Raw genomic sequence first — 72,089 nt, forward strand, 5'->3', positions numbered from 1 at the left:
GCAGGTGCAGGGAGTGAATCTCCCAGTTGTAACTTGACAAACAGGGGACTGTCTCGTCATCAACAGTCAAACCGTACCAGCAGCACCGTATCTGGTGGTAACAGCAGTTTTATTGAATCGTTTCATAATTTTTTAGACCCTCCTTTGCAAGGCCACCAGAGACAAGAAGTCTGACACATAGTCAACGGCTGGAGAGGATGATACAGGAGTATCTCCAAATGAACATCGATGCCATGACTTTGCAAATGGAGCCTTGCTCATTTTGGGCTTCAAATCTTGAAAAATGGCCAGAGCTATCCACTTACGCCTTAGAGATCTTGTCATGTCCCGCGGCCAGCGTTGTCTCTGAATGTGTCTTCAGTGCTGCTGGGTGTGTGCTGACAGATAAGCGCACGCGTCTGTCCAGTGACAATGTGGACAGACTGACGTTCATCAAAATGAACAAGTCATAGATCAGCAAGGACTTTGCTACCCCGGTGTCATCCTGGGGAGAGTAAAGGCTTGTGGATTTGGATTGTGCTTGATGCAAGTCAACATGTGAAGTTTACAACTAGGGCACAAGTGATGCCACTGAAGTGGTGTGTGTGGGGCCCAATTTTTGGAAAAAAGGGAGACTCCGCTTGGAGTCCCCTTGCTGTGTTTTTAAAAATGATCCAAGATGAACAAGTCATAGTTCAGCAAGGACTTTGCTACCTACCCAGGTGTCATCCTGAAGACAGTTAAGGCTGGCGTATTTTTGAATGTGCTTGATGCAAATCAACAGGTCAAGTTTGCAACTGGGGCACAAGTGATGCCACTGAAGGGGTGTGTGTGGCCCAATTTTTGGAAAAAAGGGAGACTCTGCTTAGAGTCCCTTTGCTGTGTTTTACATGATTTTAGAAGGGCGTGCCATGCCTATATCTGTGTCTCCTCCTCTTTTTCCTCGTCCAGCTGTTTCGTTTTCGCATGAGTATATGTCCTTGTCACTTTCCCATGTGTTTGTGGTATGTTGTGAGTTGTTTGTCACCTTTTGGACACCTTTGAAGGTGTTTTCTATGTGTTTTTAGGTGTTTGCCTCCCATTGTTTTCAATGGGGTTCGAGAGGTTCGTCAAACGGTTCGTCGAACGGCACCTCGAACGGAGCCTTCAGAGGCTCGCTCATCTCTAGTAACCGCAGTCCTCCATGCTGAAACATCAGTGTCTCACAGACACATAGTAGTAGAATGATTAGAAATAGAGTGTTCTGCTCCTCCTCGCATTGTTCCTTTCAATTGTATTGGCATCTGTGATGGTGATGCCGATATAAATGAAAGTACGATCGTCGTCAGGAGGTCCACGGGGCCACAGTGACTCACGGGCCCAATCTAGACAGCTCACTAGTGAATCATCTAGAATAGAGTGGCAAAAATGAGGTGCTCAAAATATCCACTCTGATCTAGACGGCTCACTGCTGAATCACCTAAAACAGAGTGGCTAAAATGAGGTCCTCAAAAAATCCACTCTGATATAGACGGCTCACTACTGAAGCAGCTAGAACGGAGTGGCTTTTTTGAGGTCCTCAAAAAATCCACTACGACACAATGTGGATATTATGAGGACTTTCAGCTGCGCACTGTTACGCTTTTTGCTTTGAGGCTCCTCCCACTCTTCGAAAAAATCCATTGCAGTCACCTCAGTACCAAATGTACATAATGTAGTGGCTAAAATGAGGTCCTCAAAAAATCCACTCTGATATAGACGGCTCACTACTGAAGCAGCTAGAACGGAGTGGCTTTTTTGAGGTCCTCAAAAAATCCACTACGACACAATGTGGATATTATGAGGACTTTCAGCTGCGCTCTGTTACGCTTTTTGCTTTGAGGCTCCTCCCACTCTTCGAAAAAATCCATTGCAGTCACCTCAGTACCAAATGTACATAATGTAGTGGCTAAAATGAGGTCCTCAAAAAATCCACTCTGATATAGACGGCTCACTACTGAAGCAGCTAGAACGGAGTGGCTTTTTTGAGGTCCTCAAAAAATCCACTACGACACAATGTGGATATTATGAGGACTTTCAGCTGCGCACTGTTACGCTTTTTGCTTTGAGGCTCCTCCCACTCTTCGAAAAAATCCATTGCAGTCACCTCAGTACCAAATGTACATAATGTAGTGGCTAAAATGAGGTCCTCAAAAAATCCACTCTGATATAGACGGCTCACTACTGAAGCAGCTAGAACGGAGTGGCTTTTTTGAGGTCCTCAAAAAATCCACTACGACACAATGTGGATATTATGAGGACTTTCAGCTGCGCTCTGTTACGGTTTTTGCTTTGAGGCTCCTCCCACTCTTCGAAAAAATCCATTGCAGTCACCTCAGTACCAAATGTACCTAATGTAGTGGCTAAAATGAGGTCCTCAAAAAATCCACTCTGATATAGACGGCTCACTACTGAAGCAGCTAGAACGGAGTGGCTTTTTTGAGGTCCTCAAAAAATCCACTACGACACAATGTGGATATTATGAGGACTTTCAGCTGCGCTCTGTTACGCTTTTTGCTTTGAGGCTCCTCCCACTCTTCGAAAAAATCCATTGCAGTCACCTCAGTACCAAATGTACATAATGTAGTGGCTAAAATGAGGTCCTCAAAAAATCCACTCTGATATAGACGGCTCACTACTGAAGCAGCTAGAACGGAGTGGCTTTTTTGAGGTCCTCAAAAAATCCACTACGACACAAGGTGGATATTATGAGGACTTTCAGCTGCGCTCTGTTACGCTTTTTGCTTTGAGGCTCCTCCCACTCTTCGAAAAAATCCATTGCAGTCACCTCAGTACCAAATGTACATAATGTAGTGGCTAAAATGAGGTCCTCAAAAAATCCACTCTGATATAGACGGCTCACTACTGAAGCAGCTAGAACGGAGTGGCTTTTTTGAGGTCCTCAAAAAATCCACTACGACACAATGTGGATATTATGAGGACTTTCAGCTGCGCACTGTTACGCTTTTTGCTTTGAGGCTCCTCCCACTCTTCGAAAAAATCCATTGCAGTCACCTCAGTACCAAATGTACATAATGTAGTGGCTAAAATGAGGTCCTCAAAAAATCCACTCTGATATAGACGGCTCACTACTGAAGCAGCTAGAACGGAGTGGCTTTTTTGAGGTCCTCAAAAAATCCACTACGACACAATGTGGATATTATGAGGACTTTCAGCTGCGCTCTGTTACGCTTTTTGCTTTGAGGCTCCTCCCACTCTTCGAAAAAATCCATTGCAGTCACCTCAGTACCAAATGTACATAATGTAGTGGCTAAAATGAGGTCCTCAAAAAATCCACTCTGATATAGACGGCTCACTACTGAAGCAGCTAGAACGGAGTGGCTTTTTTGAGGTCCTCAAAAAATCCACTACGACACAATGTGGATATTATGAGGACTTTCAGCTGCGCACTGTTACGCTTTTTGCTTTGAGGCTCCTCCCACTCTTCGAAAAAATCCATTGCAGTCACCTCAGTACCAAATGTACATAATGTAGTGGCTAAAATGAGGTCCTCAAAAAATCCACTCTGATATAGACGGCTCACTACTGAAGCAGCTAGAACGGAGTGGCTTTTTTGAGGTCCTCAAAAAATCCACTACGACACAATGTGGATATTATGAGGACTTTCAGCTGCGCTCTGTTACGCTTTTTGCTTTGAGGCTCCTCCCACTCTTCGAAAAAATCCATTGCAGTCACCTCAGTACCAAATGTACATAATGTAGTGGCTAAAATGAGGTCCTCAAAAAATCCACTACGACACAATGTGTGAAATTATAAGCACTTTCTCGGTTGCGCTCTGTTACGTTTTTCGCCGTGAGGCTCCTCCCACTCTTCAAAAAACTGAATTTCAGTCACTTCAGTACCAAATGTACATAATGAAGGCTACAGAGAGATCCTCAAAAAATCCACTCTGATCCAATATGGTAAGTTATGAAGATTGTCAGCTGCGCGGTTCCGTTTTTCCTTCTGAGGCTCCGCCCACTCTTTCAATGTCAGTCATGCGGCCACGACTTGTGGAAATACGGTAAAATTAAAATTCCAGCAAAACTGAACAATCAGCGCTGTGTGGAATTATTTATATTGTAAAAAATAATAATAAAATGTAAGTTATAATAATAATGAAAATAAAAATTTGCCCTTTGGAAAAAAATAATAAATATAACAGTGTGAGCATCTAATAAATAAAAACATGAAATCATTCCAATTATACATCTGATTCCAGCCCCTGCTGTAGAAACTGAACTGTGCTGTATGGAGAAAAGATCACAGAGATCATCAAAAAATCAACTCTGATCTAGCCTCCTCACTGGTGAAGCAGCGAGAACGGAGTGGATAAAATGAGGTGACCACAAACATGTGACTACAGCGAGGCCTCAAGAAATCAACTCTGATCTAGACACTTCAGCAGTGAACCGGATAGATCAGAGTGGAAAAAATGAGGACCACAAAAAACCCACTCTGATCTAGACACTTCAGTAGTGAGCCGGCTAAATCAGAGTGGAAAAAATGAGGCCTCAAAAAATCAACTCTGATATAGCCGGCTCACTACTGAAGCAGCTAGATCAGAGGAGCACAAAAAATCAACTCTGATCTAGACGCAACCGAGCCCCCTGGAGCAGCCCCTGATCATGTGACTGATCACATGACGATGACATCACACAGGTCCTGTGAGCACAGGCGGTGCCGGCTCTGAGGTGGAGGTCAGTGCATGTTCTCCAAGCTCTAGATGTCTCCTCACCCCGCACTACAGGAGAGAGCGACAGACCCCGCACTACACATGAGGGAGAGAGAGCGACAGACCCCGCACTACACATGAGGGAGAGAGAGCGACAGACCCCGCACTACACATGGAGGAGAGAGCGACAGACCCCGCACTACACATGAGAGAGAGAGAGCGACAGACCCCGCACTACACATGGGGGAGAGAGCGACAGACCCCGCACTACACATGAGGGAGAGAGAGCGACAGACCCCGCACTACACATGAGAGAGAGAGAGCGACAGACCCCGCACTACACATGAGGGAGAGAGAGCGACAGACCCCGCACTACACATGAGGGAGAGAGAGAGCGACAGACCCCGCACTACACATGAGGGAGAGAGAGAGCGACAGACCCCGCACTACACATGAGAGAGAGAGAGCGACAGACCCCGCACTACACATGAGAGAGAGAGAGCGACAGACCCCGCACTACACATGAGGGAGAGAGAGCGACAGACCCCGCACTACACATGAGGGAGAGAGAGCGACAGACCCCGCACTACACATGAGGGAGAGAGAGCAACAGACCCCGCACTACACATGAGGGAGAGAGAGCGACAGACCCCGCACTACACATGAGGGAGAGAGAGTGACAGACCCCGCACTACACATGAGGGAGAGAGAGCAACAGACCCCGCACTACACATGAGGGAGAGAGAGCGACAGACCCCGCACTACACATGGGGGAGAGAGAGAGCGACAGACCCCGCACTACACATGAGGGAGAGAGAGAGCGACAGACCCCGCACTATACATGGGGGAGAGAGAGCGACAGACCCCGCACTACACATGAGGGAGAGAGAGCGACAGACCCCGCACTACACATGAGGGAGCGAGAGCGACAGACCCCGCACTACACATGAGGGAGAGAGAGAGCGACAGACCCCGCACTACACATGAGGGAGAGAGAGAGCGACAGACCCCGCACTACACATGAGGGAGAGAGAGCGACAGACCCCGCACTACACATGAGGGAGAGAGAGCGACAGACCCCGCACTACACATGAGGGAGCGAGAGCGACAGACCCCGCACTACACATGAGGGAGAGAGAGAGCGACAGACCCCGCACTACACATGAGGGAGAGAGAGAGCGACAGACCCCGCACTACACATGAGGGAGAGAGAGAGCGACAGACCCCGCACTACACATGGGGGAGAGAGTGCGACAGACCCTGCACTACACATGAGGGAGAGAGAGCGACAGACCCCGCACTACACATGAGGGAGAGAGAGCGACAGACCCCGCACTACACATGAGGGAGAGAAAGCGACAGACCCCGCACTACACATGAGGGAGAGAGAGCGACAGACCCCGCACTACACATGAGGGAGAGAGAGCGACAGACCCCGCACTACACATGAGGGAGAGAGAGCAACAGACCCCGCACTACACATGAGGGAGAGAGAGCGACAGACCCCGCACTACACATGAGGGAGAGAGAGCAACAGACCCCGCACTACACATGAGGGAGAGAGAGCGACAGACCCCGCACTACACATGGGGGAGAGAGAGAGCGACAGACCCCGCACTACACATGAGGGAGAGAGAGAGCGACAGACCCCGCACTATACATGAGGGAGAGAGAAAGCGACAGACTCCGCACTACACATGAGGGAGAGAGAGAGCGACAGACCCCGCACTACACATGAGGGAGAGAGAGAGCGACAGACCCCGCACTACACATGAGGGAGAGAGAGCGACAGACCCCGCACTACACATGAGGGAGAGAGAGCGACAGACCCCGCACTACACATGAGGGAGCGAGAGCGACAGACCCCGCACTACACATGAGGGAGAGAGAGAGCGACAGACCCCGCACTACACATGAGGGAGAGAGAGAGCGACAGACCCCGCACTACACATGAGGGAGAGAGAGAGCGACAGACCCCGCACTACACATGGGGGAGAGAGTGCGACAGACCCTGCACTACACATGAGGGAGAGAGAGCGACAGACCCCGCACTACACATGAGGGAGAGAGAGACAGACCCCGCACTACACATGAGGGAGAGAGAGCGACAGACCCCGCACTACACATGAGGGAGAGAGAGCGACAGACCCCGCACTACACATGAGGGAGAGAGAGTGACAGACCCCGCACTACACATGGGGGAGAGAGAGCGACAGACCCCGCACTACACATGAGGGAGAGAGAGCGACAGACCCCGCACTACACATGAGGGAGAGAGAGCGACAGACCCCGCACTACACATGAGGGAGAGAGAGCGACAGACCCCGCACTACACATGAGGGAGAGAGAGTGACAGACCCCGCACTACACATGGGGGAGAGAGAGCGACAGACCCCGCACTACACATGAGGGAGAGAGAGCGACAGACCCCGCACTACACATGAGGGAGAGAGAGCGACAGACCCCGCACTACACATGAGGGAGAGAGAGCGACAGACCCCGCACTACACATGGAGGGAGAGAGCGACAGACCCCGCACTACACATGAGGAAGAGAGAGTGACAGACCCCACACTACACATGGAGGAGAGAGAGAGCGACAGACCCTGCACTACACATGAGGGAGAGAGAGCGACAGACCCCGCACTACACATGAGGGAGAGAGAGCGACAGACCCCGCACTACACATGAGGGAGAGAGAGCGACAGACCCCGCACTACACATGAGGGAGAGAGAGCGACAGACCCCGCACTACACATGGGGGAGAGAGAGCGACAGAACCCGCACTACACATGAGGGAGAGAGAGACAGACCCCGCACTACACATGGGGGAGAGAGAGCGACAGACCCCGCACTACACATGGGGGAGAGAGAGAGACAGACCCCGCGCTACACATGAGGGAGAGAGAGCGACAGACCCCGCACTACACATGAGGGAGAGAGCGACAGACCCTGCACTACACATGGGGGAGAGAGAGCGACAGACCCCGCACTACACATGGAGGAGAGAGAGCGACAGACCCCGCACTACACGAGGGAGAGAGAGCGACAGACCCCGCACTACACATGGGGGAGAGAGAGCGACAGACCCCGCACTACACATGGAAGAGAGAGAGCGACAGACCCCGCACTACACATGGGAAGAGAGAGCGACAGACCCCGCACTACACATGGAAGAAAGAGAGCGACAGACCCCGCACTACACATGGGGGAGAGAGAGCGACAGACCCCGCACTACACATGGGGGAGAGAGCGACAGACCCCGCACTACAAATGGGGGAGAGAGAGAGACAGACCCCGCACTACACATGGGGGAGAGAGAGCGACAGACCCCGCACTACACATGAGGGAGAGAGAGCGACAGACCCCGCACTACACATGAGGGAGAGAGCGACAGACCCCGCACTACACATGAGGGAGAGAGCGACAGACCCCGCACTACACATGAGGGAGAGAGAGAGCGACAGACCCCGCACTACACATGAGGGAGAGAGAGAGCGACAGGCCCCGAACTACACATGGCGTAGAGACTGCATAATGCAGGTTTCTTTCCCCTAACATAATGCTTGTCATTGATACCATACAGTGTTCTTGTCTCTTCTGTCCATAAAACATTTTTCCAATTATCTTCTCACTTGTCTGTTTGATCTCCATCACACTGCAGATGGGCTGTCATGTTTTCCTTCCATTCATGCCATGCACATCATTGTTATGCAGTAAACTCATGAATATTACCATTAGTTAATGTGAAAGAGGCCGTTAGTTGCTTAGTGGTTGTCTTTGGTTCCTTTGTGAACTCACAGATCATTAGAAGTCTTGTTTCTGGAGTGATCTTTGTTAGATGACCACACCTGGAAAGGGTAGAAAATCTTCTCTAGTATCCTCTATTTCTATACAATATGTCTCAGTGGGAAGGGGCTGACTATTAAGTCTTTAGGCCTCCTTCACATGTCCGTGTCTCCGGTACGTGTTTGGTCCGTTTCCTCACGTACCGGAGAAACGGGCACACGTAGACCCATTAAAATCAATGAGTCTGCTCTCACGTGCGTATTCTGCCATGGACCGTGTGTACGTGTGGAGCATACGTGTGCCCAAGTGCTCCACACGTAGACATGTCCGTTTTTCTCTGGCATCACGAGTGTCACACGGAACGCAAACGGGTCACATGGAACGCAAACGGACCACACGGATGTGTTCCGTGTGACACGCATCGGAGAAAACACATGTGTCTGTGAGAAAAAAAACAAACACTTTACTCACCTTCTCCAGCCCTGCAGTCTCTGCCGCTGCTGTCACTTGCTGTCGACCGCCGCTCATTATGCTCATTGCATATTCACTTCACTGCGGCCAGAAGCAGCAGCAGCGGGGAGTCGGCAGGACCGGAGACTGAGGATCATCACCACGGACAGCGAAGCCAGGGACAGGTGGGTAGAAAGTTCCCGGTCTCCGTGTGTTATCACGGAGAACACACGTGTGCCATAAACACGGCTCACAAAGGGCAATACGCACCTTTGACACGTCCGTGAAAAACGTGCGTGATTTTCACGGACGTGTGAAAAAGGCCTTAGGCCCCTTTCACACGTCAGTGATTCTGGTACGTTTGTGATTTTTTTTTAAACATACCATAATCACTGACATACGCACACACATTATAATGAATGGGTCTGCTCGCACATCAGTGATTTTTCACTGCACATGTCATGCGGCGTACACCCGTGTCCGTGATTGGCGCACGGAGACATGTCCATTTTTTTCTGGCATCACTGATGTTCCACGGACCACGCAGTGGTGTGGTCCGTGAAACACGTGCCAGAAAAAAACGTGCTTCTAAAATAAAAATCATTTTTACTCACCCGGCTCCAGCGATGTCCTCTGCAGCCCGTCCTCCCTGCTGCTTCTGAGCCGGCTGATTACTGTCGCGCATATTCATGATGCACGACACAGCCGACCCGGAAGCAGCTGCTGCAGGGGTCAGCGCCGGCCGGATGCTGCACCGCGGGAGCGATCAGCACCATGGAGAGCGGGAGCGGGCACAGGTGAGTTAATCTCTAAGTGCAATCACGGGCCACGGAGAACGGAGCCCGCATTGCACTTAGACAACCCACGTGTGCCGTAATTCACGGCACACGGAGGGACATGTGCGTGTTTTACACGCCAGTGAAAAACGTCAGTGTTTTTCACTGACGTGTGAAACGGGCCTTAGAGATAGATTGTGCATCAACACCTCATTTTATTGAGTCCTCAGAAATCTCCTTATTAAATGCTATAAACAATTTCCAAAATTGCATGTGATTATATAAAATGTTCCTGTGCTGAGATAATCTTAAATATGTGTCCCTGCTGTGTACTGTGTAATGGCTGGGTCTGACTGTAGAGGAACATGGTTTGATCATACCGCATCTCCTTGGCTGGGGAGGACACAAAAGAGTATACAGACAAGACAGCATGGGATCCTATTGATTCTTTTTGTGAGGTAAAACATTTCCCTGCCTCTTTTTTTTTTTTTTAATGTTTTACCTCACAGAAAAAAAAACTTGTGATCTCGTGCTGTGCTATTTGTTTACTATCTTCTGTGTCCTCCCCGGCACAAGAGATGTGGTATGATCAGACCATGCCATATACGGTCAGACACGGCCATTACACAGTACACAGCAGGGACACATATATAAGATTTTCTCAGCACAGGAGATTTTTTCAACCACATCCAATTGTGGAAATTATTATTATTCCAAGATTTATTGAGTAAAAATAACTTTGTTAATTAGACAACCTCTTTATGGTCAAATTTATGCAGAAATATTGAAAATTCTGAAACTTTCAAGCACCTCAAATGTTTTTGTTTAGTGTCTCTGGTTAAATTTTGTGTTTTCCAGTTGTTGAAATTTTTTTTACCATCATTTTATCCTATTTTTTTTTTTTTTTTATTCAACTTTTTATTTTCAAAAAAGAGTTTTTTTAACATGTTATACGACAAAAGAAAATATACATTTTCAAAAGTAAACGAAACATTTCACAGGTGTGTGTACAAATATGCTATGTCATACACATACTGAATGTCAATTGAAGGGTGGGCGGGGTTCGGTCATTGGATAAATCTGAGGATGGGAGACACTGGGACCAATCCCAAGGGGACCCGGTGGAGCCTTCGCACATCCCCTCACGGTTGTGTATAGGAGGAGAACGTATTATCATAAGCCTATTTTCGTCCTTAAATTTGGTAGGTGTCCACAAGCTCATCCCAACTAGACCATGTGGCTACAAAACCATCCATGGTATTATTGAGCTGGGCTGTCAATTTTTCCATATTTCTAACATCTTTTATCCGGGCGTATAGATCAGAGACAGACGGAGGGGCCGCCCTCTTCCAGAATAATGAGACTAGGCATTTAGCAGCTGTAAGGATATGAAGTAGGAGTTTTAATTCCGATTTGCTTAGGGATGACGGGAGGGCATTTAGCAAAAACACCACCGGGTCCCTGGACACACTTCTGGCAACCAATCTGCCCATCAGTGACTCTACCTCCTCCCAGAAACCCCCGATGGCTGAGCATGTCCAGAAAATGTGGTATAAAGATACTCCTCCAAGGCCGCACCTCCAACATACATCCGGGTAGTTACGATTACACTTATGTAAGAGCTCTGGAGTGTGGTACCATGTCATGAGGATTTTAACTTGGTTCTCCTTGTAGAGAGTGCTAATTGAGGACCGGAATGTCCTGGCCCATATCACTGACCAGAGCGCGTCCGATAGTGGGCGTCCTATCCAACCCTCCCATCTCCTCATGTACGTGTGTTTCACAGTATCCAAAAGATCCCCAGTTATCAGTATATTATAAATGACTGAGATTAATCCTCTGGTCGAGGTCCAGCCAGAGCGTAGGGTCTCGAATGCGGTTGGGTGACACACCCCCGTCAGTCCCATAATGTCTGTAAAGAAATGTGTTATTTGTTGGTATGAGAAATACAGATGAAAAGGTAGGTTATATTGGTATTGTAGGTCTGAAAATGGCTTTAATTTTAGAGTCACCGGGTTAACTATATCTCGGAAACAGTACAGGCCCGTCTTTGCCCACAGCCCCATCACCCCCGGACTCATACCCTCCATCAGGTGTGGGGTAAACAGGAAAGGGGTTAACAGAGAAGTCTGTTACGACAGCTGATATTTCATTCTACACTGCTGCCAAATCTCTCTTGTGAATGCCATTGGGCCCAAGAGCTCTCTGGAGGGGGTTTCACTAGGGCGGCCCCAGATTAGGGAGCCTGGATGATAGGGTGCCATCCAAAGCTTCTCTATCTCCGTCCACTTGTTGTAAGCCGGTAGAGTCATCCAAGAGGCCAGGCTACGTAGGTGTGAGGCGTAGTAGTAAAGTTTTAGAATTGGGCATGACAAGCTCCCCTTTACACGGGGTGCACACATAACCGAATCTGGGATACGGTGCCTTCCCGAGTGCCATATGAATTGCAGGAGTGTTGATTGGACTCTTTTCAGGACCCCCAAGGGAACCCGCACCGGGAGTGTTTCAAATAAATATAAAAATTTAGGAATGACCGACATTTTAATTGTGGCAATTCTACCCAGGAACGAGATCTGTAAAGATGACCATTTTTTAAGGCTATTTTCAAAATCGCGTATCATGGGTGGAAAATTTGCCTGGTATAAAGCCTTATAGTTGGGGGTTATTTTGACTCCTAGGTATCGCAGGGAATCCGATCTCCAAGAATACTTGAAGTTTTGTTTAAGGGACTGCAATTTGGCTTCTGGGATGTTGAGGGGTAAGGCTTCTGTTTTATCCGAATTAAGTTTGTACCCCGAAAGTTTGGCATATTGAGATAGCACTGCATGTAAATATGGTAGGGAGATGGCAGGATTAGTCAATGACAGTAAGACGTCGTCCGCAAACAGGGCTACTTTCAAGGACTTCTCCCGAACCTTGACCCCCATAATATCCGGATTAAGTCGAATCTGTGCCGCCAGCGGTTCGATGCTAAGAACATATAGGAGAGGGGACAGTGGACAGCCCTGCCTGGTTCCATTTCGGATAGGGAGAGGCCCTGAATGTGCGTGTGGGAGGCGAATGGTCGCCGCAGGAAGAGAGTACAGACCCCTCAGGGCGGAGACAAATGGCCCCGACAGGCCAAAGTGGCCCAGCATGGAAAACATGAAGGACCAGTCCAGTCTGTCGAAAGCCTTCTCCGCATCCAATCCCAAGAGAAGTGCCTCCGCCGCCTCTCTGTTCACCACCTCCACTAGATCCAAGATCCTTCGGGTGTTGTCCCCCGCCTGCCGGTAGCGGACAAATCCCACTTGGTCTTTATGGACCAGCTGTGGGAGCCAATTATTTAGACGTTCTGCCAATAATTTGGTGAATATTTTAAGATCAGAATTTAGGAGGCTAATAGGGCGGTAGCTCGAACACTCCATAGGGTCCCTACCTGTTTTGGGGATGACAGTTATGTAAGAGAGTAGAAATGTATTTGGGATCTCCTCCCCTGTCATAAAAAGTTTGAATAGCTGAGTCAGATGTGGAGACAGTTCCCCTACGAAGGTCTTATAGTATAGGTACGTAAACCCATCCGGGCCCGGGGCTTTATGGTTTGGAAGGTCCTTAATGATCTGGTTAATCTCGTCTGGTAATATTTCTCGATTAAGGTCATCTAGGGCCTCTTGGGACAGTCTTGGGAGGTGGCAGTCCGTCAAGTACTCGTTTACTATTTTTGTTCTGTCTGGGTGGGACATTGATAGTGTCGGAGGGATAGAATACAAGGACGTGTAGTATGCATGAAAAAGTTGGGCAATTTTTGTAGGGTCGTAATGAGGGGTGCCTAAAGTGTCCTTTATGGCACAAGGGGCTGAATTCATGGTTTGATCCCTAAGCTTTCTAGCCAGCATTGTGTGCGGTTTATTACCGTATTCATAATATTTCTGGCGAGAGTAGCGTAAGAGCCTTTCTATTTTCCCATGTGAGATTTCTTTTAATTTAGTTATCAGGTCTATCACCCTTTTCAGGCGGGACTTGGTGGGATGGGTGTGGAGTAGAGCTTCTGCTGAACGGAGATCTGTCTCATATTGGCGGTAAAGTCGCTATGAGTCCTTTTTAAGCTTAGACGAAAGGGCTATACACTCCCCTCTAATAACTGCCTTGTGGGCCTCCCATATCATCGGGAACGATGGAGTAGACTGAGAGTTCTCCGTAAAGTAGTTCTGTATAGCCTTACGGAGTGATTCACGGGAGGTGATATTGGTGAGTAAGGATTCATTCAGTCTCCAATGGGTTCTTTTTGAGGGGGCATTTGTTAAATTAAGATATATTATCAGAGGGGCATGGTCCGACCACGTGATGTTGCCTATTTGTGCTTGTTGGAGTGTTCTGAGTGTGAGGACATTGCCGAAAAAATAATCTATTCGACTATGCGAATTATGGGGGTGTGAAAAGAAGATGTATTGTCTTGCCGTCGGGTTGTCAATTCTCCACAAGTCAAATAGTTGGTGTGTATGGATCAGTTTGCGGAAGCCAGTAGATAGGTAAAATGTTTTATGTGAGCCTGCAGAGTGTGAAGGTGCAAGCATTCTATCCGCCCTTTCTGAAAACACAATATTAATATCTCCCCCTATGATGTGTAGGGCCCCCCGGTCTGACGGAAGGAGTGATAAGACCGAAGAAACAAATCTAGTTTGATTAGAATTTGGGGCATAGAGGTTACACAACACTAGCTGTATCCCCTTCAGGGTGCCCTGAATTATGAGGTATCGACTCGAGGGGTCTGCATCACACCTCTCTACCCTAAATGGACAAGTGCGGGAAATCAGTATAGCCACCCCAGCCTTCTTCTTTGTATTTGTGGCCGAAAAGGATTGGGGAAACCAATGGCGGGAAAAATTGAAAGAGCTTTTTTTCTGTGAAGTGTGTCTCTTGTAGAAACACCACTTCCGCCATTGATTTTCGCATCTCCTGAAGAACCAGACTCCTCTTTACATCTGAATTCAGCCCCTTAACATTAAGGCGGGCTTTGCACACTACGACATCGCAGGTGCGATGTCGGTGGGGTCAAATTGAAAGTGACGCACATCCGGCATCGCATGCGACATCGTAGTGTGTAAAGCCTAGATGATACGATTAACGAGCGCAAAATCGTCGTAATCGTATCATCGGTGCAGCGTCGGCGTAATCCATAATTACGCTGACGCGACGGTCCGATGTTGTTCCTCGTTCCTGCAGCAGCACACATCGCTGTGTGTGAAGTCGCAGGAGCGAGGAACATCTCCTACCGGCGTCACTGCGGCTTCCGTAGGATATGCGGAAGGAAGGAGGTGGGCGGGATGTTTACATCCTGCTCATCTCCGCCCCTCCGCCGCTATTGGCCGCCTGCCTTGTGACGTCGCTATGACGCCGCACGACCCGCCCCCTTAGGAAGGAGGCGGGTCGCCGTACAGAGCGACGGTCGCAGGGCAGGTGAGTGCATGTGAAGCTAGCATAGCGATAATGTTCGCTACGCCAGCTATCACACGATATCGTACCTGCGACGGGGGCGGGGACTATCGCGTGCGACATCACAGCATCAGCTTGCGAAGTCGCAACGTGCAAAGCCGCCCTAAGGCTCATTAACTTAGCCATCTCAAGACTTCAATATATGCTAGTGTGGGGGCTAGTGCCTGGCACTGCCGTTTGGTATGTGTGACAAAAGTACTCCCCAAGCCCTTCTGAGATAAAGTATATAGACTTTGGTGGGTTGCATACCTGTGAATATAACCAGGACATAAACAAACAAACCTAAACATAACTATAATCTACTGAAGAGTAAAAACTTTGCAATTATGCAATAGGATAGGTGTATGGTAATCAATACCAACCGTCCACTATCCCAGCGCCAGAGCCGACCTCTCCCAGAGTAGAGATTGTCGCACTAATTATAACCTGCACTATAAAACCAAAGTGCGAATAAATTGGTACGGCTCCGTCGGTAGGGTGAGTGACGAAACTCCACAAAACCAAACTTACGGGTCCCAGACCCCCCCCGGGATCCTTTAAGAAAGAGAAAATCCCCAAGAAATAAAAGGCAACATAGGTGAGCCCATTAACCCCTATCAAGTTCGCAAGGTAGTCGTGAATTCACGAGAGGTTACGTTCAGGTGGGTCCTCCTTCCCTCGCACTCCTGGATCACCGCTTACACAATGTGGTGGCTGGCTGCCAGGCCTGGGAAAGCTGCGGTATCTGCTGATGCAAAGTCCAGTCCGGTAAGTCCAGGATGGGAAGGTCAAATGCCCGACAGAAGGAATCCAGGTCCGCAGGGGTCCGAAGGCTGGCTGACGTCTCTCCTTGCCGCGCAGAAAGGCTGAACGGATATCCCCATCTATAAAATATGCCATTGGCCCTTAGGGACGACAACAATGGGCGAAGGACCTTCCTCTGCTGCAGCGTTATCCATGAGAGGTCCTGAAATAGTTGGATCTTGGTGCCTTGGTACATCACTTGTTTTGGCGGCCGTGCCTTAAACATTATTTCCTCTTTAAGTTGGAAGTCAGTGAGGTGACAGATAATGTCTCTTGGGTTCCCCTTTAAATTTTTTGGGCGCAGGGCCCTGTGTGCTCTATCCATAGGGATTGGATTGTCCGAAGGGCGCTGAAGGAGTGAGTTGAATATAGTCTGCAGAATTGCTGTAACATCTTCCTTCGCTTGGGCCTCCAGGACACCACTGACCCTTATATTTTGGCGCCTACCTCTGTTGTCTAGATCTTCTATATGGCGTTGTAGCTCTCTTATGACTTCGGTTTGGGAGGAGGATTGGGACTGGAGGTGACGGGTAGTTGTTCTAGCTTCATTATGGTCCTTTCCAGCTGATTTACTCTATCAAAGATGGAAGCAACATCCTGGCGGACTGCCGCTATTTCGGATCTGCAGGTATCTTTAACCTCAGAGATGAGTGCCTGAAAATCGCTCTTGGTGGGGAGTTGACGCACAGTCTGCTGGAGGGCCTGCAGGCTGCGAATGTGGGGGTCCGGTGGACTTATTTTCCGGGGCCTTTCTCTTGACAGTATCCCTATCAGACGGGCCAGGTGGGAGCTTGGGGGTCCCCTTCTGTTGGGCTGCAGGATCTGAACCCTGCAAGCCTGCATTCCTAGCTGGCTTGTGGGCTCTCTGGGGCCTGGGGGTGAGATTTTCATTTTGCAGCATTGGTGGTCCCAGTGGGGAGGACAAAAGATCATCCTTATTGCTAATTAGATTGTCCCATGGGGGCTGGGGGACTCCAGCAGGCAGTGTAGCCTCATTTCTGTTCTCCTGTGCCTCTTCTAGGGCTTCCCCTTCCTCTACCCTCTGGCCGCACTCCTGCTCATAGCTGGGGCTACCCCACTCCATGTTTGCCTCACCCCAATCCTCATCACCGGCTCCTCTCTGCTTATCATCAGAGGAAGCAGCTGGGCTCCAGCCCCCGCCACGCTCCAAGATCTCTATAGGGGGGAGGGGCGGCACTATCACCACCGTCTCCGTCGGACTGCCGGGGCCCGCATCTAGGGAGAAGGTGAACCTGCTGGCTTGCCTGGTGGTCCGGGGGCACACACTCTCACCTGGCACGCTGCGGTCCCGCTCCTGTCGGCGCTCGGGTGAGTCACCTCGCGTCCCTTCCACTGCAGCCGCCATCTTGCCCACGAGGGAGGCCCCTCGCTCGCCGACACCCGTAGATTCCTCACCTCCCCCTCCGTCTGTGACTCCGACCTCCACGAATCCCTCTCTTCTCTCCTCATCTGTGATGCGGGCGGGTAAATCCCGCTCGGTCTCTCCTGCACACAGTGCCGCTGCAGCCGTCAGAGCGCATGGATGCTGTACGGCTCCAGTGGCCTGTGCGTCCTCCTGCTCCTCTGGCATTTCCCTCACCAGGTAGGAGTCCAGGGTGGTCGCTGATGTAGCGCTGGGGTCCTTGGGCGTCTTTGGGAGCTTTTTCTTTCCCATGGTGGGTTTCTTCAGCTGATGTAAAGGGCTAGTTTAATCCCGGGTGGAGGAGCTCAACCCTCAGGCGTCCTGCTCCATGAAGCTCCGGCCACGCCCCCTCATTTTATCCTATTTTTAATAAAGAATCTTCTGTTGTTTCTTTCCTAAATAGGAGATTTTTCCTGATTCACCCATCAATGATGAATAAGGTCAGAGAAAATATGGCAGAGAGGATATTACACCTCACCCTGGAAATAATCTTCCATCTTACTGGAGAGGTGAGAGGCTCTGATGTCATCACATTACATCATTATCTATGGGAATAACAGAGGATATAACCGGGGAGGTGAGAGGTTCTGATGTCATCACATTACATCATTATCTATGGGATTAACAGAGGATATGACCGGGGAGGTGAGAAGTTCTGATGTCATCACATTACATCATTATCTATGGGAATAACAGAGGATATGACCGGGGAGGTGAGAGGCTCTGATGTCATCACATTACATCATTATCTATGGGAATAACAGAGGATATGACCGGGGAGGTGAGAGGCTCTGATGTCATCACATTACATCAGTATCTATGGGAAAAACAGAGGATATGACTGGGGAGGTGAGAGGTTCTGATGTCCTCACATTACATCATTATCTATGGGAATAGCAGAGGATATGACCGGGGAGGTGAGAGGCTCTGACGTCATCACATTACATCATTATCTATGGGAATAACAGAGGATATGACCGGAGAGGTAAGAGGTTCTGATGTCATCACAATACATCATTATCTATGGGAATAACAGAGGATATGACCGGGGAGGTGAGAGGTTCTGATGTCATCACATTACATCATTATCAATGGGAATAACAGAGGATATGACTGGGGAGGTGAGAGGTTCTGATGTCATCACATTACATCATTATCTATGGGAATAACATAGGATATTACCGGGGAGGTGAGAGGTTCTGATGTCATCACATTACATCATTATCTATGGGAATAACAGAGGATATGACCGGGGAGGTGATGGACTCTGGAAATGTCTGTAATGATATTATTAATGTCTCCACACTCAGGATTACACAGTACTGAAGACCTCTAGTGATCGCTGTCAGGCCCCTGTGTCTGAAGGATGTGGAGGAACCCTGAGCCCAATCCCGGGGCCTCCACCTCACCCCCGGATACATGAGGACATCAATGACCAGAAGATCCTAGAACTTGCCAACAAGATGCTTGAGCTGCTGACTGGAGAGGTGACACTGCTGGGAATGCTGGGACATTATACAGGACGGCACTGGAGGATTCTGGGTGATGACGGTATCATGTGTTGTCAGGTTCCTATAAGGTGTCAGGATGTCACCGTCTATTTCTCCATGGAGGAGTGGGAGTATCTAGAAGGACACAAGGAGTGGTACAAGGAGGTGATGATGGAGGAGCCCCAGCCCCGCACATCACCAGGTAATAGACAGGACTGAATACACCCGGCCTATAATTATCTGTATGTAATAATGATGTCCGTCCTGTCTGTGTCTCCTGCAGGTCTCTCCAGTACGAGGACGACCCCAGAGAGATGTCCCGCTCCTCCTCCTCCTCCACAGGATCCTCAGGTAGATGGAGATCTCCCCTATGAGGTGTAGACGGCTGTGACCTCCTTATGTTCAGTCTTGTTTTCTCCTCCAGTATTAGATGTTTTATACTTGTGTAATGAGAGCGGTGGAGACGGCAGAATCACAGCTGACCACAGACCTCACATGTCCGGATCTTATCTCCATTATTCCCGGGGACTTTTACAATATTTTGTTTTGCAGCTTTTGGATCCGGATAAAGATCTGAACAATATTAATTCACCAGAGAGAAATGTGAGGGGCGATCAGCGGAGTAAAGAGGAGATTCCTACAGATCACTTGTCTGGTGAGTACAGACCATTAAATAACGCACTGTTCTCTGTCCTTTTCTTTTTATAGAGTATTTAAACACTCAGTTTTATGGTATCATAAAGTGTAATTCCTCTTATATCGCCTTATATATGGCAGCCATGGACACTGTGCTTGTGGTGCCAGGTATGATATTCTGGATATAATCAATATTATTACCTAATTTCTAGGTAATTTCTTTTTAGAATTGTACAAGAGTCGTCTTGGTAATAAGACCATCACTAGTTGGGCAGCACAACGGTACTGTAGTCAGTGTCCTGACATTGCCAGTGAAAACCAAAGTTTAAATTTATAGTGTTTAAAATTTACAAAATCTGTTTTTTTCTTTTGACAGAAGATTATGGCATTATACAGAATATATCTGAAGAGCAAGTCTTTATCCCAGATAAACCCTCAGCCTTTCACACCCAATATCCGTCATCTGATGCGTCAAAACAATCTCTAGATTCACCGCAGAATGTTCAGCAAAATAATAGCCACACGAGAGGTGTTCAACAACAAAGAGCTCACACAGGGAAGGAGCCATACTCTTGTTCAGAATGTGAGAAAAGTTTTACTCTGACATCACAGCTTGTACATCTAAAATTTGACAGTGGAGAGAAGCCGTATTCATGTAATCAGTGCGCAAAGAGTTTTACCAGAAAGTTAGATCTAATTTCACATAAGAGAATTGACAAAGGAAAACCATTTTCATGCACAGAATGTGGAAAATGTTTTACTTGGAAATCAGAGCTTCTTGTACATATAAAAACTCACACAGGGGAGAAGCCATTTTCTTGTTCAGAATGTGGAAAATGTTTTACACAAAAATCACACCTTGTTGTACATCTAAAAACTCACACCGGGGAAAAGCCATTTTCATGTTCAGAATGCGGGAAATCTTTTATTTGGAAATCACAGCTTAATAATCATATAAAAACTCACACAGGAGAGAAGCCATTTTCATGTTTAGAATGTGGGAAATGTTTTATTCGGAAATCACAGCTTGTTAAACATCTAAAAACTCACACAGGGGAGAAGCCGTATTCTTGTTCAGAATGTGGGAAATGTTTTACACAGAAATCACAGCTTATTGTACATTTAAAAACTCACACAGGAATGATGTCGTTTTGTTGTTCAGAATGTGAGAAATGCTTTCCTCACAAATCCGCTCTTGTTATACACATGAGAATTCACACCAGGGAGAAGCCATTTTTTTGTTTAGAATGTGGGAAAGGTTATAGCAGTAAATCAACCCTTGCTGATCATCTAAGAACTCACACAGGGGAAAAGCCGTATTCATGTTCAGAATGTAGGAAATGTTTTACCCAAAAATCAGCTCTTGTTATACATCAAAGAATTCACACCGGGGAAAAGCCATTTTCATGTTCAGAATGTGGGAAATGTTTTACCCATAAATCAGCTCTTGTTATACATCAGAGAATTCACACAGGAGAGAAGCCATACTCATGTTCTCTATGTGGAAAGTGTTATCAAGTAAAGTCACATCTGATTTCACATAAAAAAACTCACACAGAAAAAGACATATCTATAGCTTAAATCTTTTTAGACACCATAGAACTCGCACACAAGAAAGCAGACATTTTTTCAATTGTTTAGGCAAATCACCAGAAGGCTGACATCTACAAGGAGTCTGTATGTTCTGCCTGTGTTTCTTCCCACAGTCCAAAGACTGTTAGGGAATGTATATTGTGAGCCCAAATGGAGACAGTGATGATAATGTCTGTAAAGCTGTGGAATGAATGGCGCTATATAAGTGCTTAAAATAAACAAATTGAGAAACAGTAGAAGAAATAATACAACAATTACTTTCAAGATAAAGTGGCATGTCATACAAAAGAGATGATGGCTCTGTATGCAGTTGTCAATCAACTTCACAATCAGCAACTAGAATCCAGATAACATCTATGTATCCAACCATGTGCACAGAACGTTATACATTGTCTAATTAGTAGGGAAGAAAAATCCAGCATCCAGGTCCAAATAGTAAAAACTTCGCTTTATTAATTAATGTTAAAAACACGGTACAGAGTCCATCAAAACATGATCATGGTAGGAATAGGAAGACGCATTTCGGACGCATAGCGTCCTTAGTGGTCAGATGACTAAGGACACTATGCGTCCGAAATGCATCTTCCTATTCCTACCATGATCATGTTTTGATGGACTCTGTACCGTGCTTTTAACATGAATTAATAAAGCAAACTTTTTACTATTTGGACCTGGATGCTGGATTTTTCTTCCCTACTCTTTGGATTTGCCTTCCATCCGTGCACCGCCCAAGGATTGTCTCCATATTGTGGTGAGCTGGATTTTTTTCTTTTTGTTCATTAATGTCTAATTGTGCCCTAAGGGCGGCTTTGAACGTTGCGACATCGCACGTGCGATGTTGATGGGGTCAAATCGAAAGTGACGCACATCCGGCGTCACAGTCATTATCGCAACGTGTAAAACCTTTTTGATACGATGAACGAGCGCAAAAGCATCGTTATCGTATCATCGCTGCAGCCTCCGACATTTCCATAATGCCGGTGCAGTGACAGGTGCGATGTTGTTCCTCGCTCCTGCGGCAGCACACATCGCTGTGTGTGAAGCCGCAGGAGCGAGGATCATCACCTACCTGCCTCCCGGCTGCAATGAGAAGGACGGAGGTGGGCGGGATGTTTACATCCTGCTCATCTCCGCCCCTCCGCTTCAATTGGCCGCCTGCCGTGTGACGTCGCTGTGACGCCACACGACCCACCCCCTTAGGAAGGAGGCGGGTCGCCGGCCAGAGGGACGTCGCACGGCAGGTATGTGCGTGTGAAGCTGCCGTAGCGATAATAATCGCTACGGCAGCTTTCACTAGATATCACACGTGCGACGGGAGCGGGACTATCGCTGCAGCATCGGCAACACATTGTTACCGATGTCGCAGCGTGCAAAGCCCGCCTAAAACTTGTTAACAATCGATAATTTGCTTTAAAACGTACGTGCTTATATATGCAAGTCATACCAGAGTGTACAGACACACAATGGTCAGCGCAACACAAGGCTGACAACAGAGTTGGTATAGAAGGAAGGCCCTGGAGATAGGGAGAGGGGACACCTCCTGCAACTCACATGAATCTGTATCCTTAGTTCCCTAAAGTCTGTATATGGGTCCCCCCCCCACCTGTCGCCGTCACGTGCCTATGCTCTTGATTGCCCTGAACTCACCCTAGCTAGTGAGAAGGCCAATGAGATAACTAGTCTCACCACTATAATAATACAACACCAGATAAGGGAGACAGATGAAGGGAAAAAGGCACAAACGGGAAATATTCCATGTTTCTTCAATGCTGCAAAACACCACCGATACAATAGTCATGGCTCCTCAGCTTCTTCCAGAGACTGTCTCCTTCTAAAGTGGTCAGCTTTAGAATGAGATTCTATCACCGGTGTCAGATGGTAAGACACGTGATGTTTTATAGCAAAGGGGTGTGGTCATAAAAGTGCTACACCTGGGATTAAGGCTTCAAAGGACAGCCAGATAGGAAGTAATCCTTAAACCCTACAACACTAAAAACAAGTAGATTTCACTCAAATGCAAATAGTGGATCTTCATGAGCAGGACACTCTTATGACAATGGTTTTATATATATGTTATCCTTTTGGTGGTGCAATATTTCATCAGAACCTGTGGAGTTTAGATTGAGCTGGTCGGCATATTGTGTATAAATATACGAGATTGTAGCAGTTTGTTACAACACTTTCTAATTTAAAAAAATTAATTATCCTTAGGTTCGTGTACTAGGAATAGGACTTTGAGGTTGTGGTCAAAATATGATGTTACCACCGTCATCAGGATAAAAATAAGTTTGGAATTGGCTCCGCCTTTCTATCTCACACATTTTGATTGGTCGTCCACTACCCTGACTCAGTTATGGTTTTTCCATAAATGCTGAAGGATAATGCTTCTAAAAATCCCCCTAAACCGTTTTTGCCGGTTTCATGCTGTTTTATGCCTTTCTGCTTCTCCTGCCCCTGCTCTGCTGTCAGCCACCACCTTCTCTTCTAGATTCCTCTACTTCCTTCAGACTATACCAGTACATCTCAATAAATTAGAATATCATCAAAAAGTTAATTTATTTCAGTAATTCAATACAAAAGGGCAACACATATATTAGATAGTCATTACACACAGAGGGATCAATTTCAAGTGTTGATTTCCCAGCGCGACATCTCCATATGCCCCCGCGCCCATGCCTCAGTGGGGGCGCCATTGTCCTCTCCTGCCTCCAGGCCCCATGTGCTCCGAGCGTGTCCAGAGCTGTCTGCAAGATGCTGGATGTTGTTTCGGCTTTTCATCGGCCTACCATCTGCAGTCCAATAGCCAGGTAGAACGTGTTAACCAGGTCCTGATGAACTACCTCCGCCATTTCGTCAACGAGCACAACAGCGACTGGGTCAAGCTTCTTCCCTGGGCAAAGTTCTCCTAAAACAATCATGTGAGTGAGTCCTCTGCCAAGTCTCCGTTTCAGGTGGTTTATGGAAAGCAATCCAAAATTCTGTGTCCTATGTTGTGTTCCTCTGGCAATCCAGCAGCAGATACCCTCGTGAAGTCCTTCTCCGACATCTGGGCAAAGTCCAAGTCCACTGTGGAGCAGTCCTCCATATGTATGAAGATACATGAGGACAAGAGACGCCTAGATGCTCCCTTCTTCGATCCCAGAGACAAGGTTTGGCTCACTTCTAGATATGTACACCTGAAGATGCCTTCACACAACTTGGGTCCCTACTTTATTGGTCCATTCGAGGTGCTCCAGCGGATCAATGAGTTATCTTACAAGTTGAAGTTGCCACCCACTCAATGCATCCCCAACTCCTTTCGCGTATCCCTCCTCAAGCCTGTCATCCTGAGTCGGTTTCACTGAAATTCTGGTTCCTCCCCTCCTCTGGTCAGTGATGAAGAAATCTATGAGGTAAAAGCCATCCTTGCAGTGAAGGAGGTCAGAGGTAAAACCTACTACTTGGTATATTGAAAGGGGTTCGGTCCTGAGGAGAGGTATTGGGAGCCAGAGGAGAATGTTAATGTCCCTCTTCTCCTTAGGAGATTCCTGAAAAGGAGGGGGCGTAAGGGAGGGGTTACTGTAGCACCTAGTACCAGACCGGCATCCTTACATGACCCCCTCCCAGGCTCTGGTGGGGGTGCCCTTCTCCTCACCTGTCTCCCGCTCCTATGTGCTTCCAGGCCACATACAGTCCATCTGGGAGTGCCCATAGGGTGTGCGCATGATCACGCCCCCTTTTTTTTAAAGGGCTGGTGTCTAATCACCTGGAAGTGATCCTGGGGGTCAGCTCACCTTGAAAGGTATGTAATATCGCTTCCCTTAGAGGAGGTGCCTGAGCAATGTTGCCTACTAGTTAGTGTGTTGCTAGCTCTCCGGTCCCATTACGCTACTCTGTCTAGTTCTGCTAGAACCTCTATATAAAACAGAAGCTTGCAAAAGATTGATAAGTGGTATTTGGATGGGCAATATAAGCAAGTGTGAAAAGATATAAGAGAAGGTATCCCACAGCAAAACAATAACAACATGCAATAAATTGTCTAGCTATATGCACAATATATGACTGTTAAGCCTGCTTTACACCTTGCAATTTCGCATACGATATCGTATGCGATTTGCAACGCCCCCATCGTATGTGCAGCATGTTCAATTTGTTGAACGTGCCGCACATACGAGTTAGCCCCGTCACACATACTTACCTTCCATACAACCTCGATGTGGGCGGCGAACGTCCACTTCCTGGAGTGGGAGGGACGTTTGGCGTCACATCGACGTCACGCGGCAGCCGGCCAATAGAAGTGGAGGAGCGGAGCTGAGCGGGACGTAAACATCCCGCCCACATCCTTCCTTCTGCATTGTGGGCCGGGAGCCGCAGGAGGCAGGTGAGATCTGTTCATCGTTCCCGGGGTGTCACACACTGCGATGTGCGCTACCCCGGGTATGATGAACAATCTGACGTTCAATTCGTCAGGAATGAACGACGTGCATGCGATGAACGGTTTTTCGTTCAATCGCAATTGCACGTCGCTGTCACACACTACAATGTACCTTACGATGCCGGATGTGCGTCACTTACGACGTGACCCTGCCGATACATCGTAAGATATCTTGTTGCGTGTAAAGCAGGCTTTACAGAGAGGTATAAATACAGGTGACCAAAAGTGTGAGCACAGATGACCAGCTAAACTACATATGATATATATATATATGATCAAATGTTCGGGGGGGGTTGAGGGACATCCCCACGCGTATCGCCACGCGCAGGTGGCTTCCTGAGGGGACAATGTCGGTCTGCAGAGAGTAACCCAGCCTTAAATACAGTTGTAATTAGTCATATGAAATAAACTAGCAATTAGTTACCGACAGGATGGGAGTGGATACATATCAGAAGAATGGCGTCTTGTTGGTATGGTGATGCCCCTACAGCCCTCGCTGGTGCTGGCAAAAAGGGCACAGTAACTAAAGACACACAGCGCGAATAGGAGAGTATCTAGATGGTGAAAGTGAACATGACAAAGCGGTAAACTTCAAAATCCAATGTACACAAAGTTAGTGCTTGCTGAATGATGAAAATATAAGATCTATTTGATAATATATAACTACCAATTACTGGTATACGAGGTAAGCCTAAGGCCATAGGCAATTGCTGGTTAAGAGTATCTAAGGTAAGTATAAGACCATGGGCGATTACATGCAATAAGTAAACGCATCCATCATTATAAGAACAGCGACAACTATGGCACAGATTGAACCTAATAAGGTTACTACAAGATTGTCAAAAATACAATTTCTGAAGAGGTATACCCAAAAGTTATACACAGCAAAAGGTACGAAGAACCTATATAATATAAAGGAATCTGTGTAGCAATACAAAAGTAGAACACAAAAGAAGCGCTGCAACGATGCTAGATCCTTAAAGCGCACAAATCACCAGGATTTTCCTATATAATCTAAAGCCAGTGCTACACTGGCACAATCATGATGATTGAATACATATCTTTAGCGGTCAGCTAGGAGGTATAGGTTTTGAAACTCAAGCAAGTAAAGTTACAGAAATGAACAGCTTTTTGATTGACAGCAGCTGCAGATGAGGAAATATCTGGGGTGGGTTTTGATAGTGATTCTCGCACCCTGCCTGTCCATCATCCCCCTCTCTTTTATTTACAGTTGGTACGTTAATAACAAAGTCAATTTTGTACCTAATGCCCCGGCCAAATTTTACAACCAGTGTCACTTTATGAGGTTATAACTCTGGAGCTTCATCGGATCCTGGTGATTCTCACATTGTTTTTTCATGAGATATTGGACTTCATGATAGTGGTAAATTTAGGATGATATTTTTTGCTTTAATTTGGAAAAAAAATGGAAAATTGACAACATTTTTTAAAATGTTACGATTTTCAATCTTTTAATTGTTATGTTCTTAAACAGGAGCGTGAGGTCATAGAAAATAGTTAATAAATAACATTTCCCACATGTTTACTTCTGCAATAAATGTCTGTAAAACATCAGGCTGACTGAGTATAGGTGCTGTGGAAAACATCTCTTTAAAGAGAAAAAAGCCTGCTGGCCAGAGTCCGACCATTTAGAGAAATCTGACCCCTTTTTTTGTCAGGTCAGTGAGAGGCTTTACAATTACACAAAATTCTGAATAAATTTCTGGTAAAAGTTGGTAAATCTTAGAAAGTGCTGCAACGCTTTCAGGTTTTCTGGATGACCCCAGTCAAGTACAGCACGGACCTTCTCTGGATCCATCTGAAAACCTAAAGATATCAACAGGTACCCCAAAACTTGGACCTCTTGAACAGCAAAAACACACTTTTCCAGTTTGGCATGTAGTTTGTTATCTCTTAGGGGTACTTTGCACACTACGACATCGCAAGCCGATGCTTGCGATGCCAAGCGCGATAGTCCCCGCCCCCGTCGCAGCTGCGATATCTTGTGATAGCTGCCGTAGCGAACATTATCGCTACGGCAGCTTCACATGGACTTACCTGCCCCGCGACGTCGCTCTGGCCGGCGAACCGCCTCCTTCCTAAGGGGACGGGTCGTGCGGCGTCACAGCGACGTCACACGGCAGGTGGCCAATAGAAGCGGAGGGGTGGAGATGAGTGGGACGTAAACATCCCGCCCACCACCTTCCTTCCACATAGCTGGCGTGAGCCGCAGGACGCAGGTAGGAGATGTTCCTCGCTCCTGCGGCTTCACACACAGTGATGTGTGCTGCCACAGGAACGAGGAACAACATCGTAACATCGGTCCTTCCGATATTATGGAAATGACCGACGCTACACCGATGATACGATTTCAACGCTTTTGCGCTCGTTAATCGTATCAAAAATGATTTACACACTCCGATATCGACAGTGACGCCGGATGTGCGTCACTTTCAATTTGACCCCACCGATATCGCACCTGCGATGTGTCTCCATATCAGGTGAGTAGATCAAGATATTGTCCAACTAAAGCACCACAAACCTGCCCACCAAATGATGAAAAATATCATTCACAAAATGCTGGAAAACGGCACGGGCATTAGTGAGACCAAATGGCATAACCAGACGTTCAAAATGTCCCTCAGGTGTATTGAAAGCCATTTTCCATTCATCCTCTTCTTTGATTCTAACCAGATTATAAGCCCCCCTTAAATGCAACCTGGTGAACCACTTAGCTACCACAATGTCTGAATAAATCTGGAATCAGAGGGAGAGGATAAGGGTCTCAGAGGGTGATCTGATTCATTTCTCGAATATCCAAACAATGGCGGAGACCCCCATCTTTTTTAAAAAAGAAGAACCCTTCAGCGATGGGCAAAGAGGAGGGTCTGATATGTCCCTTCTCCAGACTGTCAGCAAAGTAATCTTTCATGGCTCGTCTCTCTGGGTCAGAAAGATTTTACAGTCTGGACTTGGGTAGTTTTGCTCCAGGAAGCAGATGAATGGGGCAAGTGTATACACAATGGGGAGGCAAATCCTGACTGTGCTCCATCGTCCCGCACAAGACTCCTGCAGACACTGAGCAGCAGCCCTGACCATGTGACTGATCACATGACGGTGACATCACACAGGTCCTGTGAGCACAGGAAGTGCCGACTCTGAGGTGGAGGTCAGTGCGTGTTCTCCGAGCTCCACACGTCTCCTCACCCCGAACTACCGGAGAGAACGACAGACCCCACACTCAGGGCCAGATTAAGGTTGGTGGGGGCTCCTGGGCAGAAAATCTGGTGGGGGCCCCATAACGTTAACATTTTTAGCCATAACAGTAGAGCGCGAACTGCAGCATTTAGATATAAATCCAATGAACATGGATCTTACCCTGTTCTGCCACATTCAGATTTACAGCACTAGAATACAGATACAGTCCAGGATCACTCACAGCCGTCACTTATACACAGTACAATACAGATACAGTCCAGGATCACTCACAGCAGTCACTTATACACACACAGTACAATACAGATACAGTCCAGGATCACTCACAGCCGTCACTTATACACAGTACAATACAGATACAGTCCAGGATCACTCACAGCAGTCACTTATACACAGTACAATACAGATACAGTCCAGGATCACTCACAGCAGTCACTTATACACACACAGTACAATACAGATACAGTCCAGGATCACTCACAGCCGTCACTTATACACAGTACAATACAGATACAGTCCAGGATCACTCACAGCTGTCACTTATACACAGTACAATACAGATACAGTCCAGGATCACTCACAGCAGTCACTTATACACACACAGTACAATACAGATACAGTCCAGGATCACTCACAGCCGTCACTTATACACAGTACAATACAGACACAGTCCAGGATCACTCACAGCCGTCACTTATACACACAGTACAATACAGATACAGTCCAGGATAACTCACAGCCGTCACTTATACACACAAAGTAGAGTTACTCACATATTTTTTATTGATCCCATTGTTAAGGCACCCAGGGCCAGCTCCAGGTTTTTGTGGCCTCCGGGTGAAAGAGTTTCAGTGGACCCCATCCACATACAGACACGCACATACACATACAGGCATACGTACATATACATATTTGAAGACAAATTCAGAAAAATACATATAAACAGACAAATATATGCACAGTCATATACACTGACATACATGCAGACACAGACGCATTAGGGCTCGTGCGCACGTTGTGTAATTCCATGTATTTACGCTGCATATACAACTGCAGTGTAAATGCATGCGTCCTGCGTCCTCTGTACAATCTATGAAGATTGTGCATGATGCATGTGCACAACGCTTTTTTGAACGCAGCAATTTTGGTGCTAAAATGTTGACCCAAATCCATGCGTTCATAAAATGAGCATGTCAATTATTCCGTGCGCTATGGATGCAGCGTCCACTCTGTCTATGGTGGGGGCAGCAGCCATAGTGCATGAAATCGGCTTTTTTTGTACAGAAAAACTGCATCCATTATGCAGTGTTTCTGCAGCGATTTGACGCACACATGTGCTGTCAAATCGCTGCAGAATATTCAGCAGTTATGTGCGCATGAGCCCTTACAGGTATTAATATGGGGAAGTCGCCAGCAGCCTCACTCACCTCTCCCGCTTGTTTCCATCCAGCTCCTTCAGGACATGTGGCTGTGTTTCACGATGGCTGTCACTAACAGACATGACTGCACACTGACAGCACTGCTGTATATATGTAACGGGGTGCCAGGGGTGCCTCGGGGATTGTAGTCGTGGCCCCTTCTGCTTGGCTTACCCCTGGTGCCGCCGTCACTTTTGGGACAGGAGATGACTTGGTGGGGCAGAGTGTGGTGGTGCAGACGCCGTCGTCAGTTGAACAGAGACTCTGCAGACATGGATCAATTGAACCAGCAGGCATTTTTATTAAACACTTCTTCTTCACAGAGGCACAACACTTCAGGTGACTTCACACTTTTTGGCTGAGGGGAAAAACCTGTTCCTGACGTCTCCTCCAGTGGGGATGTGCCCGGCTAATCCACTTCACCTGGCTCCCACTACGGCTATCACAGACCGGACCCACACCAGTACTGCTTCACACTTGAGGTTCCGCCTTCTCCTCTTCTCTCCGGCTTTCCTATTCACCCAGCTCCCACACTCTGCCCCTTCTCTGCTTCTTCTCTCCCGTCCCGGACACAACTGCCTTCTGGATCTAATTTTTTCCTTTACCACTCTCCTTCTCCCTCCCCTTTTTTGCTGCCGGCTCCTCCTTTCCTCTGCCCTGTTTCTGTGGAGACAGCCGTCCCACCCGGCCACTAGGGGAACCCCTAAAAACAGTGCATATAACAATAAAACATTTTTATTAAACAACATTAACATTCCGGGGAAACTGTACCTCTTTGTAAGGGGTCTGCCCACCCCTTACATACCTCCCCTCTTTAAGCCTAAGCCTCCCGGCAAGGCACAAACCTAAAAATCACATTTAAGTAATAAAGTCGTTGTAAAAACTATAAATATGTCCACCTTAGGGCACACGCAAGGCGCGCACCAGTCCGGCGCCCGGAGTCCCTCCTGGGAGCTCCCGGTCTTAGTAGGTAACGTGCCCGGAGGCCTTCAGTAAGCACTCCCGGTCTTTGTAGATTTTCTGCCCGGAGGCTTTTGCAGCACTCCCGGTCTTAGACGGCAGAAACACAAAATAGCAAAGTTTCTTTTAACCACACGGAGGGAACCCCTGGCTCAGTCCAGCGTCAGGCTCCTTCCGGGCTTAGCCGCTTGAACCGATTGCAAACAGCAGAACTTTTCCGGCTCTGAACAATGCCGGTATTTAACATAAACAGGTCCACTATCTTCCGGTCTTACGGTTCACTCAGGGTGATAAGCACGTTGCCATTCAGCCCGTTGAGCCTTCACATAGTCAGACAAGGACTGACCAGGCAACCGGCGCAGCCCCCGGAAGGGTTCATAGTTGACATTTTGCTCCGGTGTCTCGGTCTCCGGTCTTGTCTCCTCAACCCCCGACGGGGGTGATGGGGTCGCTGCACAGGACGGCTGGGGACTGCCCATGACAATCACCGGGTGAGTAACCAGGCTCTGTTGAATAGCCAGCACCGCCGGGGTCCCTTTCTCTGGGTCAGTGCTCGGTCCGGGCATGACTTCCGGGGCTACGGCCAGTGTGCTTCTCGGGTGGGAGATCTCAGCTAGTACCGGTCTTTGCTGTGCACGCCGCCGGTATTGGCATTCCTCCCACTCGATTTCTTGCTGCCATTGGGCAGCCTCTTGGTTAGTGGGCATCCGGGTCACTCCTACCGCGAATAGGCCCCGGCATCCCACCTCTCTCATGAACCGCACTTTCTCTCCCGGGTATAAAGTATGCAGGCGTTGTGGTAGGCCTTCAGTGTTCAGGTTCACCCGGTTATAAAAGTAATGATCACCGGTCTCTTCATCCTCGATGAAACCATAGCCCTCTTTCTGGTTGAAATTTACCACAGTTCCGACGGTACAATGTCGCTCGAATTCATCACTCCGGGGACTGGCCATCATTTCACGGGCCACGGTCTCGGCCAGCAACCTCTCCTGTACCGGGTCGGGTTCTGGTGATGGGGACTTCCGCCGAATATGGGACGACGGCTGCACTGGATCCCAGAAGAAACCCCACTCGTCCTTTTCTAGCTCCCGGGCGTATGGTTCTTCTGGGGCCGGAACTGTTACGTGGGTTGAAGATCCCCCCGCGACTGGCGGGGGTATCTCCGGGCACGGGTATGGAGTTCCCAGGAGTCTGTTTCCCGACGGCAGCTGTGCGGTGTACGTAGCTCGGACCTCGGTCGTGGTCTCTCCGGTCGCGGCGTCCCAGGTCGTGACCCAGGTAACTTTCGTGGGCCGCTCCGGTCCTCCGGGCACAGACGGTAAGTGAGGGGGGAGTCCTTCCGCAGACGCAGCCGCAGTCTGCTTCTGGTGTTCTCTGCCCAGGCCAGTCGTGACCAACGCAGCCATCGCAGCTTGCTGTCTTTCGGAGTTCTCCATCTTGCTTGCAGTCAGCGTTTCTGGTAAGGGCGTCAGGGTCAGTGGAGATGCTGGAGGAAGTGGAGGCGGGCCTACTTTTCCCGCTCTTGGGTATACTCCACCCCCAGTCTCCCACATCAGATCGACCCCTCCGCGGCGGTTCTTCTTTTTTCCTGGAACACCGCCCACTTCACATGTCTTCTTCAGCATCCTGGGGCCAGCACCTCCCCTCTTTGGGCGGAGTACTCCGTACTTCTTTTTCTTCACCGGCCAGCCCCAGGCTCTTCTTTTGGCGCCAATTCTTCGCGCGCTCACTGTGTCCATGAAGACGGCGGCCATCTTGCCGCCATCTTGTGCCCGGTCCAACGCCTTAGGCACTACTTCTTCTTCTTGGATCGGGACCCCTTGCATATAATCCGTATCCTGCCGACTACGCCACATGTAACGGGGTGCCAGGGGTGCCTCGGGGATTGTAGTCGTGGCCCCTTCTGCTTGGCTTACCCCTGGTGCCGCCGTCACTTTTGGGACAGGAGATGACTTGGTGGGGCAGAGTGTGGTGGTGCAGACGCCGTCGTCAGTTGTACAGAGACTCTGCAGACATGGATCAATTGAACCAGCAGGCATTTTTATTAAACACTTCTTCTTCACATAGGCACAACACTTCAGGTGACTTCACACTTTTTGGCTGAGGGGAAAAACCTGTTCCTGACGTCTCCTCCAGTGGGGATGTGCCCGGCTAATCCACTTCACCTGGCTCCCACTACGGCTATCACAGACCGGACCCACACCAGTACTGCTTCACACTTGAGGTTCCGCCTTCTCCTCTTCTCTCCGGCTTTCCTATTCACCCAGCTCCCACACTCTGCCCCTTCTCTGCTTCTTCTCCCCCGTCCCGGACACAACTGCCTTCTGGATCTAATTTTTTCCTTTACCACTCTCCTTCTCCCTCCCCTTTTTTGCTGCCGGCTCCTCCTTTCCTCTGCCCTGTTTCTGTGGAGACAGCCGTCCCACCCGGCCACTAGGGGAACCCCTAAAAACAGTGCATATAACAATAAAACATTTTTATTAAACAACATTAACATTCCGGGGAAACTGTACCTCTTTGTAAGGGGTCTGCCCACCCCTTACATATACATCACAGGAGGGGCTGGGGTCTACAATATATACATTACAGGAGGGGCAGGGGGCATAGACGTTACTGGAGTGGCAAACAGCTCTGGTGGTGTACTCATTACTGGGATGGGTGACATAGCACTCTGGGGGACCCATATAGTTCTGGGGGGGCCACACAGACTGCTCTAATTCATAGATACACACAGAACTGCTTCTTACACACACAGCTCTGACACACACACACACACACACACAGAGCTCTGACGCACACAAATATACAATGCACCCCCCATTACTCCATACACACACAATACAATGCACGCCCCATCACCCCCTACACACACACACACACAATACAATGCACCCTCAATCACCTCCTACACACAAACACACACACAATATGCACCCCCCGCACACACACACACACACACACACACAATGCACCCACCCATCACCCCCTACACACACACACACACACACACACACACAATGCACCCCACATCACCCCCTCATCACATCAGAGAGAGACAGACCCCACACTGCACATGGGGGAGAGAGAGAGCGACAGACCTCGCACTACACATGAGGGAGAGAGCGACAGACCCCACATGACACATGGGGGGAGAGAGAGAGCGACAGACCCCGCACTACACATGGGGGAGAGAGCGACAGACCCCGCACTACACATGGGGGAGAGAGTGACAGACCCCACACTACACATGGGGGAGAGAGAGCGACAGACCCCGCACTACACATGGAGGAGAGAGAGCGACAGACCCCGCACTACACATGGGGGAGAGAGCGACAGACCCCGCACTACACATGAGGGAGAGAGAGCGACAGACCCCGCACTACACATGGGGGAGAGAGCGACAGACCCCGCACTACACATGAGGAAGAGAGAGCGACAGACCCTGCACTACACATGAGGGAGAGAGAGTGACAGACCCCGCACTACACATGAGAAGAGAGAGCGACAGACCCCGCACTACACATGGGGAAGAGAGAGGGACAGACCCTGCACTACACATGAGGGAGAGAGAGCGACAGACCCCGCACTACACATGAGGGAGAGAGAGTGACAGACCCCGCACTACACATGAGGGAGAGAGAGCGACAGACCCCGCACTACACATGAGGGAGAGAGAGCGACAGACCCTGCACTACACATGGAGGAGAGAGAGAACGACAGACCCCCGCACTACACATTTAGGAGAGAGAGTGACAGACCCCGCTCTACACATTTAGGAGAGAGAGCGACAAACCCCGCACTACACATGGAAGAGAAAGAGAGCGACAGACCCCGCACTACACATGAGGGAGAGAGAGCGACAGACCCCGCACTACACATGGGGGAGAGAGAGCGACAGACCCCGCACTACACATGGAGGAGAGAGAGCGACAGACCCCGCACTACACATGGGGGAGAGAGAGCGACAGACCCCGCACTACACATGGGGAAGAGAGAGGGACAGACCCTGCACTACACATGAGGGAGAGAGAGCGACAGACCCCGCACTACACATGAGGGAGAGAGAGTGACAGACCCCGCACTACACATGAGGGAGAGAGAGAGACAGACCCCGCACTACACATGAGGGAGAGAGAGCGACAGACCCCGCACTACACATGGAGGAGAGAGAGAACGACAGACCCCGCACTACACATTTAGGAGAGAGAGTGACAGACCCCGCTCTACACATTTAGGAGAGAGAGCGACAGACCCCGCACTACACATGGAGGAGAAAGAGAGCGACAGACCCCGCACTACACATGAGGGAGAGAGAGCGACAGACCCCGCACTACACATGGGGGAGAGAGAGCGACAGACCCCGCACTACACATGAGGGAGAGAGAGAGCGACAGACCCCGCACTACACATTTAGGAGAGAGAGCGACAGACCCCGCACTACACATGGGGGAGAGAGAGCGACAGACCCCGCTCTACACATTTAAGAGAGAGAGCGACAGACCCCGCACTACACATTTAGGAGAGAGAGCGACAGACCCCGCACTACACATTAGGGAGAGAGCGACAGACCCCGCACTACACATTTAGGAGAGAGAGCGACAGAGCACGCACAACACATGGAGGAGAAAGAGAGCGACAGAACCTGCACTACACATGGAGGAGAGAGAGAGCGACAGACCCCGCACTACACATGGAGGATAGAGAGCGACACACTCTGTACTACACATGGGGGAGAGAGAGTGACAGACCCTGCACTACACATGGGGGAGAGGGAGAGGGACAGACCCAGTGTGGCGCCCCACGGGGCAGGTATTTTAACCTACTCGTTGCTGGCCGGGGGTGCAGATCCTCTGTGTTGTCACGGCCTGGCCCTGTTCCATTGCCCCGAGGCATACAGAAAGGGAGATTGGAGGGTAGCAGGAAGAATGGTGGTGGTAGTTGGGGATGGAGGATGGAGTTGACGGTGAGGAAAGTCTATGGATGGTCGTGATGCCACCTGCAGTAAGCGGCCAGATAGGGGCCACTGCTGTGGTTGCTGCTCTCCGGGGCTGATGGTGAGTGTCGCAGCCGGGATGGTGTCACTCCCCGCAGGTGGAGCTGGATTGCCCCAGGAGTATGAAGGAGAGCACAGGGACGGTGGTGGTGGTAGTACCCGTTGGCGCCGCAGCGCTGAGCAATGGCGCCGGTAAATGAGAGGCAGAGGCAGGGACTGCAGTTCCAGGTTTTACTCACAGTTTGTATCAGTGCTGCCCCTGAGTACTGGTCTCAGCCACGATGGGCTCCAGACGATTCCGAATGCCCAGAAGGTCAGAATCAGTGTCACAGTCTATCAGCCCTTCCTCCTTTTTGTGCGCTTAAGTATTGGATCCCCGTGGCCTGAAGCACTTGGGGATCCTGGTGTCAGTAAAGTGTCCCATACTGTATGCTGATAGCGCGGTTCCGATGTGGGGCCGGCCGAAGTCCTCGGCCCTGGATCCTATATGCTATTTGGCTCAAGGAATATGAGACCGATCCGGTGGCTTACTAGCTGGTTCCCGCGACCCTTGCAGAGTTGGTAGATAACATAAAGTATATCTGCCCTGGGGTTCTGTACGCCGCAGCATTGGTCCTGTAGAAACAGCTCCCTGCTTCTCCCAGCAACCGTGTGTAGAAACCCGCCTCAGCTCACAGAGCTGTCTGCGGCACGTCCGCTCTGCTCTGTGTCTGTGCTCATGTGACGCCCTGGCCTATCAGGACGTCATAGGGTATTATGCAATCTGCCCTTCTGTGCAATATCCATCTCCTCCTTGGTTACGGGTCCCTAACCTTCGGTGTTGCCAAGAACAAGCTATTTAAAATCCTAGGAACACTCTGCACCACACCCACCAGACACACCAGGGGACGGCCTGAGTGGAATAGGGTCGCCCACCTGGGGGTTGGTTAAGGGAGGGTCAGGAGTGTCAAGAGACAGTCAGTTGAGCAGTGACTCTCGAGAGGAGAAGTCAGGAGCTGGGCTCCTTAGAACTACTAGGTAGTAGACGTTAGTCTGGATCTGGTAGGAGCTGGAACCCCGGTCGCAGGGGATCGTGACAAGGGGCACGGACTGTCGAGGAGGACAGCCGGCGGCATTGTGCCATCACCGGGCAGGGGCTAGAAGGTAAAGGTGCCATGATAAAGGTCACAGGCTAACAGGCAACACCAAAGGGCACGGGATCCAAGCGTGCTCCCCCCAAGCGGCAGCGGTGTCCAGAACTTTGGTTTACTACAGTTGTCGCTGTCAGCGTTGTTGGACTGAGTGAGTACGAAAGTGACCCTTACCTCCCCAACGGCACCTCCCAACCACCTTCACTGAGTCCCGGGGCATCCCCCTACCCGTGAAGGGGTTAAACACCTTGCTGCCCGCACCATCGCCACCGGGTACTCCCACTCGCAGCGGTGGTACTTCACCTTACCTCACACCACGGGTGGCATCACGAACTTTCCATTCCATCCCCTGTATACAACCCCCCCTTCGTTGGAAGAGCCACATGACCCCCGGGTCCGGAGCCCTCTCGAGCCACCGCGGATCCGGATCCGAGCAGCCCGGCTGCTGACGCGGGGGCAGCACACTCAGACTCCTCTAAGTGTTGAGTGTTCGAAAACAGTTTCCCCCAGCCGCTGCCACCGGTTGGTTTACTACTCTTACTAGGTCAACCTCCCCCTGGTGCGTCTACTCCCACTAGTGCTTGCTGTCTCCCTGACCCTGGGTCCCGGCTCCAGTGAATCGTGACCCCTGTGAAGTGCCGACCTGTAAACCCATCCGCTATGGTGACCCCATTGTGACCCGGCCCAGTCCCCATTGGGGAGGGCAACCTGCTGTACATGTTTGTGTGTGTTGGTGGATACCGGTACGAACCTTTCTTTGATCGGGAATAAGTACTACACCCCCAAGGAGATGCAGTATCATGTGAGGCCTGAAGCCCCAGGGGCACCACACCCACACTACACATGGAGGAGAGAGAGAGCGACAGACCCCACACTACACATAGGGGAGAGAGAGTTACAGACCCCGCACTACACATGGAGGAGAGAGAGCGACAGACCCCGCACTACACATAGGGGAGAGAGAGTGACAGACCCCGCACTACACATAGGGGAGAGAGAGACAGACTCCGCACTACACATGGGGGAGAGAGAGCGACAGACCCCGCACTACACATGAGGGAGAGAGCAACAGACCCCGCACTACACATGAGGGGGAGAGAGAGCGACAGACCCCGCACTACACATGGGGGGGAGAGAGAGCGCGACAGACCCCGCACTACACATGAGGGAGAGAGAGCGACAGATTCCGCACTACACATGGGGGGGAGAGGGCGACAGACCCCGCATTACACATGAGGGAGAGAGAGCGACAGACCCTGCACTACACATGGGGGAGAGAGAGCGACAGACCCCGCACTACACATGAGGGAGAGAGCTACAGACCCCGCACTACACATGAGGGAGAGAGAGCGACAGACCCCGCACTACACATGAGGGAGAGAGAGAGAGACAGACCCCGCACTACACATGAGGGAGAGAGAGCGACAAACCCCGCACTACACATGGGGGAGAGAGAGCGACAGACCCCGCACTACACATGAGGGAGAGAGTGACAGACCCCGCACTACACATGAGGGAGAGAGAGCGACAGACCCCGCACTACACATGAGGGAGAGAGAGCGACAGACCCCGCACTACACATGAGGGAGAGAGAGCGACATACCCCGCACTACACATGAGGGAGAGAGAGCGACAGATTCCGCACTACACATGAGGGAGAGAGAGCGACAGACCCCGCACTACACATGGGGGAGAGAGAGCGACAGACCCTGCACTACACATGAGGGAGAGAGAGCGACAGACCCCGCACTACACATGAGGGAGAGAGAGAGTGACAGACCCCGCACTACACATGAGGGAGAGAGAGCGACAGACCCTGCACTACACATGAGGGAGAGAGAGCGACAGACCCCGCACTACACATGAGGGAGAGAGAGCGACAGACCCCGCACTACACATGAGGGAGAGAGAGAGCGACAGACCCCGCACTACACATGAGGGAGAGAGAGCGACAGACCCCGCACTACACATGAGGGAGAGAGAGAGCGACAGACCCCGCACTACACATGAGGGAGAGAGCGACAGACCCCGCACTACACATGAGGGAGAGAGAGCGACAGACCCCGCACTACACATGAGGGAGAGAGAGAGCGACAGACCCCGCACTACACATGAGGGAGAGAGAGCGACAGACCCCGCACTACGCATGAGGGAGAGAGAGCGACAGACCCCGCACTACACATGAGGGAGAGAGAGAGCGACAGACCCCGCACTACACATGAGGGAGAGAGAGCGACAGACCCCGCACTACACATAGAGGGTTCAGATAATGACTCAATGCATAAACGTCTTCTCGCCGAAACAAGGTGTACTCCTATCGGGAAGGTCCTAACCTCTGCTATTTCTGTTTGTACATAGTACAAGAAACTACAGCAAAGCCAGAGAAATGAGCGGGCGCATAAGCTGGTATACGTGCAATGTGTAGGAGCACCTTCACTCTGTGACCATTTAATAGATAAAACCTATGATAAAGCTAAAATGAGCAAATACAATGCAGGATGTAATTAAATAGTAACAGTACATGTAAATAACATGGGGTAGTACTTGATCGCCTCTGATGAAGCCCATGTGAAACGTGCACTGGGGCTGTAGGTGCACTGTCCACACATGGATTAATAGATTTACATTGTTATTTGGGACATTGATTGTTTATTGAACCCTGTGCCACTTACTTTGTCAGCTCAGTATTTTTCTTTATTTCTGCGGTGGTGTTTTCCTGGATTTCCCTGGCATACGCCCGTTTATACTTCTATACTAAGATATACATACAGTGGCATGCAAAAGTTTGGGCACTCCTGCCCAAAATTACTGTTATTGTGAACAGTTAAGCAAATTGAAGATGAAATGATTAGAGTTGACCGAGTGCCTAACTATTCGCACTTGCTATACTCGTAACGAGTACTGTCTAATACTCGTGTATTCGTTCCGAATAGTGTACGCAATGCAAGTTATTGGGGAATAACTCGCAAAGTAATGAGTAACCCGAATTCCGCACTATTCGCTACTCGCAAAAATAGTACAGCATTCAGGTTACTCGTTACTTTGTGAGTTTTTTCCCATTTACTTGCATTGTACGCTCTATTCGGAATGAATACGCGAGTATTAGGCTATGTGCGCACTTACCGGATTTTGCCGCAGATTTTTCGCGGATTTGCTGCATGTTTCGCTGCAGAAAATGTTCATAACATCTCTGCAGTGAATCACCAGCAAATCCTATGGAGAAAAAAAATCCTGTGCGCACTGGGCGGAATTTGACAGCTGCATGTTTTGCTGCGGGAATCCCGCAGCAAAAACAAGTGCATGTCACTTCTTTTCCGCACATCGCTGTAGGATTTCACTCCATTGACTCCAATGTTAATCGTGAAATCCCGCAGGGAATAACGCAGACAGCAAATTCTGTGCGGTTCACTGCGTTTTCCTGCGTTATTCCCTGCGGTATTTCGCGGTTTACCTCCGGTAATGTACATCGCTTGCTGCGGTTTTGCAGGGAAGTGATGTCATTACAGGAAGAGGAAGCCGTGCAGAGAGTAAACACACACAGATCACACACACATAGACATCACAGACACATAGAACACACATAGAAAGAAAACGGAAATATAGAAAACAAAGAACGTGGGCTCTGCTGCATATTTACCGTCCAGCCGAGTTAAGCACACAGCGGCGGCCCGGTATTCTCAGGCTGGGGAGGGAGAGGGGCAGGGTTAATGTCCCCCGCCTCACTCCCCCTCCCGCAGCCGAGAATATCAGCCGCAGCTGCCCCGGCACTGTCGCATGCAATATGCGGCAGCACCGGTGTGTCCTCGGCTCTTCCTGCCGCCGTGTAGCAGTGGCGGTCAGGGTAATACAACAAGGGGTTAATGGTGGTGGATCACCGCCATTAACTCCAGGCTTGATCATGGCAGCGTCTATGTGACAGCTGACATGATCAACCCGTAAGTAAAGTGAAGAAAACACAGACACCGAAAAATCCTTTATTTTAAATAAAACAAACAAGCCTTGTTCACCCTTTTATTAACCCCTCCTGCACCAAAGCTCCGGCGTAATCCACACAGCTCCGGCATAATCCACAGGGTCCTGCACTGCTGACATCCAGCCGCGACTGTCACAGACACAGCGCTGAATGAAAGCAGCAGACAGCAGAGGTAATTACCGGTCATTTCCCACGGCCGGTAATGTGAACTCACTGCCGACCGTGGGAAATGCAGCGATCTGTCATCTATCTATCTATCCCTCTGTCTATCTATCTATCTATCCCTCTGTCTATCTATCTATCTATCTATCCCTCTATCTATTCTTCTGTCTATCTAACTACTATCTCAGAATTAAATGACTTTTTTTTTTTTTTTTTTTCAATGTGCTTTATTGCATTGAATGCATAAAGCACATCCCAACCCGCACGCGGCAAAACCGCGGCAATACCGCGAATAATACCGCGGTGAAACCGCAGCAAACCGCGGCAAACCGCATGCAGTTTTCGGGTGCGGTTTGCCGCGGTTTTTTACCGCAGGTGCGGTAATCTTTGAGAGCATGCGGAATTTTCTCAAGAAAATTCCATTTCCCAGTGCGCACATGGCCTTAGACAGTATTCGTTACGACTATAGCGAGTACAAATAGTTAGGCACTCGCTCATCTCTAGAAATGATCTCTAAAAGGCATAAAATTAAAGATGACACATTTCCTTTACATTTTGGGTCCAAAAAAATACGTATATAATTTCATCTTTTGCATTTTAAAAATTACAAAAAGGAAAATGGGCCGATGCAAACATTTATGCTCTTTTGGAGATTTGTGTGCTTAGATAACTTTGACCAAGGTTTCAGACCTTACTTATCCTGTTTGGGTTATGGTTTGTTCACTATCATCATTAGGAAAGGCCGGTGATGAAAATTTCACAGCTTTATAACTCCCCAACCTCCTCTAACCTTGTGCCAAATAACAGCAGCCATGGGTTCTTCTAAACAGCTGCCTAGCACTTTGAAAATGAAAATGGTGAAGGCCCACAAAGCAGGAGAAGGCTATAAGAAGATATTTAAAGGTTTTCAAGTTGCCCTTTCCTCATTTCGAAATATAATTAAACAATGGCCATTACCAGTAAAAGTGTAGGTCAAGATAAGATCTGGAAGACCAAGAGAAAATTCTGTGAGAACTGCTGGTAGGATTGCTAAGGAGGCAGATCAGAGGCCCTGTCCGACTGCAAAAGACCTTCAGGAAGATTCAGCAGCCTCTGGAGGTGTGGTACATTGTTCAACTGTTCACAGACACCTGCACAAATATGGCCTTCATGGAAGAGTCATCAGAAGAAAAACTATCCTGTGTCCTCACGATAAAATTCAGCGTCAGAAGTCTGCATAAGAACAAGAAAAAAGGGCATAGAAATTAAGGAAGAGATCATCTCGACAACCATTAAGCATGGAAGGGAGCAATCGTACTTTGGGGTTGAATTGCAGCCAATGGCATGGGGAACATTTCACAGGTAGAGAGAAGAATGGAGTCAATGAAATTTTAACAATTTCTTGATGCACACATAACACCATCTGTAAAAAAAATAAATAAGAGGAGAAAAGAGGAGAATAGAGATCTTCTACAAATGGATAAATCCTAAACACACAAAAAATTCCACAATAGACCTCAAAAGGCACAAGCTGAAGGTTTTACATTGGCCTTCACTTTCCCCATGATCTGATCATCCTTGGAAATCTGTGGCTAGACCTCTGTGAGGTAAATCCGGAGATATGACGATAAATCATGATATTCAAGTTATGTCAGGAAGCCCTCTCCTGGTGTCACCCCCCCTTTCCTTCACACAACTCCTTCAATCAGAAAATTTACCACAGGGATAAACGGTTTGTTTAGCAGATAGGTGTCAAAGGAACTGGTCTGTGTTCCACTTACACCTCCAACAGCCATCTCCTCTGATATGGAGATTAGATGATGTGGGAACAATGGACACAGGATGACTCCCTGCCGTGACCCTGTGGTAGGGGCTGCTATCTAATTAGCAAGGCTATGGAAGTATCCAGACAGGACGACTCCAGTAAAATATGGTTCATATCTCGCAAGCCATATTTCCGATAAATATGGCAACCATAAAAATGGTGTTTGCGCATGCGGACGATGCTGGCACACCTTTTTTATGGAAGTGGGAGCTTGGGAAGTACCCCAGGCGTGATATCAGCCAATGGGGAACTAGTAGACAAGTCATGAGTCCTCTCGTTCTGTAGCTAAATTCATAACTGTCACAATGAGAGCGTTGGCGTCTGCCTACGACGCTCCCAGGCCAAGTTATGGCCATATCCCCTGTTGTGGATATTGTCCATAACTCCAGCCAGGGGTGGAGCAGTGCTCCCTCTGAGGTCACTAAGGTAGGAGGGGACCTGGATTTGCCCAGGTTGATAACCCTACTTCGGCCATTTTCCAGTGTTCTTTCGCTGGGGGTCACGTGTAGGAAACATCTGTGGGAAGGATCCTAGAAACCTGGTCTACAGCGCCCCCCTGTGGCCAGACGCACAAGGTAACTGCTGGAACTGTGTATGCCTGTTTGTAAACCATGCTTTATCTGTAACTGTACTCTGACATAACTGTATATTCTGTAGATTCCCTATTGTATATATTGTAGTTTCTAGTGTGCTTTAGGCTGATTAAATTATATAATTAATCTTGGGCTGTTCTGTTATCTCGATCTTGAATCCCACGTCTGTGTGTTCGGCTAATAGTTACCGTGAAGCGGTTGGTGGCAGCGAGTTTGTGCCAAGGATTATTGTGGGGAGGCCAGTGAGATTCGGGGAGATTTTATATATTCCGCCCGCGGAGGTCGGGGGAATATATACCCTACTCTCACCGGGGACCCTTCAATAATCGGCATAAGTAGTATAGCGGCCTCCTTGCTTATTGTCGGGCAATTCCATAATTGGCCTGACTATAAGAGGGGCGCTAGAGAGCGCATCGCGTGCTCTGTCTGTCGGTCGGGAGGTATAAAGGAGGGGTGACCCCCACTTGTTACCCCCCGATTGTGACGTACTGGTAGCCAGCGCGGGGGATTTCTGAGTGACCCCCCCGGTGGTTCGTGACATATTGGTGGCATAGCGGTGGGATCGAGATAATAGTGTGTGTGAGTGTGAGACCCATACTCCCAGACACTAAAGACTGCCTGCAGCAGCTGTGGCTGCTGGGGTCTTCAGACTAGCTCAACACTAGAGTGTCAGAGTGCAGATACTGTAAGGTGTGTGGGTGCATCAGGTGTCAGTTCTGTGTCAGTGACCAAAAGTCTGCAAGAATGGCTGATGGCACCAGGAGCAGAGCTATGCAACTGGCCAATGCTAAAGCAGGAGCCGAAGAGAGGGAGGACGGTGCTGTGGACAGTAATGAGGAGGTTGCCCACGAGTCCTCCAGGAGCTCGACGCCAGAAAACCGTTCTGCAGAGGACAGCGCACAACCTGGCAATTATGGACAAGATGAGGAGCAGCTCACCCAAGGGTCCTCAACGAGCCAGATGCCAGCCCTCCGCTCTGCAATGGACAGTGAATCACCAGGCTCCGCAGCGGGCCGCAGATCACCACGTGCCATTCCACCGAGCCTGGGAGGCTCGGATAGCCTTCTTCAAATGGCTATGGCCCTACTCCAGGCTGGAGACCGGGAGGGCTACAAGGAACTCCTGGCAGAGCGCAGGGCAGAGCGGCAGGCAGCGCGTGAAGAGCGAGAGCGAGAGCGACAGGCAGACCGTGACCACCAGCTGCATCTAGCCAAGCTCCAGCCCTCATCAGCCACATGTGACCTTCAAGACACCAAACTTCCAAAGGTCCGTGTTGAGGACTTCCCAGTGCTGGAGAAGGATGGAGACTTGGACTCTTTCCTGACTGCTTTTGAACGGACTTGCCTGCAGCACCATCTGGACAAGGATCAGTGGGCCAAATACCTGACCCCCCGTCTAAGGGGTAAGGCCCTGGATATCCTTGGGGACTTGCCTGCTGAGGCAGATCAGGGCTACGACACCATCAAGCGGGCCCTGATCCAACAGTACAACCTCACTCCGGAGTCCTACCGCAAGAAGTTCCGGACCCTGCAAAAGGGACCAAAGGACTCCTGGGCTGACCACCGGCGGGCACTTGCCCGAGCTGCCGACCACTGGACCCAAGGCCTGCAGCTTTCCACCGGACCGGAGATCCTGGACTTGTTCATCACGGAGCAACTCTTGTGGAACTGCCCTGAGGATCTCCGCCAGTTCATCCGAGACCAGAAGCCAAAGGGGTCCACGGCTACAGCTGCCCTTGCCGATGACTACACCAACAATCGGGCTCCTGAGGCCAGGAGAGCAGCCACCAGCAGCACCTGGAGAGGGGGTAAGATGAACTCTGCGACTGCCCCACCTGCCCCTAGACTGCAGGGGGTGTCCCCCTCAACTCCCCTCTCCAGGCCCGTGGCAGAACCAAGACGGTGCCATCAGTGCAACCTACCTGGACACTTCAAGGCCATGTGCCCTCAGCGTCCCAAGGCCCCGGCTCCGTCCCCGTCCCAAGGGCCGCCCAAGGTGTATTGTGTGGGTGGGGGTGGTGGTAGGTCCCTGGACAGCTTCCAACCTGTCACCGTCGGCCAGTCTGTGACCATAGGACTGCGAGACAGCGCCTCGGAGGTGACTCTGGTGCGGCCTGAGATGGTGTCCCCCCAAGACTTGATACCTGGAAAAACCCTCGCTGTCTCCGGGATTGGAGGCATTGACCCGGCGCTGCCTGTTGCTGGCATTTATGTGGACTGGGGCGCAGGGCGAGGGGTGAGAGAGGTGGGGGTAACTGATCGGATCCCTGCAAACGTGCTACTTGGGACAGATTTGGGGCAGATAACCTCCCAGTTTGGGCCCCCCCCAAGGGCTGAACCTTCAGCCAGTACTGACATGCCTCCGGACAATGTTAATGTGTTATCTATGAATGATGTAAGGGAGGAGGGAGTGAACTCTGATATTTCTGCTTGCATAGACACCATAGACACACACTCAGCTGCAGCTGTGACAGGGGAGGGGGTCAGAGAAAGGTGTGACAATGCCTCTACAAGTGATCAGCCAGTGAGCTGGGATCTGTTGCCCTCTGCAGGGATAAGCAGAGAGCAGGGTGTTGCAGGGGGAGAACCAGTGTGTGGGGTGGGGGCTACCACAGCAAATGTGGGGTCCCCAGAGATTTCACAGCGGGGTTCTGTTGCTGCAGGGGGGGAACAGGCAGGTGAGATTGGGGCCGGTCCAGGAGTGGAAGTGCACCCAGGTAAGATCTCGGTGCAGGGTTCCCCCACAACCGGGGTGTCAGGAAGCCAGGTAGGTCTGCCTGAACCGGCGACTTGGTCAGGAACGGAGGAGGAGCAGGCACGACCCACGGTCGCAGCGGCTGTGGCCGCTGTCACCCGCAGTGGGAGTGCTGGAACCCAAGGGGCCTCCCGGAGGTCCGATATCTCTTCCCCTTCTGACCAAGTGGCAGCCGAGTCAGGTGGAGGCCAGGACACAGGTCCCGGGGTACTGACCGAAGATGTGACAGTCTCGTCGATTCTGGCCACATCTAGTCAGGGGTTTCAGGCAGCGTTAGAAGCTGACGACAGCCTGAAAGCTCTTAAGGAGCAGGCGGCACAGCCTCCCTCGGACTCGGACCCGGAGCGAGTGGTCTGGGACCAAGGACGGTTGTACCGGGTCACGGTCCAGCAGGGTTCACCGGAGGCGTGGCCCAGGGACCGACAGTTGGTGGTACCCTATCCGTTCCGGACGGAGTTGTTGCGGATCGCACATGAGATTCCGATGGCCGGACACCTAGGGATCGCTAAGACCAAGGCCAGGTTAAACCAGCATTTCTACTGGCCAAAAATGGGGGCCGATGTGGCTGCCTACTGCCGTTCGTGTGAAACCTGTCAGAGAGTGGGGAAGGCGGGGCCACACCCCAAAGCCCCACTGGTATCTCTGCCAATCATCGATGAGCCTTTCAGGAGGGTGGCTGTGGATCTGGTCGGCCCGCTGGCCATCCCCAGCAGCTCCGGGAAACGCTTCATACTGACGGTAGTGGACTATGCCACCCGGTACCCAGAAGCAGTGGCCTTGTCGTCCATTCGGGCTGACAAGGTGGCCACCGCATTGCTGGAGATTTTCTCCCGAGTGGGTTTTCCCCAGGAAATGCTCACTGACCGGGGGACCCAATTCATGTCCCAGCTGATGGAGGCCCTCTGTAAGCAAGTCCAGGTGCGACATCTGGTGGCCAGCCCGTACCATCCACAGACTAATGGCCTGTGCGAGCGGTTTAATGGCACCTTAAAGCAGATGCTTAAGATGTTGGTCGACTCCCATGGGCGTGACTGGGAGCGGTATCTCCCACACCTGTTATTTGCTTACCGGGAGGTTCCACAGGCCTCCACAGGATTCTCACCGTTTGAGCTCCTGTACGGGCGACGTGTGCGGGGCCCCCTGGCTCTGGTGAAAGAGGCTTGGGAAGGGGATTTGGCCACCCCTGGAGTGTCGGTTATCGAGTATGTCATGCGCTTCCGGGACAAAATGCAGGCCTTGACGCAACTGGTACACGACAATATGGCTCAAGCCCAGGCCGATCAGAAGCGTTGGTACGACCAGAACGCTTGTGAGAGGACCTACCAAGTGGGTCAAAAGGTGTGGGTACTGGTCCCCGTACCACAGGACAAGCTTCAGGCAGCCTGGGAAGGCCCATACCTCGTGTACCAGCAGCTCAACCCTGTGACGTACCTGGTCACCCTGGACCCTGCCCGTGGAAGGCGGAAGCCCTTCCATGTGAACATGATGAAGGCACATCATGAGCGGGAGGCATGTGCGCTCCCCGTGTGCAACCTGCCCGAGGAGGGAGAAGCGGAAACCCTCTTGGATATGCTAGCCCAGGTTAGGGCAGGCGGATCCATTGAGGATGTGGAGGTTGGCCACCAGCTCTTGGAGGACCAACGGTCCCAGCTGTGGGCCACCCTACACCCCTTCCGGGGGTTGTTTACCAACCAGCCCGGAAGGACTGACTTGGCTGTCCATCACGTGGACACTGGGGATCATCCCCCGATCCGGCGTTCAGCATATCGGGTCTCCCTGGAGGTGCAGCAACACATGCGCCAGGAGATTGACGAGATGCTGAAGCTGGGGGTGATCCAGGCATCCAACAGCGCTTGGGCCTCGCCTGTAGTCCTCGTCCCTAAGAAGGACCGAACCACTCGGTTCTGCGTGGACTACAGGGGGCTCAATGCTGTCACGGTCGCCGATGCGTACCCAATGCCACGCATCGATGACCTGCTCGATCAGTTGGCCGGGGCTCAGTACCTGACCATCATGGATCTGAGCTGGGGATATTGGCAGATCCCCCTGACTCGCAAGGCCAGGGAACGCTCTGCCTTTATTACCCCATTTGGACTGTACGAGTCCACGGTGATGCCATTCGGGATGAGGAATGCCCCTGCCACTTTCCAGCGGATGGTCAACACCCTGCTCAAGGGACTTGAAGGGTACGTGGCCGCGTACCTGGATGACATTGCCGTCTTCAGTCCCACCTGGGAAGATCACCTAGAGCATCTAGCACAGGTGCTCAGGCGGGTCCACCATGCAGGTTTGACCATCAAGCCGGGAAAGTGTCAGCTGGCCATGAGCGAGGTCCAGTACCTCGGTCACCGGGTAGGCGGGAGAACACTGAAGCCCGAGCCTGAGAAAGTGGAGGCCATCGCATCCTGGCCCACCCCCAGGACCAAGAAGCAGGTGATGTCCTTCTTAGGGACCGCCGGGTACTATAGGAGGTTTGTTCCATGCTATAGTAGCCTGGCAAAGCCCTTGACGGACCTCACCAAGAAGAAGCTGCCCTCTGCAGTCGATTGGACAATGGACTGCGAGACAGCCTTCCGGGCCCTAAAGGACGCCCTGTCCAGCCCGCCCGTGCTACAGGCAGCCGACTTCACGCGGCCGTTTGTAGTACAGACCGACGCCAGTGACTTCGGCCTCGGTGCGGTGCTCAGCCAGGTGGACTCTGCGAGCCCAGAGCACCCAGTCTTGTACCTGAGCAGGAAGCTGTTACCAAGGGAAGTGGCCTATTCCACGATGGAAAAGGAGTGCCTGGCCATAGTGTGGGCCCTGCAGCGTCTGCAACCCTATCTATACGGGCGCCACTTCATCGTGGAGACGGACCACAATCCCCTCAGCTGGTTGCACACCGTCTCTGGGACGAATGGACGGTTGTTGCGATGGAGCCTTGCGCTCCAGCAATACAACTTCACCATTCGCCACAAAAGGGGCCGGGACCACGGTAACGCAGACGGGCTGTCCCGACAAGGAGAGGTCGCGGACGGGCGCACGGGGGAACACCGGAGTGTGCTGCCCCCTAGCGCCCTCAAAAGGGGGGAGGTGTGAGGTAAATCCGGAGATATGACGATAAATCATGATATTCAAGTTATGTCAGGAAGCCCTCTCCTGGTGTCACCCCCCCTTTCCTTCACACAACTCCTTCAATCAGAAAATTTACCACAGGGATAAACGGTTTGTTTAGCAGATAGGTGTCAAAGGAACTGGTCTGTGTTCCACTTACACCTCCAACAGCCATCTCCTCTGATATGGAGATTAGATGATGTGGGAACAATGGACACAGGATGACTCCCTGCCGTGACCCTGTGGTAGGGGCTGCTATCTAATTAGCAAGGCTATGGAAGTATCCAGACAGGACGACTCCAGTAAAATATGGTTCATATCTCGCAAGCCATATTTCCGATAAATATGGCAACCATAAAAATGGTGTTTGCGCATGCGGACGATGCTGGCACACCTTTTTTATGGAAGTGGGAGCTTGGGAAGTACCCCAGGCGTGATATCAGCCAATGGGGAACTAGTAGACAAGTCATGAGTCCTCTCGTTCTGTAGCTAAATTCATAACTGTCACAATGAGAGCGTTGGCGTCTGCCTACGACGCTCCCAGGCCAAGTTATGGCCATATCCCCTGTTGTGGATATTGTCCATAACTCCAGCCAGGGGTGGAGCAGTGCTCCCTCTGAGGTCACTAAGGTAGGAGGGGACCTGGATTTGCCCAGGTTGATAACCCTACTTCGGCCATTTTCCAGTGTTCTTTCGCTGGGGGTCACGTGTAGGAAACATCTGTGGGAAGGATCCTAGAAACCTGGTCTACAGCGCCCCCCTGTGGCCAGACGCACAAGGTAACTGCTGGAACTGTGTATGCCTGTTTGTAAACCATGCTTTATCTGTAACTGTACTCTGACATAACTGTATATTCTGTAGATTCCCTATTGTATATATTGTAGTTTCTAGTGTGCTTTAGGCTGATTAAATTATATAATTAATCTTGGGCTGTTCTGTTATCTCGATCTTGAATCCCACGTCTGTGTGTTCGGCTAATAGTTACCGTGAAGCGGTTGGTGGCAGCGAGTTTGTGCCAAGGATTATTGTGGGGAGGCCAGTGAGATTCGGGGAGATTTTATATATTCCGCCCGCGGAGGTCGGGGGAATATATACCCTACTCTCACCGGGGACCCTTCAATAATCGGCATAAGTAGTATAGCGGCCTCCTTGCTTATTGTCGGGCAATTCCATAATTGGCCTGACTATAAGAGGGGCGCTAGAGAGCGCATCGCGTGCTCTGTCTGTCGGTCGGGAGGTATAAAGGAGGGGTGACCCCCACCTGTTACCCCCCGATTGTGACGTACTGGTAGCCAGCGCGGGGGATTTCCGAGTGACCCCCCCCGGTGGTTCGTGACAACCTCAAAAGAGCAGAGCATGTAAGACAAGCCAGGAATCTCACAGAACTGGAAGACGTCTCCAAGGAAGAGCAGTGTATGCAAGTTGAGCCAGGAATCTCACAGAACTGGAAGATGAGACTGGAATCTCACAGAACTGGGAGACGTCTCCAAGATAAAGCAGTGCATGCATGATGGGTCAGGAATCTCACAGAACTGGAAGACGTCTCCAAGGAAGAGCAGTGCATGCAAGACAAGCCAGGAATCTCACAAAACCGGATGACGTCTCCAAGGAAAAGCAGTGCATGCAAGACGAGCCAGGAATCTCACAAAACTGGAAAATGTCTCCAAGGAAAAGCAGTGCATGCAAAACGAGCCAGGAATCATACAGAACTGGAAAATGTCTCCAAGGAAAAGCAGTGCATGCTAAACAAGCTAGGAATCTCACAGAACTGGAAGACGTCTGTCTGCAAGGAAGAGCAGTGCATGTAAGACGAGCTAAGAATCTCACAGAACTGGAAAATGTCTTCAAGAAAGAATGAATGAAAATCCCTCAAAAAAGAACTGAAAGACTCTTGGCTGCTACAAAAAGCGTTTACAAGCTGTGATACCTGCCAAAAGGAGGCACTACCAGGTACTAACCATGCAGGGTGACCAAACTTTTCCATTGGCCCAATCTCCTTTTCTGTTAATTTTAAAATTTAAACAATGAGGTTATTTGGTTTTTTTTGCCTAAAATACAAAGTTAATGTGTCATCTTTTAGTTTTATGCTTTTTACAGATCATTTCATCTTCAAGTTACTTAGTAATTTTGACCAGGGGTGTCCACACGTTTGCATGCAACTGTATATTGTATGAGCTTGTGGTATGTGATGTGTAGCTGTGGCACTTGGTGTTCTGTTTCCCCCTCCAGCTCCTCTTTGTGATTGTTATACATACAATTAGTCCCGACTTTTCACCTTTGATTTTATTGCATTTTTGCACATTGTCTTATTGTTATAATAAAACAAAGAACTTTACAACATCCCATCAAATGTTTCCCATTATTATCGCCAATTAATTTTTATATTTTCACTTTTTTTTAACAATGTCTCATCCTCTTTAGAATAAAGGATCCTCTGTTGATCTTTTCTAAATAGGAGATTTTTCCTGATTCACCCAACAATGATGAATAAGGTCAGAGAAAAGATGGCAGAGAGGATATTACACATCACCCTGGAGATAATCTTCCATCTTACTGGAGAGGTGAGAGGCTCTGATGTCATCACCTTACATCATTATCTATGGGGATAACAGAGGATATGACCGGGGAGGTGAGAGGTTCTGATGTCATCACATTACATCATTATCTATGGGAATAACAGAGGATATGACCAGGGAGGTGATGGACCCTGGAATTGTCTGTATTGATATTATTAATGTCTCCACACTCAGGATTACACAGTAGTGAAGACCTCTAGTCATCGCTGTCAGGCCCCTGTGTGTGAAGGACGGGGAGGATCCCTGAGCCCAATCCCGGGGCCTCCACCTCACCCCCGGATACATGAGGACATCAATGACCAGAAGATCCTAGAACTCACCAACAAGATGCTGGAGCTGCTGACTGGAGAGGTGACACTGCTGGGAATGCTGGGACATTATACAGGACGGCACTGGAGGATTCTGGGTGATGACGGTATCATTGTGTTGTCAGGTTCCTATAAGGTGTCAGGACGTCACCGTCTATTTCTCCATGGAGGAGTGGGAGTATCTAGAAGGACACAAGGAGCGGTACAAGGAGGTGATGATGGAGGAGACCCAGCCCCGCACATCACCAGGTAATAGACAGGACTGAATACACCCGGCCTATAATTATCTGTATGTAATAATGATGTCCGTCCTGTCTGTGTCTCCTGCAGGTCTCTCCAGTACGAGGACGACCCCAGAGAGATGTCCCGCTCCTCCTCCTCCACAGGATCCTCAGGTAGATGGAGATCTCCCCTATGAGGTGTAGACGGCTGTGACCTCCTTGTGTTCAGTCTTGTTTTCTCCTCCAGTATTAGATGTTTTATACTTGTGTAATGAGAGCGGTGGAGACGGCAGGATCACAGCTGACCACAGACCTCACATGTCCGGATCTTATCTCCATTATTCCCCGGGACTTTTACAATATTTTGTTTTGCAGCTTTTGGATCCGGATAAAGATCTGCACATTATTATTGTTCCAGAGAGAAATGTGAGGGGCGATCAGCGGAGTAACGAGGGGATTCCTACAGATCACCGCCCCGGTGAGTACAGACCACCCAATAACGCACACAAGTCACACATTCCTATTTTCCGCTTTTTGCTATGTCAGTTTCTCCAGCGGTATATTAACCCTTCATGTAAAATACACATGAAATGTGACTGAATCTGTGATCCCGGTGCAGGGGATAACACGAGATGTGCAGTTATGTTATAGAGGAGAAATACAGCTGGACATGAATTCTGCCGATGTGACCGAGGACGAGCTCCAGCTCTCTCCTATTATCCGCTGTCAGGGCTGATGAGGGGTTTCTCTAGTTTAGGGACTAATTATCCATTATCTCCTATTACACTCATGTCAGTGTGTGACTGATACAGAACATGGAGACATAAACCCAAATAACCGGAGCGGATGGAGATTACTGCTCTGAGGGTCGGTAATGCTGCTCACCAGGGAGGAGGAAGAGACAGAGATGGCAGAGTGTTATTATCACATAACAAATATCATGGTACATGAAAGACGAGTGTCACCTCTTATATATAACCCATTGTGTCCTGATAGGATGTCCGGGGTCCAGCAATTTAATCCTGATATTGGGGGGGGGGATTCTTGAGCGATTCTTCTACTGCTGTCATTTCATCAGTGAATGTTCAGGAGATGAGTTTAATAATAGGAAAAGGATAATGTATTTCTAGATTCTGATTTTCTTCTAGGAGAGAAAATGTTCAAATTTATTTTCTTTTTAATCACAAGATGCTGAAATGTAACAAACCTCTCCTTGGTTGTTCATTTCTGTTACTGACTTTTCCATTTTATAGAGGATTTATGGAAGGATGGGGCTGCAGAGCGGTATTCTGTAAGAATTGATTGTTCCTGCACTGGCTCGCCTCCTCTTTTTGCAGTGCCTGGATCATCCCGCTCTGCAGCCCCTTTCCTTCCATAATCCGCTCCCTGCCTTGGGTGGTCGGAGCCGGCAGTCAGTGCAGCGGCTTCTGGAGGATTTTCCTGGGCTGTTTCCAGTGTCGTACCTGCTAGAACAACTTGTGGGGTGAGCGCTGTAGACAATATTTTGGTTTCTGTGGTCGGTTGATTCACACATGGAGCGCTGTCCTTTTCTTTTTATAGAGTATTTAGATACTCAGTTTCATGGCAGCATAAAGTATAATTCCTCTTATGTCACCTTATATAAGGCAGCCATGGACACTGATTGTGGTGCCAGGTATGACATTTAAGATATAACTAATATTATTAATTATTTTTTTCTGTGATTTATGTTTAGAATTATAGTAGAGTTGTCTTACTAATAAGACCATCACTATCTGAGCAGCACAACGATACTGCAGTCAGGGCCCTGAGTTTACATGTGGAAATCAAGTTTTAATGTTATAGTGTTTAAAATTTACAAAATCTGTTTTATTCATTTGACAGAAGATTTTGGCATTATACAGAACAAATCTGAAGAGCAAATCATTATCCCAGAAAAACTCTCAGCCCTTCACACCCAAGATCCATCATCTGATGCTTCTAATCAATCTCCTGATTCACCGCAGAATGTTCAGCAAAATAAAAACAACATGTGCGCACTTCAACAACAAAGAACTCACACTGGGGAGAAGCTGTATTCATGTTCTGACTGTGGGAGATGTTTTATTTGGAAATCACAGCTTGATGAGCATCTAAAAACTCACACAGGGGAGAAGCCATTTTCATGTTCAGATTGTGAGAAATGTTTTATTAGGAGGTCACTGCTTGATGAGCATATAAGAACTCACACGGGGGAGAAGCCATTTTGTTGTTCTGAATGTGGGAAATGTTTTATTCGGAAAGCACATCTTGATGTACATCTAAAAACTCACACGGGGGTGAAGCCATTTTCATGTTCAGAATGTAGGAAGTGTTTTATTCAGAAATCACACCTTGATGTGCATCTAAGAACTCACACTGAGGAGAAACTATCTTGTTCAGAATGTGGGAAATGTTTCTTTCAGAAATCACTGCTTGATCTGCATATAAAAATTCACACGGGGGAGAAGCCATTTTCATGTTCAGATTGTGGGAAATCTTTTATTAGGAGATCACAGCTTGATGAGCATATAAAAACTCACAAGGGGGAGAAGCCATTTTCATGTTCAGAATGTGGGAAATGTTTTATTCGGAAAGCACACCTTGATCTGCATATAAAAATTCACACGGGAGAGAAGCCATTTTTATGTTCAGAATGTGGGAAATGTTTTATTCGAAAATCACAGCTAGATGTGCATCTAAGAACTCACACAGGAGAGAAGCCATTTTCATGTCCAGATTGTGGAAAATGTTTTCCTCAGAATTCACAGCTAAATGTGCATATAAACACTCACACGGGGGAGAAGCCATTTTCATGTTCAGATTGTGGGCAATGTTTTAATCAGAAAGCATATCTTCTTGAACATATAAGAAGTCACACAGGGGAGAAGCCATTTTCATGTTCAGATTGTGGGAAATGTTTTATTCGCAAATCACACCTTGAGGTGCATTTAAAGACCCACACAGGGGAGAAGCCATATTCATGTTCAGAATGTGGGAAATGTTTTATTCAGAAATCCAAGCTTGTTGGACATATAAAAGCTCACACGGGGGAGAAGCCATTTTCTTGTTCAGAATGTGGGAAATCTTTTGCTCACAAATTTGCTTTTATTAGACACATGAAAATTCACACAAGGTAAGACATTTTTATGTATAGAATGTGGGAAATGTAATAGCAGTAAATAAACTCTTACTGAACATCTAAAAATTCACATAGGAGAGAAGCCGTATTCATGTCCAGAAGGTGGGAAACGTTTTACTCAGAATTTAAATCTTGTCAGACATTAAAGAATTCACACAGTATGGGAGAAGCTATTTTTATGTTCTCCATGTGGAAAATATCAGCAAAAGTCACATCTGATTGCTTATTAAAAAACTCAGAAAAAAACATCCGAAACTTAAATCTTTTTAGACACTATAGGACTCGCACACAAGGAAGCAGACTTTTCTTCAATATGTTTTAGACAATTCAGCCAAAGGACGACATCTACGAGGAGTCTGTATGTTCTGCCCGTGTTTCCTCCCACACTCCAAATACTGATAGGGAATGGATATGGTGAGCCCCAATAGAGACAGTGGTGATAATCTCTGTAAAGCTGCAGAGCTAATGGGGTTAATATAAGTGAGTAAAATAAATTAATTGAGTTATATGCCTGAAGAATCCTCTTTCACAGCCAAAATGTATTGCATTGTATTAATTTTAATTATTTGTATTGAAATCTGGGATATTGAACCCCCTTTATCCCATTACTACATTGGAGGCAGAGAGTGCTATTACTGATCTGTTTTTCGAAGATTTTCCTGCAGCGCTCCAATCAGCCATTTTCCTAGAATGGCTTTCTGATTCACATGTATATACCACTCCCAGGTGAGTGCAAAATTCTTCACTCACCACTACAAGTATAGAACTACCTACTATGCTCAGCACCATTTTGTCTTTTTTTTCCCCCTTTTAACAGAGAAGTTTCCAGGGAAATTGGATTGTGAACCCCAATGGGGACAATGGTGATAATGTCTGTAAAGGAGTTAATTGTGCTATATACAGTGGTGTGAAAAAGTGTTTGCCCCTTCCTAATTTCTTATTTTTCTGCTTGCTTGTCACACTTAAATGTTTCAAATCAACAATCAAATTTAAGAAAAGGATAACACAAGTAATCACAAAATGCAGTTAATCTAATAATTGGATGGGCAGCGCTTAGCAGCACCAACTGCAATCAAGCATTTGTGATAACTGTCAATACAACGCTATTGGGGAGTCTGGCCTATTCATCACTGCAGAATTGTTGTAATTCAGCCATATTGGAGAGTTTCTGAGCATGAACTGCCTTTTTAAGGTCATGCCACAATGCAAGGTATTACATTTAACTTTTGGATCAATTGAAGGCCGCTCTGAAGGCCAAAAGGCATGGCAATCTATCCAAAGGAATCTTGTTCCTGCAAGACAACGCCCCCGCTCACACTGCACAAGTGACTACGGCAAAACTGGCAGTGCTGGGCTTCCAGCTGGTTGACCACCCACCTTATTCACCAAATCTAACTCCCTCTGACTATCATCTGTTTTCAAACCTGAAGAAACACCTCAAGGGGACCAAATTCCATACCATTTCTGATGCCATGACTGCTACGGATGCCTGGTTTGAGGCACAACCAAAATCCTTTTTGATAGGCTTACAGAACTTGGAATACCGATGTAAGAAGTGTGTTGACATCAGTGGAAAATATGTGGAATAAATGTAAAGTCTCATCATCCTATCTCGTTTATTTCTGGGTAAAGCCAAAGACTTATCAGCAGCCCCTCGTAAAACACCTGCAAGTTCACCTCTGACTGGCTTAGGAAAAACAAAATTAACCTTTTCCTATCCTGAGTCCCCACGGGTGGGGGGGTATTCAAAAAATTCCTTTATCCTCCTTAGTCCCTTGGCAGGGGACCTCAATAATTCATACGCATTTTACTGTCCTAAGTCCCTTCTAGCAGTCCACTGAGTGGAAAGTTCCTTTTCTAAGCATGGCAAGCAGGACTTCGCGCCTAGTGCTATTTTATATATTTATATAGGGGCAGAACAGGAAATTTTAATGGATGGGAAAAGGTTAAGACTTTGGAGTGGCCTAGTCAAAGTCCTTACCTTAATCCGAGTGATATGCTGTGCCTCCACTCTTTTGACTTCTCCTTGTTTTCAGGGTCATACAAATAAATCCAGGTCTCATCCATATTGACCAGTTGATCCAGGACGTTCTTATCAGTCCGGAAACACTGACAAATGGACCAGGAAGTTTTCACTAACACACTTCTCTGATCTGTTGTCAAACATTTGGGGACCCGTTTGCAGATAACTTTGTCTAAATGTTCATGGATAATGACACAAACACGTTCACAGGAAATCCCCATGATGTCTGCTATTGGTTTAGCTGAAATTCGTGGATTCTCCAGTATGAGGTTGTGCACAGCATCGATGATCTCCAGTACAACAACCACTCTCGGTCGCCCAGGACGTTCCTTATCATTGGTGATGAAGTGGCACATTTTACATTTGTTAACCCAGTTCTTTACTGTGGAATATGAAGGGCATTGATCCCCCAATGTCTGCGACATATCACCATGAATATGCTTCGTGGACTTTCCTTGCAGAAACGAGAATTTTATCCCTCCTCTGCTCTCAGTTGCTGTGAATATCGCATTAGCCTCTGCCATTTTGTTTTCCCACATACGTAGAACACTGTTGACATAGGTTTCAAACACAAAATTGTGAATACATTTTGAGGCTTTCATGTGATATAACATTCGTTACCATAGAAACAAAAAAGATCACAAAGACTTATCAGCAGCCCCTCGTTGATCTATGTCCTGCTGCATAACCCAAGTGCTCTTCAGCTTGAGGTCGCGAACAGCTAGCCGCACATTCTCCTTCAGGATTTTTTGGTAGACAACAAAATTTATGGTTCCATATTCCACATCAAGTCCTCAGGTCTTGAAGAAGCAAAACAGCTCCAGACCATCACACTACAGGTTTATTTGCATGTTGTCCTTTTGATGGTCTGATATTTCATCAGAACCTGCGGAGTTGAGACTGATCTGGTCGGCATATTGTGTATAAATATACGAGTTTGTGACAATTTGATAGCACACTTTATAATTTTTGAATATTATCATTAGGTTCACGTATTAGGAATAGTACATTGAGGTTGTGGTCTAAGGATGATGTTACCATTATTATCAAGATAAACAAAGGTTTGTAATAAAAAAAGCAGAGGGAGGCAGAGACCATCTCACACATTAGAGTGGTCGTCCACTACCCTGACTCAGTTACTGTTTTTACATAAATGCTGAAGAGCCTCTAAAGTTCCCCCTAAACCATGTTTGCCAGTTTCATGCTGTTTTATGCCTTTCTGGTTCTCTTCATGCCCCCGGCATCAGCTCTGCTGTCAGCCACCACCTCCTCTTCCAGATTCCTCTGCTCCCTTCTGACTGCATTTTTCATGAACCCTTGTGCTGGGCTACAGACCAGCAGTGACCACAGACCTGTTACTCTTCCTAAATCCTTATCACTTCACACCTAGCATCACTCACAGCATCAGCACAATTTCCTATACAGGACAGTGTTACAGGGGATAGAAGGAATGCACAAAGCACCAGAACAGCAGCCCTGGCAATAAAGATTATTCCCCCACTCCTTACTGAGTAATGGATTGATGGGGAGAGCGTTATGAATATCTTAATAATTAGAGATGAGCGAATCTGTTTGGTAAAGATTGGTCAATTTCAAATTTGGTATGAGCCTTAACATGTTCGATCGGGCTCGGTAACCCCGAGCACTTTTCCCAATAATCGGTAATGTTTCTTTTTCTTTGTTTTCTGCCCCCGAAACGTTTCCAAAAATGCTTTTGTCATAGCTTTGTTTTGCTTTTGTATAGGATTGTGGTGCTGTCTGATGTGGGGACCTGTCAAATCAATGGAGGAGTCGGGCATTCTGGAGCGGGAGAAGCCTTTTGGCGACCGGCGTCATTTTTTTCTTAACTTTATTTGTATGTTGCTGCAGTGAATCATGGCACAGCAAACATCCACAAGGTTCAGACAGGAGGGCTTCTGGGATTGGCTGCCTAAGTCACATGTCCATGTGCATATAAATTGTGGACATGATACGTCAGCGCCATTTTGTGAATGTGAAACGTTAGGGAAGGTGCTCCGACCGAAGCTTCTAGACAGTTAGCTTAGCTAGGGGTTTAATGCTAGTTAAATAGTTGAGATAGGAGAAGCATAGTTTAGAATAGGGACATGCAGTATAGGGACAGGTGTGTTTGTGTGCCTTTGTGTGTGTGTGTGTGTGTGTGTGTCTGTGCCACATATCCAAGAACAGAAAATTTTGCTGCACACTTCTTGGCTTTTGCTCTTTTAAAGATATTTTTTATTTTTTAGAGTCAATGCAGGTGCACAAATAAATCCGTGGAGAGGGTGCAAATTATTTACAGAAGATAATTGTGACAAATTAAATATGCAACCAATTTGACGTTTTGACCATAATATCAGGTCTTATTTGTGCCGCCCCTGTGCCAGCAGCTGGAGCTGCTCGGATCAGGGGCCTATGGTACGGCTCGAGGGGCTACCCGGACCCGGGGGTCTCGCGGACACTCCGAATAAAAAGGGGGACGTATTTGTACGGGATTGATTGTAGAATGTCTGTGACTGGTCTGTGTGGTGAGGTGGGACACCACCGCTGCTGTTGTGGGATACCCGGGGAGATGGAATGGCAGCCGGATGTTAACCTCTCCGTGGGTAGGGATGGTTGCCCCAGGGCCCAGTGTCTCTGTGCAGGGTTTGGCGATGGCAGGGGCTCGCACGCCCAGATGGATCAGGGGATAGTTGGGTACTCACTATTGAATGAATCACATGAGTCTTTTGGTAAACCAAGGTGCTGGTGGCCGTCCGCCGCGGCCGGTTGTACTCTGGTCCGCTCACCCGGGCTGGTGGTCGCTGTCCTTTCCTCTGCACTGTTTTTGTGTATTGTGGGCTGCCTGGTTTGGAACTCAGGAGTCCACTCCTGGCTTTTGTGTGCCTAAGGAGCCGTGTCCGCTGATGTGGGATCTATGGGCCCTGGCGGTTGCCCTATCCCTTTCTGTGGGTGGTTGTCTGCTTTTGGGACTTTGGTTGGAACAAGACCTGTAATCCTGCCCTCAATCAGTTAATTAGCTAGGCCACTGGTTTCAGTCCTGGCTTCAAGGTCCGAGTACCCCCTCTGTGCACGGTTTCCGGTCGGGTCTCCGGTGTCGGTACCGGTGGGCTCCAACCCTTCTCCGGTCCTCCTCGGATCTGCCGAGCCATCTTCCCGTCTCCTGCTGACGGAGACCACCGTCTGCCACCTAGCCAAGGCACCAGAGCTCCAACCCTGGCATCGTTCAACTTGAACGTCTCCTCTGCTGGAGCTACACCTAGCTCCAGCCCACAGTCCTCTCAACTTGAACTCTACGCAAAACTACTGTTTTTCCCACCCCGGCTGTCTAGACCTCTAGGTGGGCGTTCCCTAACCGCCTGGTCCTGCCCACTGGTGTGCCTGTCTTGCCCTAAGGGGGGTAACTAGGGTTTCAGGTCGGCTGTATGTTACCTAGGTGAGGGATGGTGTTCTGTGGGGGCCTATGTGTAACTACCTGGTTTTGCCAAGGCGTCACATTCCCCCTTGGTTTAATACAGACCGTCCGCGGGCTGTCCGACCACCAACATTTATTTAACAGGAACTGTAGAAAACACAATTACAATTATAATAATATATGTACATCGAAGTATATTCTCATTCTTCCCTTACGGGAGGCACTTTTCTTAAACGTTGCACATTTAAAACCGGGATGGGACGGACTGGGTCCTTCTCTCCTCACCCACCCAAAACAACCTAGCCATGATGCCACCTCTAAAACACAGGTTGGCACCCCTTGCCCAAGTCCAGGTGAGGTCCGAGTGTTGCCCGTACAGGCCGGGTAAAAAGTTCCTTACCCGGCAGTCTTTTTAAGGGCCCCACGTCCAGGGAACCCCTGACCCGGAGGGTAGTCACCGGTTTTGGTGGTAACTGGGCCTCGGCCGACTCTACCACAGGCCCTTCCTCCAATCAGCCTCTCCAGAGACTGCGGCAGGTGAGAAGGTTGGTCAGGGACTATTTACAAGGCCCAAAAGTTTTTGGGTTGGCTTTCCAGTCCAAAGCCACAGTCCATGAAGTGTAAACGGGACTTTAACTGTAAACGGTCCCAGCGGGAACTTGCATAACTGAGGTAGCCAGGAACCGCTACCTTAACATTCAATCAGGTGAAGATGGCGGAGAGGGGTGGGTGTGCAGCTGGGCGCCCATTTTCATTCACTTCTTCACATCAAGGGCAAACCACCCCTCTCTCCGCAGTGCCGGGTATACGAGACCAACTCTCCGGGCTCCAGGTCTCGGTCTGGGTGGCCCACGGGCAGATGAGAGGACACATCCCTCCGGGACACAAAGATCTCGGCCTCCAGGCCCGGCTCATATATGAAACCCCAGCCTCTCTGGGCGTTGAAGTGCCGGACCTGGCCTTGGTGTGTCGGGCCCCGCACCCGGAAAGTGGCATTTTGGAGATGGTCCTTTACCGTGTACGTCCGGGACAGTACCTCCGCCTTTCTCTTTTCCCGGGCCGCTATCTCCTTGTTCAGTTGGCGCCGCTGCCATTCCCAATACGGAGCACTTGCTTCATGCTCGGCTTCCACCTGCGCGGGGGCTGGGCCCAGTTGGAGTCCCTTCCTTTCTTGCCAGCTACGACCGGCACCACTGGCAATGGAGGGCCCCGCTGTGTCTTGGCCCACTCTGCTGCCCTGCAGGTGCATCCCCGCTGTGCCTCAGCCAAGGCCGGGAGCTTGGGAGCGGTCAGCGTGACTAGGGTTTGAGGTCGACTGTGTGTTTCCTAAGCGAGGGAAGGTGTTATGCAGAGGCTTATCTGTGACTACCTGGTTTTGCCAGGGCGTCACACTTACCCGCTCCTCCGAGGTCGTCTCCACTTCATGGGCCCGAACGGCTGCAGCCAGCTCCACCGTCTCTGCTGTCCATCGCCTTAATAGATCATTGGCCTGAGCCTGAGCTCTCTGGGCTTCCACCCAGTCAGCTGTTCCGGGCACAAATCTCTCCATGATGGGCTTGCCAGACTGCTCGGCCATCTTCCTCTGTCGGGATCCAGGAACAAGAAGGTGGCAGAGTCCTGACGTCTCTGCCCTTTATCTGCACGGGTCACATGCTGCAGATTCTTCACCCGCCCCCTCCCCCCCCTTGGTCTTTTGCAAGCACTCCCTCGCACGGCTGGTAAATTTCGCTTTACGACCTCGGGGTTTACCTTCCGGCCGTGTTCCCAGGGGGCGGGGCTTCAGCTTCGCGCCCTTTCTCGGGGGTGAAGACGCTGGGCTGTAGTTTTTTGCGCCCAAAAATGGCAGCAAAAATGGTGACTTCTGAAAATTATCAACGGATCACCGCTGACTGTTGTTACGCTCACCGAGGAGCGGCGAACGTCCGGAGGTGGACTCACTGGACCGTGCCCCGGACTCCCCTGAGAAGGCGACCATCAGCGAACCCCTATACAGGGACTGTGCGGTGCCTCCCCAGAAGACCTAGAAGCACGGCAGCCAGGAACCAGTGGTAGGAGTCTCTATACGGCCAGGCGTAGCTTGGGTACGACGTCCGCAGCAGGCAGAATACGGGTGTGGCACCGGAGATGATCACAGCAGGTGGTACGGAGATGTTCACTGCGGGTAAGGCCAGTGACATCCACTACGGGTATGACCGGTGATGTCCACTGCGGGTATGGCCGGTGACATCCACTGCGGGTATGACCGGTGACGTCCACAGCCGGAAGGTACAGATGGCACTACGGTGAGATAGAGTATTAGTAACGGGCAGGAACACACGGATAACTAGTACAAAGGGGCCTGAACACTAGCAGGGCTCTAGTAGAAGCGTTCCTCGGGCGCCTGCTGCCGGGGGAGGTGAACCTAAATAGTCTTTAGGTAACAGGTGGCCTCTGAGGTCACTTCCAGAAAATGAGGCACTGCTGCTTTAAGAAAGGGGGCGTGGCCTCACGTGCAGCCTAGAGTTGCTCACTGCAGAATTGTGTGTGGATGGGAGACAGGAAGAGACTGCAGCAGCTCCAAGAAGAGGATGCCTGACCCGGGAGTGAGCAGAGCCATGGGACTGGTAAGAGGAAGCACGTCGCTGCCGGGGGCTGGGACCGGGGGTGCACGTGGGGGCCATGCTGGGGCTTGGCAGATGTGAGGGAGAGCGCCCCCCTCGGGATCTGGCGGGACCAGGCGCTACAACTGTGCAATTCAACGCGCACTTCCACCAGGTAGGTGGATGGGTCTGAATCCTGTTCGTGATGCCAAGTTTCGGGGTGAGCCGCCCCCATGCCAGCAGCTGGCGCTGCTCGGATCTGGGGCCTACAGTACGGCTCGAGGGGCTCCCCGGACCCGGGGGTCTCGCGGACACTCCGAATTAAGAGGGGGACGTATTTGTACGGGATTGATTGTAGAATGTCTGTGATGCCACCCACGGTGTGTGGTGAGGTGGGACACCACTGCTGCTGTTGTGGAATACCTGGGGGAGATGGAATGGCAGCCGGATGTTAACTTCTCCGTGGGTAGGGATGGTTGCACCGGGGCCCAGTGTCTCTGTGCAGGGTTTGGCGATGGTAGGGGCTCGCACGCCCAGATGGACCAGGGGATAGTTGGTTACTCACTATTGAATGAATCACACGAGTCTTTTGGTAAACCAAGGTGCTGGTGGACGCCGCCGTGGCCGGTTGTACTCTGGTCTGCTCACCCGGGCTGGTGGTCGCTGTCCTTTCCTCTGCACTGTTTTTGTGTATTGTGGGCTGCCTGGTTTGGAACTCAGGAGTCCACTCCTGGCTTTTGTGTGCCTAAGGAGCCGTGTCCGCTGATGTGGGATCTATGGGCCCTGGTGGTTGCCCTATCCCTCTCTGTGGGTGGTTGTCTGCTATTGGGACTTTGGTTGGGACCGGACCTGTAATCCCGCCCTCAATCGGTTAATTAACTAGGCCACTGGTTTCAGTCCTGGCTTCAGGGTCCAAGTACCCCCTCTGTGCACGGTTTCCGGTCGGGTCTCCGGTGTCGGTACCGGTGGGCTCCAACCCTTCTCCGGTCCTCCTCGGATCTGCCGAGCCGTCTTCCCATCTCCTGCTGACAGAGACCACCGTCTGACGCCTAGCCAAGGCACCAGGGCTCCGAACCTGGTACCGTTCAACTTGAACTTCTCCTCTGCTGGAGCTACACCTAGCTCCAGCCCACACTCCTCTCAACTTGAACTCTACACAGAACTCCTGTTTATCCCGCCCCGGGCTGTCTAGACACCTAGGTGGGCGTTCCCTAACGCCTGGTCCCGCCCGCTGGTGTGCCTGTCTTGCCCTAAGGGGGGTGACTAGGGTTTCAGGTCGGCTGTATGTTACCTAGGTGAGGGATGGTGTTCTGTGGGGGCCTATGTGTGACTACCTGGTTTTCCAGGGTGTCACACTATTCATAGAGTGGCTGTGTGACATTGGGATTCAGGGGATTGTGAAAATCCCTGAGGAGGTGACACAGTCCACCCAGGGTTAATGCTTTGAATGGCGATGAAGTGCTCCCGCGCTTTCTCTTGTGTCTGCTGCGGGAGCGCTAAGACCTGATATGGTCAAAGACCGTGACACTGTGATGATCTCTAGTGTTTTCTTATTATATTACTGTTCAATCTGTTTATGCTTTTATAGGTTGGAGCTATTATTTTTCTCCTACTTGTCAGAGCTTGTACACGTTACAGAGCTGAATTATTGCAGAGCTGTCATCCCTAGAACACGGCATACGCAGATGACCGATCCCAATAATAGGATGTAATAACAGGCTCCATGGGAAAATATATTATACTGTATACTCTTTTTCTAATCCTAGGAGGGAAGGAAGATTCCAGCATCCACGTCCAATGGTTATATAAAAAGTATTTCTTTATTGAAGAAACATTAAAATGAAGATGGAGAATCACATCCTGGGAAATAAAATCCCTAAGAGGACAAGGGTATGGAGATGGAACACGTTTCGAGCGATTAGATGCTCTTAATCCTGATCCATAATGTTACAACACATGTCAGGGATTTTTAAGGAAAAGGGGGGGTGTAAAAAGGATATGACATCACAGAAAAAAGTCAGACAAATAATGCATGAGCGGTTATCCATATAAGGCAATACGTAATAAAGCAAACCACATATGAAGGAGATGATATAAGGAATAACACATAAAAAATATACAAAAAGTACCAAAAATATGCAAAAAATATATATGTTTCCAATAGACATATTGTTTTGATAACCTTGATGTAGGATCGCAATGCCCTTAGCGAAAAAATCGCATGTATCCGTATGGGAATGAAAAGAATGGATCATGTTCCAAATATCTCCAATACATGAAAAATCCCGTGTGGAACTCTAATGTGTCTCAAAAAACAACTCCAAAAAAAAGGGGCATCAGAAAATGAAAGAAATGAAATAATAAAAAAATGAAAAAACATAAATGTAATTGTATATAGCTTATGAACATATGTGCATCAAACATATATATTCTGAAAAATTAAAACATGGAAAAATGAAAAGGAGATGAATGCAAATACATGTATGCATATGTAAACATATATGGCTCACGCATAGTCACCCAGTTTGTAAAAACAAAAAGAAAATAAGGGACACATGAATTTGTAAGTGTCGCGGGCAGAGGAGGGGACGCCGCGCTCGCCCACTGCTCGGGTCCGGCTCTGCTGCGGCCTGCTTGCTCGCTGCTTGGTGGTGGCTCGAGCGGCAGGCCGGATCCCGGGGCCTCAAGCAGCGCTCCTCGCCCGTGAGTGAAAAGGGGATTGGTTTTGGGGATTTATATTGTCCGTGACGCCACCCACGGTTGTGGTGAGGTTGTGACACCACTGCTGCTCTGGACGGGGATCCCGGGAGCGATGACTGGGAGCAGCTTGGATGTTGGTTCTCCCCTCCGTGGGTAGGGGGTTGGTTGTCCCGGGGCCCGGTGAGGGTAGGTAGGAGGACAGGCGGGTTGCGGGGCCTGGTGAGGTGCAGTGTCGCGGGGGCAGCGCTGTGCCGCACGGCACGGTGGTACTCACTCAGCCAATGATGAAGACACAGTTCTTAGTAAAACACACAGCTGGATGGACGGGTCCCACAGGCGGCTGCGGTGTCTTTCCCCTGACCCCAGGTTGGTAGGGTAGGTCCTTTCCTTCACCTACGTGTATGCACCTCCTGCACTCCAGTTTCCAGCCGGCTCCCCGGTTCGGTACCGGTGGGCCACCGCCCAGCCCCGGCTACCTACGGTTCCACCAAGACTGTCTTCCCGGCTCCTGCAGACGGCCACTACCGTCTACCTCACTGGCTACACGATGGACCTAGGCTCCAACCTAGGCCCCAGTCTGCGTCTGCCTCTCTGCAGACCTCCTCTCTCTTCCTCTGCCTGGACTTGTCTCCTCTTGTTTCCTGCCTCAGGCCAGCTAAACTCCTCGGTGGGCGTGCCCATCTGCCTGACTCCGCCCACCTGGTGTGTCTGTCTGAACCCGAGGAAGAAATCAGGTCTCACTGGGGATGTCTGCTGTGAACTACTGGGGGTGGGGGTGTGTGTGTGTTGTTACCTGTGGCCCCTGGCTTGTCCAGGGCGCCACATAAGCATGTGGACAAGAAATATATATATGAGCGTGCAAAGCGCATCTTGGCAGGAAAGAAAGACAATAATTCACAAAGTTATCTATTCTATAGAATAAATATGTTTTTAAATTTGTTATGTATACACTTTAATATATGTTTTTGAGTTCGTCTCTCAAATTCATGCCCAGAGGCGCTCTAGTCTCCAACAAGAAAATCCATTGTGCTTCCCTTTTGTGCATGATCTTTGCTATATCTCCTCCTCGGTGTGGTAATAAAATTTTCTCTATAGCATTGACCCTGCAACTATCTGTATTACCTCCATGAATGGAGATAAAATGTTGGGACGCACCTGATGGACTCCTGCTGCTTCTGTTTCCAGCATCATACAAATGCTTGGAAATCCTACGTCTCAAACTGCGCCCTGTGCTGCCCACATATTGAACATTACATGAACTACATGTTATGACATAAATCACGTGAGTAGTTGCACAATTAATAAAAGAATTGATGTTATATTCTTTTTTTGTAACACTGGAAGTTACTTTTGTCACATTGGGCATATATTTGCACAGGCCGCAAGCTTTCTGGCCACATTTGTATGAGCCTACTACAGAAAGCCAGTTGCAAGAATCTGATCTGGTGCGAGTGATGTGATCACTTGGGGAAATAGTGGCAGCTATTGTGCGGCTACGTTTTGGCATGAATCTTACTCCATTATCAAGAATGGTTTTAATGGTATTATCTGTATATAGGATGGGAAGAAACTTTCTTATAATATTGACAATCATATAATAGTCGGTACTGAACTTAGTAGAGAATACAATGGGATTTCTATCAGAAGGGATTGAAGGTTTTTTGTTTTCTAGATATTGATCCCGGTTCTTTAAATCTGCCATCGTTTTGGCTTTTAAAAGAGAGTAGTAGAATCGGGTGTCAAAGCCGCGCCAATGACTAATCGATCATGGAAGTAGGAGATAATTGTAACTTTAATTGAGCATAAGTCAACGCGTTTCAGAAGCCACCGCTTCCTTCCTCAGGACAAAGATAGCAAAAGTACAACAAATCTCAGAGAGGCTTCTGAAACGCGTTGACTTATGCTCAATTAAAGTTACAATTATCTCCTACTTCCATGATCGATTAGTCATTGGCGCGGCTTTGACACCCGATTCTACTACTCTCTTTTATCTGCCATACCCGGGGATCGCTGCCGTGACTGTGGAGTTACATACATGCGATTATAGGCGTTGTGACTGTCACAACCAATATAGGTGAGTATCACTATTCCTCTTGATACCCCCCCAATCTACCGGGGTAAGACCCTATTGCGCTTCTTTTTTCCACAGTTTTTTTCTATCGTTTTGGCTTTAGAAATGGTTTGATCAGAATATCCACGGCATAGAAATCTATTCTTAATGATATTGCATTCCAAGTCATACAAATCATTAGACGAGCAGCACCTCCTAGCCCGAATAAACTCGCCAGTGGGGATATTATTTACCACATGGCGAGGGTGACAGCTGCTAGCGTGTAGTAAACAATTTCCAGCCATGGACTTTCTATGTAAATTGCAGGCTACAATCTTAGAATTTTGATCAGAAGAAAAAGTAACATCCAGGAAAGAAATACATTCCTTTTGATGTTCATATATGAACTTCAAATTATATGGGTTGTTATTAACATAGAAGATGAAATTCTGGATGTCCTCTACCCCCCCCCCCCCTTCCACACCATGATGACATCATCTATATATATATATCAAGACTTTGTGAAAAGGGGTTTTCTGTGGTGAAAATGTAGCTCTCCTCCCACCATGACAAAAGAATGTTTGCCAGGGAGGGGCAGAATTTTGCACCCATAGCACAGCCTTGTGTCTGGATATAGTAGTCACCCAAAAAAATAAAAAAATTGTTCTTTAATAAAAAATGTGTGACATCCAAAATAAAATTCTGGAGGTCAATTGAATAGCTACTATACTCAGACATCTGCTGTTTGAGTGCCAAAAGGGCTAGTTCATGTGGTATGGATGTGTAAAGGCTGGAAATGTCACACGTGAGTCAACTATAATTCTTCTCCCATACAAATTTCGAAAAAATATTCAAGACATGTTTAGTGTCTCGGACATGGCTTGGTGACACCTGGGCTAGAGCTTGTAATCTCATGTCTAACCATTCAGACAATCTCTCTGTCAATGAGCCAATGCCCAACACTATTGGTCTAAATTCAGGGGGAAAGCGGTTCTTGTGCGTCTTCGGTAATGCATGGAATAAAGGGGTGGATGGGCAAGATGGATTCAGATAATCCCGTTGTTTTTCTGTAATAATGCCCAGTTGTATACCATCCTCAAGAAGTCTGGACAGAGAGTTTTTGATCTCTTCAGTTGGATTAGACGGGATTTTCTTGCATATAGAGTCTTCCATGAGCATTTTATTTAATTCCCCTTCATAAAGTCCAACGTCCAATACCACGATAGAGCCACCTTTGTCCGATCCTTTTATGATGATATTTTTATTTTCTTTTAGTTGGATTAATGCAAGTTTTTCACATTTATTCAAATTGTGTTGAATGTTTTTTTTTTAGTTCTCCATACTTTAATCAGTTCAGCCTCGACCACATTTTGAAAATCCTCCATATTTGTGGTTTTGGACTGGATAGGATAATAGTCCGGATTAGGGACTCTGTTGGAGAAATGACTATCATGTAAGTCAGGCAATTTCATACCTGTATCCGGTAATTCATGTAAAATAGTCAGAGAAAGTTGTTCTGAAAAAGAGATGGGATTAAATTCTTGAGATTCTGTGGTTGAATCAGACTGAGACGCATCAGAGTCAGTTGAAAAAAAGTGTTTTTTAATCGTAAGGCGTCTGCTAAATTTATTAACGTCCATTAGAGTCTCAAATACACTAAATCTCGTAGTGGGAACAAAATTTAACCCTTTTTGGAGAACACTGATTTGATTTTCATCTAAGATGGTAGCTGAAATATTAAGTACAGTCAGATCTGGGCAATTCTCTAATAGTTCCCTCTCCGGGTGCGATGGTGAAAGATGTTCTTCTCTATGCCGGTGCTTTCTTCCGGCCCGTCTGATTTGCCGCTTTTTTTCTTTGCTTTTTTCGGAAATTTTTCTTGGGCGTTTTTTGGACCACATGCCTGATGATCCCGTGCACCTGTAGAAGAATGGCACTCAGTTTCAGAAGTTTCAGTATTGTTCTCAGATGTGTATATCTCAGTGGATGAGAAACTAAAGGCTACTTTACACACTGCGATATCGGTCCCGATATCGCTAGTGTGGGTAGCCGCCCCCATCTGTTGCGCGACACGGGGAAATCGCTGCCCGTGCCGCACAACATCGCCCAGACCGGTCACACATACATACCTGTCCGGCGACGTCGCTGTGACGGGCGAACCGCCTCCTTTCTAAGGGGGCGGTCCGTGCGGCGTCACAGCGACGTCACTGAACCGCCGCCCAATAGCAGCGGAGGGGCGGAGCTGAGCGGGACGTAACATCCCGCCCACCACCTTCCTTCCTCATAGCGGCCGGGAGGCAGGTAAGGGGAGCTTCCTCGTTCCTGCGGCGTCACACGCAGCGATGTGTGCTGCCGCAGGAACGAGGAACAACCTCGTTACTGCTGCAGGAACGAGATTTGAGAATGGACCCCCGTGTCGCCGATTAGCGATTTTGCACGTTTTTGCAACGATGCAAAATCGCTTATCGGTGTTACACGCAACGGCATCGCTAATGCAGCCGGATGTGCGTCACGAATTCCGTGACCCCAACGAGTTCGCATTAGCGATGTCGCAGCGTGTAAAGCCCGCTTTACTCTCTTTCTCATAATGGATCTAGGTCCAAAATGTTGCTTGTAATTTCTCCGGACCTGTGGCCAATTGTAGACTTGATTACTTTCATAGTCAAGGGTGACCCTCTTGAATTTTTTTTCTTTTATAGAGGTAATTGAGTCTTCCAACTTGGTCAGATTAATATTGATTTTCTCTTTCAGTGTTTCAAATTGAGAATTATTTGAGAATTTTTTCAAGTCATTTTCAATCTCCTTTATGTGTAATTCAGATTCATTAAGTTTCAATTGTTCCCTTTCCACAATCAATCTTATGAGTTGAAGGGAGCATTCTGAAAAGATAATGTCCCACTGTTTAAGAAAGTCTGCATCGAATTCGGTGGTGGGGCATTTTTTTATTCTCAGCCCTCTTGGTATCATATTATTGTCTAGATAAGCAGACAAAGTTTTATGATCCCACCAGATTTTTAGTCGAGCGGACATTTGTTTTTCCAATCTCCACATAAGTGTGGTTAAATCACTTTGCTCTTGTGAAACCACACTATGGGTTTTGTTCATGAATATGTTCGCTTTTTCTAATCCTGTATGCATTGACTGTGGAGATACAGGATATATACGCTCGGGATACCTCTCTATTTAGAGCGCATGCGCGTCCGATAAAAGACTGGAAGCTCCAATCCAAAGATGGCACTTGATAACTTCAAATTTTTAGAGTGCAGGCGCACTTATGAAATATAAAAATGTTAAAGGTAACCTCTGGCGACTGCTACTCCACAAAGCAGGAAGCAGACATTGCTACCTCTGTTCCCTACTGCACCACCAATCGGAGAGCAGGAAAGTGACATTTCAACCTCTGGGGAAGCAGCAGTCTCCAATCAGACAGCAGGAAGCAGACATTGCAACCTCTGGTGACTACTGCTCCACCAATCAGACAGCAATTA

General features: G+C 48.9%; 1 protein-coding gene across 1 annotated transcript; it reads left to right on the forward strand.

The window, feature by feature from the left end:
• The first annotated feature begins 4,669 nt into the window (after positions 1 to 4,669).
• On the forward strand, positions 4,670 to 56,786 carry LOC142258724 (uncharacterized). Its single transcript, XM_075331362.1, has 16 exons — positions 4,670 to 4,697; positions 17,768 to 17,873; positions 18,675 to 18,851; positions 18,933 to 19,056; positions 19,138 to 19,205; positions 19,407 to 19,509; positions 19,867 to 21,065; positions 24,035 to 24,232; positions 26,993 to 26,996; positions 28,661 to 28,754; positions 52,049 to 52,154; positions 52,344 to 52,520; positions 52,603 to 52,726; positions 52,808 to 52,872; positions 53,074 to 53,176; positions 54,562 to 56,786. The coding sequence occupies exons 2-16, from the start codon at positions 17,793 to 17,795 to the stop codon at positions 55,833 to 55,835; spliced, it is 3,897 nt and encodes a 1,298-aa protein (XP_075187477.1). The 5' UTR covers positions 4,670 to 4,697; positions 17,768 to 17,792; the 3' UTR covers positions 55,836 to 56,786.
• Positions 56,787 to 72,089: the final 15,303 nt, after the last annotated feature.

The sequence above is a fragment of the Anomaloglossus baeobatrachus genome, chromosome 1 (genome assembly GCF_048569485.1).
Source record: "Anomaloglossus baeobatrachus isolate aAnoBae1 chromosome 1, aAnoBae1.hap1, whole genome shotgun sequence".
NCBI classification, from domain to species: domain Eukaryota; kingdom Metazoa; phylum Chordata; class Amphibia; order Anura; family Aromobatidae; genus Anomaloglossus; species Anomaloglossus baeobatrachus.

Coding starts and splice junctions, on each gene's coding strand:
- LOC142258724 (XM_075331362.1), top strand. CDS start 17,793: ATGATGAATAAGGTCAGAGAAAATATGGCAGAGAGGATATTACACCTC. Junction 19,206..19,406: donor CTCCTCCACAGGATCCTCAG/GTAGATGGAGAT, acceptor TTTGTTTTGCAG/CTTTTGGATCCGGATAAAGA. Junction 53,177..54,561: donor TCCTACAGATCACCGCCCCG/GTGAGTACAGAC, acceptor TTCATTTGACAG/AAGATTTTGGCATTATACAG.